General features: G+C 32.9%; 3 protein-coding genes across 8 annotated transcripts; 2 read left to right on the top strand and 1 right to left on the bottom strand.

The window, feature by feature from the left end:
- The first annotated feature begins 3,125 nt into the window (after positions 1-3,125).
- On the top strand, positions 3,126-45,780 carry LOC132742406 (SCO-spondin-like). 5 transcript variants are annotated; one of them, XM_060730823.1, is made up of 31 exons: positions 3,126-3,889; positions 8,066-8,201; positions 8,542-8,721; positions 10,769-10,936; positions 11,384-11,545; positions 12,119-12,268; positions 14,010-14,180; positions 17,102-17,266; positions 18,584-18,748; positions 19,052-19,216; positions 19,519-19,683; positions 19,870-20,034; positions 20,889-21,053; positions 21,415-21,579; positions 23,876-24,040; positions 24,271-24,435; positions 25,234-25,398; positions 25,658-25,822; positions 26,171-26,335; positions 26,774-26,938; positions 29,134-29,298; positions 29,683-29,847; positions 31,845-32,009; positions 32,886-33,050; positions 34,981-35,145; positions 35,955-36,119; positions 38,470-38,634; positions 40,383-40,559; positions 41,140-41,286; positions 41,559-41,966; positions 43,477-45,780. In XM_060730823.1, exons 1-31 carry the CDS (start codon positions 3,536-3,538, stop codon positions 43,542-43,544), a joined length of 5,421 nt encoding a protein of 1,806 aa, XP_060586806.1. In that variant the 5' UTR covers positions 3,126-3,535; the 3' UTR covers positions 43,545-45,780. The 5 variants fall into 5 exon arrangements, with proteins under 5 accessions (XP_060586806.1, XP_060586807.1, XP_060586805.1 ...); XM_060730824.1 differs by having other exon boundaries at positions 44,302-45,780; XM_060730822.1 differs by having other exon boundaries at positions 44,614-45,780.
- A 1,615-nt stretch (positions 45,781-47,395) lies between these two features.
- LOC132742407 (ankyrin repeat domain-containing protein 66-like) lies at positions 47,396-53,515 on the bottom strand. 2 transcript variants are annotated; one of them, XM_060730828.1, is made up of 5 exons: positions 53,098-53,515; positions 50,794-50,989; positions 49,869-50,097; positions 49,378-49,539; positions 47,396-47,770 (listed from the first exon to the last, which is right to left on the bottom strand). In XM_060730828.1, the coding sequence occupies exons 2-5, from the start codon at positions 50,939-50,941 to the stop codon at positions 47,695-47,697; spliced, it is 615 nt and encodes a 204-aa protein (XP_060586811.1). In that variant the 5' UTR covers positions 50,942-50,989; positions 53,098-53,515; the 3' UTR covers positions 47,396-47,694. The 2 variants fall into 2 exon arrangements, with proteins under 2 accessions (XP_060586811.1, XP_060586810.1); XM_060730827.1 differs by having other exon boundaries at positions 50,794-50,962; positions 53,098-53,513.
- A 15,436-nt stretch (positions 53,516-68,951) lies between these two features.
- LOC132742405 (prostaglandin E2 receptor EP4 subtype-like) lies at positions 68,952-71,491 on the top strand. Its single transcript, XM_060730821.1, has 3 exons — positions 68,952-69,773; positions 70,392-71,131; positions 71,461-71,491. Exons 1-3 carry the CDS (start codon positions 68,952-68,954, stop codon positions 71,489-71,491), a joined length of 1,593 nt encoding a protein of 530 aa, XP_060586804.1.
- Positions 71,492-72,089: the final 598 nt, after the last annotated feature.

The raw sequence follows: 72,089 nt of genomic DNA on the forward strand, positions 1-72,089 counted from the left end.
CGCCCCCGTTTGCAAAAATTGCCCCTAATTGCGAACGTTAGCCTTTTTATTGGGTAAAATTCCCCTTTTTTGGTCAAATTTTTAACCTAGAAAAACCCTCAATTGTACATTTTCCGAATAAATTGATGTTATAGTTTTTCCCCCTTTTTTTTTTTGTTGTTTTAAATTTGGGGAACATGTTAACCCCCCCCCCCCCCCCCTGTTCTAATCGCCCGTCGTGACTTTAGCTCTTTCATTTTATTGAACTTAATTTTGAAAGTCATCTATTTCACTCGTCAAAGATTTTACTCTAATGCAATTTTATTTTTTTGAGTGAGCACCGGTTTTGTTTTATAAAATGATTATACACTCTTTTTTTATTTTAACAGCCCGAGGCTTCCAAAATTAATCACAAAAAAAAAAACCAACAACAAAAAACCCATCCCTCAGAAAAAAGAAAAGAAAAAAAAAAAAGAAAGAAAAAAAAAAAGAAAAAAAAAAAGGAAAAAAAGAAATTGTATTTTTCTTCTAGGTTGGCCTCCCGTATCTGCAACTTCGCGTTCGGTTGGCCATCTCTTATCATTGGTGTTATTGGGCGGGCGCCCTTTAACCGTTAGAGGGGGCCTAGACCTAAAGGTCGGCCGTTCACCATGTCCTTGAATTGACTGTGTCTTATATGAACAGGGTAAAATTCAGCTTTTCGGCCAAACGGCTTATTAGTGGTCTGTCGATAGCTGCAAAAATAGTATGTACGTGTGGGTCCGTACATATTCAAAAAAATAGATGGCTTTGCTACAAACCTCTAACAAAATGGGTATGTTGAACAGACATGTTAGCCCCCCTGTTCGAATCTTTGTCTGCCGCTTAGCTCAGTCAATTTTTGGATGGTTATTTAGAACATAGTAGCTTAGTTGCTACGTCCAACCCTGCATTGTCGCTCTCCATATATTCGGCTTTTTCCATCTATTTATATAAACAAACATATTTATATGTTTTATCATTAAAAAAAAAAGAGCTTAAATATTTACACTGTCATGCTGGAATTTTCAGTGTGTGCGGTTGGGGGATGTGGTGTGGTGTTCCCATTTGTTATTTGACGCCCACCAAATTTTTCACGCCCTTTCAAAGGGGGATTGCGCTTAAAAAATTTAATGTTTGCAAAAATTTTATATCCCAAAATCTGTGATTTTTTTCTTTAAAACAATCCCCACGTTGACTGTATAAACAACAATGGGAGTTTATTATCGTTTAAATTTAAATTTTTATAGATTTTTCTTACAAAAACTTAGCTCTTTTTGAGAAAGGGCTGTTGCAACCACAGGAAATTTTAAACAAAACTTTTTTTCCCCTAAAAAATGTGTTCAAATAATTATTCAGGGGCCCATCATAAACGAATGCATAAAACTTCAAACTAAAAATTTTTTTTTAGTCTTAAAAACAAAATTTTGATTGCAGTTTCTTCGGGGTATTCTTTTCAAAAACCGCAGGGCGCCCAAATATCTTTTGTTATTTTTTTAAAACATTTACGTTAAAGAAAAATTTACCAAAAACTTGGGGCAAAAATGATAGAAACTTTCGGAAATGGGGAAAAAAAGCTTTTGGGGTTTAAAAGAAGCCTCTTAAAAATTTTTTTTACTGTGCAAAAACTATCCCCACGAAAATGCGAAAAATTTTCCAAAAAAAGGAATTAAAACTAAAATAAATTTACAGAAAAGTTAAGGGCAAATTTAATTTCCAACGCTCCATGATGAAATTTAAATCCGTGGGCAAACCCAATTTTAAAATTTTTTTTTTATTTATTTTTTTTTGACATTTGGGTTATAAAAAGCATTTTTCCCCATTTTTTGGGATGTTCATTTTTATTGTTTCCTTTTGAATTTTATGAATGGAAATTTTCTTTTGGCTTTTCAAACTGTGTTTGATGAAAATTTCAGGATGATCATACCAAAAATGACACACATATTGGACCATTTATACATGCACACTTATAAGATTTGTTAAGTGTATATACGGAGATCTCTGAGAGTTCACCTTCGCCTCGTTTTCTCTTTAGCTCTGAATATGTTATTTTCTACTGCATTTTCCATGCCATACGACTCCATTTCCCAGACCGTATTGTAACAGAATTTAGCATATTTAGCGCTTATTATCATAGTTTCAGCACCATTGCGTTGCTATGTAGCTGTCCACGCATTTTCGCTGGGAGCTGTCTTTCATATTTTATTCATTACATTATTTCATATTTTGTTTTCATTGACATTTATTTGCACCAAATGCTTAATAAAGTCACGGCCCTTATCCCATTCAATTATGTTTGTTATTTCTTTTTCTGCAATGGCAAATTACAATGTTGTTACAACTGTTAAATAAACCTCTTCATTTAAAGGCCGTTATGTGTTAAGAGGTTCTACTTATCATAGTAAACAGGTTCTACTAAACATAGTAAACACAAAATAGAAGATTCTTGGTTCTACTTTTGTCGTTAAAATGGTGTGTTTCACAACATCATGTTGCTAATTGATGACATCATAATGTCCCTATTTACCTTTAAAGAGTATTTATGTGTGAGGCATTTTTCCGGCTGATATCGAACCTGAATTATTTTTATAAATAAAACCCGCATAGAAATTAAATGTATAAGATATTATCTAAAAGTAAAATGATTCATGATTACATGTCGTGTGCGATTTTTTTTGTAATATGCATGAATTGAAAGTGCGATTGCAATTATTTCTTCTTTTCGTAATATTTTAGTTTTAAATACATTTAGTCAAAACTAAAAGACAAAATATGAAAAGACAACCGGTGAATGTAATGAGTTCGTGAAGTTAGCCTGATAGCCGGAGCAACCGGAACAATTTTTGCCTTATCCTGTTGTTATGGTTGTTCCGCCTAGGCTGGAATTCGCTTCCAGGCTAGCCAGAGGTAATACAGTCAAACCTGTACAAAAGACCATTGGTTTATCTTTTTATATAATTTAATATTAATTCAACAAACTATCTCCGGCTATTTCATTTGATCAGATTTTACTGTATTATCTTTTGATAGCCGGCTCAGTCGGAGCAAACAGAACAACCGTACCAGGCAAGCAGAACAACCGCACTAGGCAAACAGAACAACCGTACTAGGCAAAAAAGTGTTCCGGGTGTTCTAGCTGTCTGACTAACATCCCGAACATTACTTTAATCAGGTATATTTATTTATCTGTAGAGCAAGGTCTTTATTGTCGATAATTCCTTAGGGGATATTTAAGAAAGAGAATATAACATAAGACAATCGGAAATCAATTAAGCTACCCGAAATCTCGCCATTGATCGACTAAAACTTGGTCCACTTACTAATTAACTTTCCGACGACATGAAATATTAATGAGGTTACCTTTGATTACATTTGCGCATAAATTTCGGATAAAAGAAAATCTATTCTTTAGTAGTGATAAATTAACCGTGGAAACATGACTTAATCTGTGATTTATTACCATACCGTTATCTTCTTCTATTTACTTTTTTTCACATTAGTTAGTTACAATTCGGATTTCACTTAAGACATATTGAAAATGAAAACTGTTGTTAATATTTTGAAATTTTTGTCATGTATGACTCTTGTGTGTTTGACAAGAGCTAGCACGGATCTTCAGATTTACGAATTTACGCGTAACGTTACTCTGTCGTTTCCCGGGCAACGTTTAGTTGGACATGTTTTTGACGAATTTTCAACAAAAAAGCAGGTGATTCATTGTGCATTTGAGTGCTTAAAGTCGACCCGTTGTAAGTCGTTCAACTACGAGCATGAGCTCCTCGTGTGTCAGCTAAACGATGGTGATCATTTTGAATTCAGCCAGAGTTTGGTGACGGAGGGAAATAGTACGGGGATCGGGTACCACCATCGTGATGCTTTTTCTATAGAAAAGGTAAAATTTCATCATAAACAATTCATAGTTTAATTGTTTAAATGCGTTTATCATAAATGCGAAATTCGATTTAATGAAAGTCTTTCTCAAAATAATGTTGTTTTTTCTTTTCTTTCAAGATTTTTTTCTCGCATAAGAAAATAAGAATAAGTTTATGAGAAAATAGATTTATTTCGTCAAATCGAAGTTGTTTACAGTTGTTATTTTACAAGATATTTTTCTCATGCTCTAATTCTAAATATAGTAACTACATTTTTGTATAAAGTAGTGCTCTAAACACAATTAAATTTACTTGGGCATATTATATCCTCGTTAATACTTCTCATGCATACTGTATACATTGTACACTGTGTATATCCAGTAACGCCGGAATGTGAAAATAACGCACGATTCGTGCAATAAGTAACGCAGAATTGTTCAATTAATGGCGGATACCTGACAGGATTTCCAACGCGGTAAGTAAACTGGCCATAACCGAACTGAAGAATAGGAATAGCCGCATACGGCTGCGAAGACATTACTCTTTATCCCTCATCAAGATTATTTCCACGAAATTCTTAACTTTTCAAGATTATTCGTGAAAAGGATGGCTTGACCACCGTTTTGAGCGACTCTTTATAAGTACAACAATGCATATTTTACCGTATAATTTCGATTTTCGGTAGGCAAGTGACATTTACTAAACTTTTGGTGATAAAGAAAATTGAAATAAGCTGATAAAATGAGATTCAAGCCGTTTTTATGAGGTAACGCCGTAATGTACGTGAATTGTGCTTCGCGGTAACGCCTGTAAATGTGAATTTTTTCATACATGGTACAGAATTATTACACAGGTTTAACGCCTTTTATCGGCAGATATAATCAAGTTATTTTCGACCTAGTCAATGTATTTTCTTCGTAACTTATCTATATGTATTATAGATCTTGACAAACTTGACAATTGTTTCCTGAAATAAATTATTATTTGCAAGTATGTCGTCCACGTCTGATCTTGTTAGAAAATAAGAACAATAAACTTCCTTTGCAAATAAATTGAATATAAAAATAATAGAAAACAATCAAGAGAAGAAGTGTCTGTATATTAATGCACCAGTAAAGCTTGAAAGTCTCCATATATCCTGTATTGTGTTGGTGTGATGTGAAACCTCACAAAAAAACAAATATTTGGCTGTAGCAAATTGCCTGGTGAACTTTTGTTGAAATGTATTATTTATCTAATTTATAGTTTCTCTTATATAAGGAAGTGACTTGTATTTAATAATATTTCCGATCATCAATGTGCAGTTTTTAAACAGAGCGCGCATTCGTAATACGCAAGGAGAAATGAAACAACAATTTGTTACTGCACTAAAGTAATACTTTTTTTCACCGCAATGATGACGGAATTCTTCAGTTTTAAGATGTTGGTAAAATAACATATTCATAGCATAAAGATTAAGTAAAAACTGCGCTGATAAACTTGTTCTGGTAACCTTAAAGCAGCACGCCTCCAGATTCATGTCAATTTCCATGAAAATTTTGGAAATGTATTTAAAAGAAAAGTATTGTGAGGTGAACAAATAAAGTAATTTACATATAGCAATCAGCACGTACAATCCAAGAAAGTTACAAAAGGTCAACACATGCAAATACAGCCCTATTTGCGTTAGTAACGCAGTAGAAATATGGTGATAAAATACTGCAAAATCAGTCTTAAACCGCACATAACATGTAAAATATAATTTCAATCTTGAATGTTTTTACAAATTTCTTAAAATATTAGTACAATTTTCTCAATATTGATTTTCTTGAAATATTTTGGCTCATCTGGAGGCGTGCAGCTTTAAACCCATGACAAAACTCCCGCTCAAATACCACAAAAAAGAGAACTTCAAGGAAAATTATTGACAAATCTAATTTCATATATTCAAACGGCACTTGAATTATTCTCCTTGCAACAGGAAACACTTTTATGGCCCACTTACTTAAATAATTAAACTAGAGTCACATTTATTCTTATTGTTTGATTGTTTTTGTTTTTTTTCCAAATTCCAGTGTCAAGATGTTTTACCAAGTATTTCCCTTCATGTATTGTAATATGTCGCGGCTTATATAAATTACTTTAAAGGAACTCCACTGAGGTTTATAAGCCTAAAAACATAAAAATTTAATTTTTCACATAGATTAGCATGAGCACTTAAAACAGAAATATAAATAAATTATAATTAAGAAATACATTGAAAATCATATGTTTGTGCTATTCACAGTTCGATTTGACTGAAAAGCGTTTAAACGCTTTTCAATTTTGGATCATTTTTCACTATTTTAATAATTATTCTGGAAAACAGAGCGAGCTAATGATCTGAAATTTTGTACATAGGTTATTAGTATAGGTCTACATCAGATGGAGTTATAATCCCAAAAAATTATTTCCAGTCCCGTCATGTTAAAAAACCTCAGTGGAGTCCCTTTAAATTTGATAGAAACTTTAATGTAAACAGAATAAGGAAGATATCACATCACGTGAACATCATTGTTTAATTTAATGGACACTCAAAATACATATCATGTATATATGAGCCACGTCACGACAAAACCAACATAGTGGGTTTGCGACCAGCATGGATCCAGACCAGCCTGCGCATCCGCGCAGTCTGATCAGGATCCATGCTGTTCGCTTACCAACTCTATTACAGGTAGAGAAACTGATAGCGAACAGCATGGATCCTGATCAGACTGCGCGGATGCGCAGGCTGGTCTGTATCCATGCTGGTCGCAAACCCATTATGTTGGTTTTGTCATGACGCGGCTCATATGTAAGAGAATATAGTTCTATGTAACTGGTGTGTGCGCAAGACGCTTAAAGTTGTTTAAGTACAAACACTTATTCATTGAGGGTTTTCAAGCTTTCGTGGAATTTCTTCTTTTTTATTTCCTAACTTTTTTATTGTTGTCCACTTATAATTTATACTTTGTTATAACTGAAATCAGTCCAATACTTTTGTAATGCTTATATGACGATTGAAATGTCAATTTAATACCACGCATATACTTTATTATATTTTCCTTTTTCTTTCTATTTTAGTTTCCGTTTTTCTTTAATACTAGACCTACCAGTCTTAATTATATTTTCACGTCTATCCAGTAACAACTTTCATTTCAATCGAATCACATTGGTAAAAGAAAATAATTTACCATTCATACAAAAAACAAAGAAATTGAAACACTATTTTTGATAATAAGATCAGCTTAGATTTAGTCATAACAATACCCATAAGCAATTATTATTGTATAATTACTTTGTTTGTATGTATATTCTTTTCTTAGTTATGTTTTGACCATTCCCACTACTGATACTCTTGTTTATAAATTTGCACACATGTTATTGCAGAATTTAATATTTTGTAATCTGTGTCTGCCAAATATAGAGTATGTTCTGTTCTGTTCAAAAAGTCCCGTCCTACTGTATATAAAAATTAAGGAAAAAAGTTTTCAATGACATAACATCATTAAACATAATGTAATGATATCGTTAAAGCAGCATGCTTCAAGATCCATGCTTATTTTCATAACAGTTTGAAAATGTATTTTAAAATAAAATATTGTGAAGTGAACAAATAATTTACACGTTGAATTTACAATCCACATAAATTACCAAAAAAGAGGTCAAAATATGCAAAAAAGCCCCAACTACATTAGTCATGCAGTTGAAATATGGTGATATTATATTTTTTCAATATTTTCTTTTGTTATTTGAGATGTTTTCTATCAAATAGTTTATGCTAATAAATGAAAGTCTGGATTTTAATTTCGTGAAATAAAATCTATATCACTAAGACTATATCACTCATAGTGTTGTTAACATTGCCGAACTTTTTGAGGCCTACGTATTAATTTTTGATTCCGTAAATTCACTTTAAATGTATCGTGTATTTTGTTTTTAAAACATATTTCTGAATACCAATACACCAATTTTCATTATGTTTTTGTAATGTTGTTAGCACGATCGATTTGCAATCTATAGTCTATAGTCTAATGAGGGTCCTTCGTCCCGTTAATACGGCGCAACGCAAAGTCACCAGTAATCCCGAGTTTTCCAAATCTTCTGCCGATGCCATGTGCCTCTCAACGACGTGCAAGTACCGTGGGTGCAAAGATATCAATGTAAGTAACACATTAGTTTAATATCTTTTACAGGAAGCACTTGGCCCATGCGCAACGGACCCTTGTGAAAATGGCGGCCGTTGCTTAGATACGGTAAACTCGAAAATGGAACGCACATATTATTGTATATGTACGGAGGAGTGGATGGGACAAGATTGTGAGACGCCAAGTAGGTTAAATATATCCTTTTACAATCTGTTATACATGTGTATTTCTTATTCTTTGTCAGAAATTTAGGGCCTGCTGAGTGAAACGTATGTTCGAATTTTGCCAATAGACAGTGTGATGATTTTATATATTTTTGAGCGTTGAAAGGTCCATCTAAATCCATGCCACCGAGTGAATGATATTTTGTTATTATTTTGAAATTTGGTTAAAAATTTTAGATATTGTAGAAATTAACATAGAATAAGCTTATAATGGAATAGTAAAAATGCAGTTAAGTTAATAATTCGTGTATACTAAGAAATATTTGAATCCAAGTCTAGATTATTTCATGTTTTAATCAGTGAACAGTATCGAATGGGACGATTGGGAAGACTGGGGTCCGTGCTCTGTCACGTGCGAGACTGGATGGACAACCCGTCGCCGCCGTTGCATGGACGTTGAAACCGGCGAAACGAAATCGTCGTCACATTGCTATGGTCGGGATGTAGAATATCAGGCATGTACACTGCAATCTTGTCCACGTAAGTTATTACTTTATATTAAAGTGTATATAGAAGGTATTTGTTTAGTTCAGTGTAAGATTGGAATATATTTCACATAGTGAGCACCAATAATATATTTCACGAGTGGTGCAGCCACGAGTGATATATGAACTTTGTGTGCTCATGAGGTTAAATATAATAAATTCGATCTTACAATAAACTAAACATTTTTTTTTATTTTATGCAAAGAAACGTTTAAAAAGACATTTTAACCTAATACTTAATGAAAATCGTGCCAAATAATAATACAAAATGGCGTCATTTACGAAGTCACGTCATTAAGTTGGTTTTACAGTACTATGCACGCTGGTATTTCACTGACGGGCTTATATTCGAAACAGTAAAATATCAAATTGATAATTTCACTGTTTCAAACAGTGAACTATTAGTTTTATATTTCACTGATAAATTTCTATAAACAACTGAAAAGCATGTAATAAAAAGCTTTATTACATGCTTTTCGGTGGTTTATAGAAATATATCAGTGATATAAAAACTGGTAATTTCACTGCTTGAAACAGTGAAATTACCACTTTGATAATTTCACTGTTTTGAATTTAAGCCCCTTACGTTGTTTCAGTGAAATACCAGCGTGCACAAAACTGGGTACCATTTTAATGACGTGACGTCGTAAATGACGTCTTGTTGTATTATTATTTGGCGCGCTTTTCATTCAGCATTAGGTTAAATGTCTTTTTAAAACGTTTCTTTGCATATAATAAAAAGAAAATTTGTTTAGTTTAGTGTAAGATCAAAATATATTTCACCTTGTGAACACCAAAGGTTCATATTTCACTCGTGGCTGCGCCACTCGTGAAATATACCTTTTGGTGCTCACTCGGTGAAATATATTCCGATCTTACACTGAACTAAAACAAATATCCTCTATATATCTGAATTTTTATGTAAATTTTTTTCAGATAAATCAACAGTAAAATTATATTGTTTCCATAATCTTATGATCGATTCTCGAAAGAGTTGTCACGTAGAATGTCTCTGTGATTTTACACATATGAATATTGTACGTAAAAAGAATAAAATGTTCCGGAGCAAAATATTATTCAGCTACGATATGTCTTTCGTACAAACATCTTGGAAGTATTCTCTTAAAAAATTCAAACTTAACTTTTTGCAGTAAACATATAGCATTATACACTTAAACATCATTATTTGTGGTTCAAATGAGATACACCAAAAAATACTTGGTAATGGATATTAACCCTTTCCCCCATGAGCATATCGTGAAAAATGGCCATTTTAACTGAAAAGCCTCCTCTTACAAGCTCAAACTGCTATGAAACTATGAAAAATGCTTCAATACTAATCAAACTTGGCACAAATGTTGACTGGACCATTGCCTTTGTAACGACATGCTCAGTCTTAAATTTCCTGTTACCATGGCAACGAGGGGACATCTCAAAATTGCCAAAAATCACTATTTTGCCTCGATTTTTTCCATCAAAATTTATTTCAAAGTGCTGCAACTTCTCAATGATTTGAGATAGAGTCAAAGGCTTTTCAGCGTTGGTTACACGTTACTTTATGATCAACCTGGGGTCATTTTAAGCCTCTCACAAGTCCAAAATTTTCTTGGCGATGAGGGGGACTCCGCCCCCCTTCAAACCCCCAAACAGAAGGGGGCACATCCCCTTCTGGCAACCCCCTGATGTATTATTTGGATGGGGGACGGCGCCGAAAAAATGGTCACTTTTTTTAACAACATTTCTCAAACGAAAAACAGTGTTTGGGGTCTAAATAGGACATTTTTTTCACTGTTTGAGGCCTCAAAAAGGGGGGGGGGGCAAAAAGCCGTCGAAACACGCTTATATAAGGGAAAAGGTTAAGGTATTTTTATGTTGATTTTGGGCCTTTACAATAACCATGTGTTTTAAAGTTATTTCCGCTGAACGTCACACATTATCAAAGCAACTATACCCACAATGTCTACGTTGAGCATTGCTATGCACCTCAAATTTACAAAACAAAAATAGTACTTCATATGAAATACTAAAATCCGCATTTTTAGGCTGGCTTGGATGGTCTGAATGGGGCCCGTGCAGCACATCCAACACGTGCGGTCAAGGCACTATGCAGAGGTACCGAAACTGCTCGAACGGGGGCGTACCTGGCAGAGACAGATTCTGCCTTGGCTTCACAACAGAAACAGCTCCGTGTAAAGGAATCAACTGTAGAGGTTAGTTTTTCAAAGTGTTTTCCTCAAATATTTCTTGTCATAAATGTAATAGACAAACAGTAACATATTTTTGTTCATAAATCAATCCTACAGCGTTATACCTTTACGTTTGTAATGACACTGATTTAAAATAACAACGGTAACAAGTTGGTCCTAAAAAGACGTTCGGAATAAACTTCTTCTTTTTTCTAAGCAAGAATTTTTTCTTGTATCAAAAGTTAAGAGCATAAAAATGCTATATTTAATCATACATTATTTTGTATATCATAAAAATACAACCAAACCCTGTAAAATATGTAATTATTTCATTCATTCACAGATAATGTTACGTAAAATACCATATACAATTCCCTCTAAAATTATTTTCATGGAATTGTCTAATTTCTGCCGTAAGATTAGAATTTACTAATAAAGTTTGGAACCAAACATTTTTTTCTTATGTTAAAGGAATGTTGACGATCAACAACACACTGAAGCACGGTGATGGCAGGATACAAATCTCCAACGACCTTGACGCCTATGGAATGTCAATTTGCGCAGACGATAATTGGAACTTTACCGAAATTGATGTCGCGTGCAAACAGATAGGGTTCCAAGGGGCGTATAAAGGTAATTCCAGTTGTCCTTTTTGTGATTCCATTGTCACATAAAAGCAATAAGTTAAAGCTATAAATATTTCATTTGTCATCTTTATTCACTTTGTTAAGCTAATAATATTGTTTAATACATTTTTACGTTACGCTGATTTCCTTTTGGAATACACGTTTTAATTTGAATGCAACATGGCTCCTAGCTTAAGCTGTGTCCTTTGTTTGAACTGAGGCTAGCTCTTACTTGATAACTTACGCCTTTCAATCAGAAACTAATTAAAGAATTAATAGAATTGTATATTTTATTTTATGCACAATGTTATATGTAGCCATTTACATATATAACTTTTGAAATATTGTTTGATTTGCAATAAAATGAAGTATTCCATCTCCGGTAGGATGAAGATTGAATGTTTTTTTAAAAATTCTTATCCGGAGGGTCTTTTTTTACTAACAAGTATTCAGCGTCTAATGAAAGAACGTGGCCGTTATTCTAGAAGTGTTTCAACACTTTATCCCTTGACTGAGCGACAGTTAGATTAGCCACTAGGCTCTCCTCCATTTTAAATGGAATAATTTATTTACAATACAGATGCTGTAAACAACAATTACGACATCTCATCGTCAACTTACGGCAGTCCTATTTATAAACTACACTGTGAGGGCGGAGAGAAAACCATTCAACAGTGCCCTCGTGAGCACGTGCTTCAATGTAGCAGACTTGCTGGTATTCAGTGTAGAGGTAGGTCATGTTAAACAGGATGTTTTAAGATTTTATACAAGTATGCTTATTTCGTAAACATGAAAAAGATCCTTTTTACCTTTGACAACTTTCATTTGAGTCCGATTCTAACAAAACATGTATGTTATCGGAGTTATATGCATATTTTATAGATTTGTTTATCATTATATAAATTTTAAAGAGATTCCACTGAGGTTTAAGACATAATTCTAATTGTGAAGAATGACCCAAAATTGAAAAGCGTTGCAACGCTTTTCACTCAAACCGAGCTAAGAATAGCACAGAAGTATGATTTTCAATTCATTTCTGAATATATTTCTTAATTATGTTTGTATATCTTTCTGTTTTAAGTGTCCCAACTGATCTATGTAAGAAATTCAAATTTTTATGTTTTTAGACATTTGAACCTCAGTGGAGTTCCTTTAATGAAAAATGCGCATACATTCCCATTTACCTGTGATTGATAAGTTGGCTGTTTATTTGTCAATCCAGGGATGGTTTATATATGGGGAACAATTTTCCGAAAAAAAAACAACTTTTAAGCCGACATATTCATGTACAACGTATTTCTAAAATCCCAAATGAATAAGAAATAGAATACTGATCTGTACAAGATATTCTATAAACAACTATCCTTTGTATTATAATGCAACTTATGTACATGTTTATTAGTCAAAAAGGCCAGAGAGCATTTACCTGTGAAAATAAACATCTGTATACGCCAAGTATTAATTAGAAATGAATAATTAATGACCAAGCTAAGATATTAGAATTCCCCCATGTTTTATTGTGTTATATTGACTTTATCCGTTAATTTAGACCTCCCTTATTGCTACCAATGAATTACAGATTTGATCTGTTTTAAGATGTTCTGCGCGTTCTTTAGCCCCATAACATGCTTAATTTGTAATGGACTCGTCATGTTTTGAATGTGGACCGGTCCATTAAAAGTTTAAGGGCTTCTGTATTAAAAATGGGGTAGGTGGAGGGTCGCAATATCGCAGTACAATTATTTGGACTAGCTAGGCACATTGCAACCACCTATGGTTCCAACAGGTTAATGGTAAAATTTATATGTTAAAACTGCCTTACAGAATAAATATCACATCATTAAAATATTTTCCTGAATTATATAACTGAAATGAAAAGTACGAAAGTATCAACTAATTTTCTTTGAGATTATATAACATATATTTGCATAAAACCCTTCTCTCATAACTTATACAATGGTAAATAAAATAAGATATGTGCATGTATAATATAATTTAAATATGTACATGTATAAAATATAATTTTAAAATGCACATGTATCTTAATTTTAAATGCGGCCTTCTAAACAATATATAGAAACACAAACAAAAAACATCATAAAACAATAACAACTATTCCATTAAGATTTTGTCCTATAACTTTTTTGACAAACGTTCCTTTTATATATTAAATACCATTTATACAATATTCATCAATTTTCACAATTAATAGCGATTCACTTACCTCACAGTGCTGTGTCTTCTAATTCTGCCAGGGATTAAATATTATTTTCATGTGAGGAAGTTATCCAGCTTGGTGTGGATGGTCAGTGGCCCAACAAGTGAAGCTGCAAACTCATATACGTGAAGAAACGACCGAAAAAGTGTAATTAAGCTGTTTCTTATGTTAAGTACTGATTATTCATTCACCAGAAAAAAATATATGAATATAAACATATATGTAGTTTCAAGGTCAATGATTTTTTTTATAGTTCGAGGGGGCTGGAGTTTATGGAGCGGATGGGGCGAGTGTTCTGTCACGTGTGAAAATGGAACGCGTACACGGACACGTGATTGTAATCATCCACCACCAAATTACGGCGGAACAGAATGTCCAGGTGAAGATACCGAGTTTAAGCCTTGTACCAAAGTCATGTGTCCAAGTAAGTTGCATTTACATTTAATTTTGAATTTCAAAAATTTAGAAATCGCCATCTTCGTGTCAGTACAGTTATTAATTCAAATCTGAATAAATTATGTTAATGATACTATTGTAAGCAGAAGGTGTCTCATAATTTCATTTATGCGTGATGGATCCCTCAAAGGGAATAAGTAATAGAAAGAGCACCGAAACACGAGGCTATTTTATTTGTACGAGGGGGCGTAGCCCCCGAGTATAAATCAGATTGCCGAGTGTTTTGGTGTTCTTTCTCTTTTGTATCATAGTCAAACATAAAAACACGTTCCCTGTTGTCACAATTTTAAACCCCGGGAAAAAGTAACCAATGATCGAGCATCTGAATATGATATTTCTTCCGCTTTCCCTTTCTCTGCCGTCACAATATGTAAACCCCAGCAAAAATGAGCCAATCAACGGGCATGATCTGGAGTGCGGGTAACTGATACCTGCACTCCAGTTACCGCACTGTGCATGTATATGTATACGATTTAACTCTGACACTTTTTCAACAGAAAGGTCCCCAAACTATGATACAAGAAAGTTTAAAGTGCCTTTGTTCATTTCGCTGTATTAAATATCCGGCACTAGACTTACTTATTTGCTGAATATTGTTAATTATTAAGTAATTCTATGTTACCATGCAAATATGTATTTTTACCCAAGTAAATAATTACATAAACCATATAAAACTGGAACTATTTTTATATGAATTATTTTATACGGACTACTTTACATGAACTATTTTATATGAACTATTTTATATTACACAGCTTCGAGCTCTATGCGTTGACATTTTGTTCACGGGTTTTTCGTGTACACCATCACTTCAACATGTTTTGTTCAACACAACAAATCGTTTTGCTATTATAACATTTGCATGAAAGACTGACCACATTTTCCATAAAACAGTGCACGGTTTACAGACCTCTTCAACTACATGTACAAGCATATGCACGTTACCTACTTAATTACTAACATGCGTTCAAGCCTATGTATTTTTAACTAACGTTTCTGTGTTTTCATGCCAGATTTTCTTCATATTCACCAGTATTGTCAAACCAACAAAACCACGTGATTTATTAACCTATTTTTTAATTATCGTTTGAATTTTCTGCTCGATTCATGTATAGCAACATTGGTCCTACTTTGGAAAGATGCACATAATGTCTGCAGAATGATGTCATAAAGACGTTTTAATTTTGAGTGAGACTAAAATAAGGTGTTGGAGCACCACACTAAATACCGAATTCCGGTACATACCGGACAAGGCGCTTGAATGATTAAATGTTAAATTCGACTTTTCACTCACCGGAATGCACTTTAAGACGTCTATTTTATCTCTTCAAAACAAGTTCTATACGATCATGAATGATAAATGTAAGAATTGGCGAAATAAGTGATGTTTGTTTTTTTATTATGATTTCTGCAAGCGTCTAGAGATACTGCACTGTTTTATCTTAACTAATTCTCAGTTTGCGATAAAAGTGATTATACTGTTAATCTAATTTTGTCGGACAAAATATTTCTGGGGAAAAACAAAAGAAAATTTAATTTTTGATTCTAGAAGGGTTTCCTTGTTAAAAGTGGTTTATGTGCACTTTTCTAAATTAACATTGATATCACATCATTATTAATGCACGTGTTTCTTCTTTGCATCTTTTTTTTGTTATCAAGATCAATTATTTTTTGTTGTCGAGACTGGTTCCAGTCCCTGATTGATAGACTGGCACTGGGTACCAGCTTTTACGTGTGGTATATTTTATAATTTCACACTGTTATGTCACTGGTTTTATATTATATTAATAAAATCTCAATTAACTGAGCACTTTGTTGTCGCATGTCACGTGATCACATCAAATGAATATTCAAATTCTTTATTCAAATGCTTATATTTATTTTTGAATATATTTTTGGATATTTATGGATTTACACAAATGAGTACTTATCATAAGTTACAACGTTCAAACTTGGTTTGCCTGGCAAAAAATAACGAAAAAAGGTAACGAAGTTTATTAATATATTAAACCATCCTTCATGAATGAAAATAGAGAATAAGTAAATATTCTTATTGTATATTTGCACGTGTGAATGCTTTTGCTTGATAAAACTTAAAGGGATTTATGGACAAAATAGAGTTTTTAAATATGGAAATGTTTTTGTTGTATTAGGCACCGTCACTGGCAAAATTTTGTGATAGCTAGGTTTGCTTTGACTGCGGAATGCGTTCGTAGAGACCATAAAATACTTTTCTCTATTGAAGGATGGTTTCAATATATTGCTATATTTCGTTGCTAGGAAACGGCACATGGGGAGAATGGGGAGAGTGGAGCGGATGTGACGTCACTTGCGGTGAAGGGGAACGTTTACGATATCGTCCATGTGCTGATACGGTGCCATGTGTTGGTACCAACGTCTCACATGACATTTGTGTGGTGCCAATAGATTGTCCTGGTACAAAATTGTATTGTCATATGTGCCATGCTATAGAACTATGCACCCTTGTTTGCCTGAATGCACGGGCGATCAGATATGTTTCGTGTAGAATGCACCTTAGGTTTCTATGGAAACAATTTTAACATAGAAGTGGCGTTTTGTGAAATTGTAAATTATCACAATTTGTATTGTGAAATATTTGCATAAGAAAAAGCAATGTGTTTGTCCTATTCTAGATATATATGTTTAAAATCAAGCACGTATTTTATAAATGTGTCACACAGTTAATTAGATTTGTTGTTTCACCATTACGCATAGAGCTAGTTGAAAAATAAGTGTGTAGCATTTGACTGACCAGTTCTAGTTGCACAAAAAATGCGGACAAGAGAACTAAATTTTGAAATATAGTCGCGTCATACCAAGGATTCCGGGCACTTGGTTTCAAATGTTTCTGGTAATGATTGGTTATAGTCGATGGAGTTTGGGCCACGTGGTCACCATGGAGCGAATGTGACGTCACATGTGAAAATGGTACCCGGTTTAGAACACGGAATTGCACTGGCCCATTTTACAACGGCGCTGAATGTCCAGGAGAAAGCAAAGATGTAGAGGCTTGCTTCCCAAAAATGTGCCCAGGTATGTAGTGACTAAGTAAAAAACACCTATTTCATTTAAATTTTGAAATATTAATTTTATAACAAATGTTATTTGTGTGTTTGATTTATTTTACAGATCTTTATATGTAAAGTTATTGTTCTTTCATAAAAACTTCAAGATATACTCTGCTCATCTTTATGTAAAACACTTTGATTGCAGAAATTCATTAAAATAAAGGGAATTGTTACTGAATATGTCTAATTTGAGTAAGAGAATGCAAAGCTATGTTTGGAAAGATGCGTTTCCTATACCTGATTAATCTATATGAGTCTTGTCAAAAACCTGCCAGTTTTTAATGACACTGTATTCATACTGTGTTTACCTTTAATGTGTATACTATAGTGTTTAAAACTTAACATATGTGTGTGTACTCAAAAGATGTTTATTTTACATTTAAGAAGCAACCACATTTATAAAGAAACTATAAGAAAATATCAGTATTTTCAGATATTAAATTTTAGCATAATATATATTCAGTCTATATTTGAGCCGTGTCACGACAAAACCAACATAATGGGTTTGCGACCAGCATGGACCCAGACCAGCCTGCGCATCCACACAGTCTGATCAGGATCAATGCTGTTCGCTATCAGTTTCTGTACTTGAAATAGGGTTGGTAAGCGAACAGCATGGATCCTGATCAGACAGCGCGGATGCGCAGGCTGGTCTGGATCCATGCTTGTCGCAAACCCATTATGTTGGTTTTGTCGTTACGCGGCTCAATTATTTTCTTATCTAAAATAAGAGGTGAATAACGTTACGGCTATTATTACATGTATAATGTGCCTTATTCAACTTATGGTTCAGTCTGGGACATTACGTCCCAAGTTTTAGTGACTACATGGCACAGATATAAAATGCCCCGGGGTGCTCGGGTATAGAAACTAACCTTGCCGAAACACTATCTCAAATTTCAACATAATATTAAAATATCAAAAATATTCAGTAGTGTGATTTCTTTACTATTCCAATGATAAAATATTCGTTTAGTCTAAGAAATTTATTTTAATTGATCATGTTTAACAGAGTGCTAGATATTCAATTTGTGACAATTAGATGAGAATTTGTTGGTTTATTTTGTCGACCCTCACAAAGTAATGTTTGGGTAGGGAGATGATTTTCAATTTCCTCTCTGCCTGTTTGTATGCTTTTCTGTCTGTCACAAACCGTGCTGAATCCATTAGATAGCCGTTTCTGTACTTCAATATTATGGTGAATATTTGGAATTTTGTACGGCCGCTTTAAAAACCAAGATTAAGCTATTTACAATAATTTAAATTTCTATTTCCTCCGCAGTGAATGGAATATGGAACGAATGGGTCGCATGGACAGAATGCTCACATACATGTGGCTATGGCAACAGAAACAGATCTAGAACATGTCACGGTCCGTTCCATGCCGGGTTAGATTGTCAAGGTAGTGCTGACGAAAGAGAGGCGTGTAACACCTTTTCCTGTCCAGGTAACAAACTAAATCTCCATGAACATTTACCCATCATTCGTCGAAAATATAGAAATGAATTTGAAAATGTTTATATTTCGTACTTTAAATTAAATGTATGGTCAAACAGTAATTGTGTAGAAGTAGTAATAATAATAATAATAATAACAATAAGATTGATAATAAAGAAGAAGAAGAAGAAGAAAAAGAAGAAGAAGATGATGATGATAAAAATAACAATAATGATGATGATGATGATGATGATGATAATAACAATAATTTTTCAATTTTACAAATTAATATACATTTATGTAAATCAATCAGTGGATGGTGATTGGAAGATGTGGACGAACTGGGGAAATTGCAGCGAACCGTGCGGCGGTGGTCTGCGTAACCGGACGCGAGAGTGTGTCGAACCAGAGTTTGGAGGAGCTATGTGTGTCGGTCCAGCCGAGCAAGCCGAGGCATGCAACCAGCACGAATGCCCAAGTATGTTACTTTCCAAATTTGACTTAAAATATATAAAACAGGACAACTATATTATATTAGCAGAATATAGAAAATCAGTTTAAAAGCGAACAGCTCGAAATATGTATTGTTTCGCATTTAAATTGATCCAATCGAACAGGAGGTGTATTTGTTTGAAAAAAAGTATCCATGAATTATTTATATCACTTTCAACAAAGATATCATTCATTTAAAAGTAAGTAAACAGTGCATCTGAAAATTAATTATAATTACAATAGGGTGTTCCTTTCTAAGAACTTAAACATAATAATTTCCTTTTGCAGTCGATGGCATCTTTTCGGAATGGGAAAAATGGAGCGAATGTTCAGTCACGTGTGCAAATGGAACCCGGTTTCGTAACCGGGAGTGCTTTGGTCCATATTTTGGTGGAGCTAACTGCACGGGACCATTGCAGGAGAAGGAAGTGTGCGTTACAGCCGAATGTCCAGGTGAACTTTGCTATTGTTATTGATATTCGCAAATAAATGCCATTCATTTTCGCAAACTTTAAACAAACGATTTTTAGCACATGATACACATATGTGTCAAGTGCATGCGAAGAATACTGCATTTGATTATTTAATGCAAATTGCAAAATGCAAATTAGGACATGTGCCGTACCTTGTACGTTTCAGTCGATGGAATTTGGGACTCGTGGCAACCATGGCAAGAATGTAACGTCACGTGCGGTGGTGGGCGGAAGCTACGTCAAAGAAAATGCATTGGTCCGTATTTTGGCGGGGCAAACTGCGAGGGATCAACAGACGACACCGAAGACTGTAACACACATGAATGTCCGGGTAAATATTGGTTATATAGAGAATCACATGTATTTGTAGAGCTTACAGCACGCTAGATAGACCAAACATGTATCCTGGTGTCAAAATCTTAATATAATTTTAACTTTAACTTTAAGCAAGCCTTTGTTTTAAAGGGTTAAACTAAACCAAATGCCCACAACAAAATATCATTTATTCAATTATTTTGATTATAAACATCAATATATAATGACACCAGTTTAACAATGTTTTAATTCAATAAATGGCTGACCAAAGTAAGATATGCCTTGAAATAAAATAGGCGAATGTGGCACCCTGCTTCGGTCACGCCTAAAGTTTGTTAGATATTTGTTTAAATGTTAACATTTTAATAGAATTGATACTACATTGTATTAACCTTTTTGTAGATGTGTTATTTGAACTTTTCTTATTCTAATAAGTCATTAACTGTAGTAATATGTGCTTTGTGTGTCTGTGTAGAAGTGTATAATATGTGTATACTAATAGTTTGATATGAAGGAATATAACCTTTCTCTGTGTATACATCTCGTATGTCTATATTGCACGCTATGTATTGGTGGAGGAGAAAGAAACAGAAAGAACAATGTGATCGTGTAATGTGTTCAAACGTACACGTACAGTTCTTTCTGTTTCAGCATATTTTTGTGTAATATCTGTAGACGTGATCTTAATCTGCATAGTTTATTCACATCGCTTTCATGATCAAGACCAGATCGCCCTTTTTACATGCCCTCATTCCATATCATTTTTTACAATATCAAAAAATAAATCACTTGGAAGCATCGTTTGACTGGGGTTCAAACTTCCGGTTGAACGTTTGAACACCCTTATGAACGCTGCATGGATGATTTCAGTGGACGGGGAATGGGAGCTGTGGTCGTCCTGGGAAACATGTAACGTGACATGTGGAGGCGGAAGTCAACGTCGTAACCGGAACTGTATTGCACCTCTTCACGGTGGAGATTCTTGTACCGGAAGTAGTGAGCAATGGCAAGAATGCAATACTAACAATTGTCCGGGTATGTTAAAATTTGATCTTTAAATATTATTTAAATTATTGTCGTTATAATGAAAAATGATGGGGAATAACTGATAAGATAATAAAATTCGGCACAATGACCACTTTATCACCTTTTTTATAGGTTGACCGTTAATTTCGTTTTGTTAAAATAATTCAATTTAGTATTGATTTCACCGATAAATGAAATAGTATGAAAAAAATTTTTTGCAAGGACAAATCTTGACCAGTAACACTTGTCAGCCTCGTTTTCGATTTTTCAAAATCTAATCAAGGGAAGTAACAAAGTATCGACCGAAAAATTGGAATCATATACATTATACATAAAATATTTAATTGTTTTTCAAAATTTCTTGTTGCAGTCGATGGTGAATGGGAAACATGGATGTCATGGTCTAATTGTAACGTATCATGTGGGGGCGGGGCATCATTACGTCAGCGGGTGTGCCATGAACCACAACATGGCGGTGCTGACTGTGAAGGTGCCCACGAGGAGACAATGGAATGTGGAACTCTTGACTGTTCCGGTATATATTTTTTCCCGCACATTTTGAAAATAAGATAAGGCAAAGTGTTATATAAAGAACAAAAAAAAAATATTAAACGAAACAACAATTTGGAAAAAGGCATACAAGCGTAATATATCTTTTTGTCAAAGGGCAAGAACATTGAATTATTTCCCAAATTATAAGGATAGATAGTATTACAATACGGTTATCACCTTGATAAGATATAGTAATAATGCACCATTTTCAATGACTTTTAAACCAGAAATTCTACAACTTAGCTTTCTTATCCTCATGGTTGTCAAGATTCAAAGGTACACCTCAGACAAATTCTGTTCATTTTTATCCATGTAAAGCCCTGTTACATAAAAAACATTATACGTTTTGAAAAGTCCTTTTATTGTTTTTGTTTTTGTTTCGAATGGCATGTAACATTCTACCATTAACTTGCTAAATTTTTGAATCGCCTTGCTTTTAATTTGGAGTAGTCTATTCGAATTTTTCAATAACATAATATAAGAATCGAGCGACCATCAATACAGAGCCTGGGAAGACTACATGATTGTGCAGACGACTGTCTTTGCTCTGTTTATGTGACAAAGGCGAGTCACTTCCGGATGGCTAGTCACTTCCGGATGGCTAGTCACTTCCGGATTTAGCAAGTTAAGGGCTAAAATAAGGTTTTTTTTTCAAATTGTGTGTTCTTGTGTTTGATATATATATTTTTTTAAATGAATGCATTAATATATAGAAATACGTGCATGAAATAGCATTTTAGATTACTTTAAGTATTCTTCTATTAAGGTATTAAGGTCGAAGCATGTTTTTATGTCTTATTTAATGAAGAGCATGAACTCTAAATTTTGCGATTTTGTGTTTGACTTCAGACTGTTTTTATGCTTGTTTTTATTTTGTATGTTTTACGACGCATAGTATTTTATTTATTTTAATTCTATTTTCAACTATTTGTTAAGTCATATTTTTATAATTTAGCCGCGTCACGACAAAACCAACATAATGGGTTTGCGACCAGCATGGATCTAGACCGCGCAGTCTGATCAGGATCCATGCTGTTCGCTATCAGTTTCTCTACTTGTTATAGAGTTTGTAAGCGAACAGCATGGATCCTGATCAGACTGCGCGGATGTGCAGGCCGATCTGGATCCATGCTGCTCGCAAACCCATTATGTTGGTTTTGTCGTGACGCGGCTCATATGTACATTATATTTCATTTGATTTCACATTGATGTTTTACTTTTGGTATTTTTCAGCTTTTATTTTCAGAATAGTGATTTAGACAAAAGGGTTTGTTAAATATAGATCTACATAACATATGAAAAGCGATGTGAAAGCATTTTATTAAAACAATATGTATAAATAACCTCGGAATATTAGAAGATGTTTCTAACACAATTGTATTATTTGAAAATTCAAGCGTTCAAAGCCTCTATTTTAATTCACATTTAAGCGAGCGTTCATTCCTTTCCCGCCGAACTGAAAACCAAAATTTTGTATCTAAGTTAGGTTTCACGGGTTAACAGACATTGGAAGTTCGTAGATCTATCAGCTCTCTTCCTCAGTCTTTTTTTTTACTGATTTGTGTCTCAAATCTCGAGATTTCATTGGTCGATTTGTATTATAAGCTGACCAATCAAACATCGAGGAATCAAATTCTTTATAACCTTTGACCCTGCATATGTTGACCTTATGATCCTTGTCTTAGAATGACTCAGCAATTCATGAAATAATCTATTTTTAATTTTCATTTTATAGGTAAAAGTAGGATATAAGTTTCATTTTTAAGCTTTTAATGTGACGTTCAGGAACGCTTGGATATTCATGTATTTAATCTTCACGTTATTAACAATATATCACCTCCTAACAAACTATTTATCCTCTAACTTCTACATTGTTGTGTAAATTTTCAATGCATTAACCAAGTTGCCATTCGCTTCAGTCTCAAATGATATATGTAGATTTCATAAGCGTCTTTCATAAGCGTCTGCATGACCATGATCAATTTTTGAAAATAATAGTTTTAATTGTTTCTAATAATAAGAAATTGCATTATTATACCTGAGAAAAGTTGTTATATTTAAATATTTATACAAAATGTTTGTGCCGAAAGTTAAACTTATCTGCAATCCAATTCTAACAGATGGATAGTCGGCTCATTTTTGACGGTACTTTTGATGGCATATCTAAATAACTTCAAATATAAAGGCAACAATAAGGAACCTGTGACAGCTATACCTTGAAAAATACCTATCAGTCTTAAAATACAACAGCTAACATAAACCGTTTAAATCTTTTACAGTTGATGGAATTTGGGAAATGTGGTCTAACTGGACAGAGTGCACGAAAACTTGCGGTACGGGTGTTCAAACTCGCAACCGTACCTGCACTGGTCCGTTCAATGGCGGTGCGGAATGTGACGGCGACGCAGATGCTAAACGTGACTGCAACGAAAACATGTGTCCAGGTACCTTACATATATACTACTAATCAATTATTTTATATTTCGAATTAATTGTTTTGATCTGTATGAAGCATCAATCTTGTAATTTTGAACTTATTTTTTTTCTTTACTTTTGCCTTTTATGGATGCTTCTGCAGGGACAACCCTCTTGTTAAACTGAAGCATTTGAATTGTGTACAATTACGCGCATGCGCTAAGATGACAGATAGACAAATATTTATTATTCGTTGCAGTTGATGGTATCTATGGAGAATGGTCCGAATGGTCATCGTGCAGTTTAACATGTGGCAGAGGAACAACCTTCAGAAACCGCACGTGTTTCGGACCTTACTTCGATGGGGCCCCTTGTCAAGGCCCTAATAATCAATCAGAAAATTGTTTTTCAAGCAGTTGCCCAGGTATTCCGTCGAACCTCCATTTTCCATCCCAACTTTCACACTTTTCCCTGACCCATAAAATGAATAAACTTCTTTAAAAAGAAGACCATTGTTTTAAACACATATAAATGTTTCAATTCATTCTTCTTTTATCCGCGAAAACTGGTGATTATTCAATTTCAATTTGAAATTTAAAAACACCCTTGTTTCATGTATTTTTTTAAACAAATTTTGATACATTGCAAACAACAGCAACAACAACAAAAAGCAACTAACATTGAAATGTCACCAGTATTCGCGACACTTAAATTTGTCCTTCCTCGCTTTAAATGTTTGTGAACCGTGAGAAACGACTTGTCTGTTCAAAAACTGTTGGCTTTTCTTGCTTTGCATGGCTTTTATACCATTTTTACCGCTAAGAAGCTTTTCAATGCTGCTTTTATCACTTTATAATTCTGGAAACTGAAATCATACAGGGCAAACGTCATTTTATACTCCGAAAAGGTATCTTGGATAACATATTTCATGTATCAGATCAAATTAGAGACCCTAAGACACCTTGCGTTTGAGACCATTAACGTATTCATTTATTATACGCAACAATGTATGATTTCAAAACACAGAAATATGTTTAAACATTTTCACTATATGATTAGAAAAAACGGTATGTACCAAATGGCGTTAGTGTAAGCGAATTCCACAAAAAGCTTAAACACACGCTTAGATTACACGTATACGTTTGACGTCACCGAATAGTCTTGGCGTATAATGATTGAAGGAAGAAGAAAAAAGAAATATTTTAACGAACGTTTATTTTAGTTCACGGTTTGTGGAAACCTTGGTCCGAGTGGACCGCTTGTAGCACATCATGTGAGAACGGAACACGTTCCAGAAACCGGACATGTGACGGACCTTATTATGGCGGTGATGACTGCGACGGAAAAGGATATGACGTAGAAGCATGTTTCCTGCGCTGGTGCCCTGGTAATGGTTTAGTCTTTTAGATATAATAATACTTTATGGTAGGATTTATATAATTATTTTGATACGTTGTATTTTTCTTGTAAGAACACACCGTTTTCTTAATAATAATGTGTCATTTTGTTACTTTGTAAAAGTTAGCATATTGTTTTTATAAGTTTACAAGTTTGTTTCATTTCGTCCAGAAGGTAAGTATTACACTTATATGACATGATACTAAAGCGAATACTATTTATACTTGTCAACTTACGATATTTTCTAGTCGATGGCGTGTGGGAGGAATGGACGAAGTGGGACACGTGCCCGGTGTCGTGCGGTGGATCTGTGCAGAATCGGACGCGCTCTTGTTTTGGGCCATTTCATGATGGTGCCAACTGTACCGGACCTACAGAGCAATCACAAGACTGTAACACGGACCCTTGTCCTGGTATGCAACATATCTACGTTGTTTTCTTTATTTATTAATATATGATTTAAATGGTAAAACATTTTTACATTTAAAAATATGTTTTAGTCAAAAGAAGGATATTTCTGCCAAACATTTTTATTTGTTCATAAATGCCTTAACAATTATCGTGTCGAAAGATAGGAGTATTAAAAAAAAACCTAACATAACAAGGAGGAAACAAAAAGTATGATTTACAACATATTTTGTCCATTTTCTTTCAGTAACTTGAAAAACAGAGTGAATATTATAATCTGTATAGTCGTTTTAGAATTGATAAATGACAAATTTATAGCCTTCACAAAATTACAATTAACTTGTACGTTTCAGTGGATGGGGCTTGGACTCTATGGTCGAAATGGAATGAATGCAACGTCACGTGCGGAGGTGGGACTTCCGGTCGTTTCCGGTTCTGTACGGAAGCTGCGCACGGAGGCTCAAACTGTACTGGGCCATCACAGGAGTTTAAAGATTGCAATACACAAGAATGTCCGAGTAAGTTAATCTGATTTTCTTTGTAATTTTCAAACAACATTTGAGTCGTGTCACGACAAAACCAACGTAAAGCGTTTGCGACCAGCATGAATCCAGACCAGCCTGCGCATCCGCGCAGTCTGATTAGGATCCATGCTGTTGACTTACAATCCCTATAACAAGTAGAGAAACTGATAGCGAACAGCATGGATCCTGATCAGACTGCACGGATGCGCAGGCTGGTCTGGATCCATGCTGGTCGCAAACCCATTATGTTGGTTTTGTCGTGACGCGGCTCATTTTATCCATTGTTTCTATTGAAATGAATCTAAATAGAAACTATTTTTTTTTCTGGTAAGAAAACTATTTTTCATATACTTCACAAGAAGGTATACCGTTTGTTGATATTTTACTAGGATTTTATTTTTATATATACATGTATTCATTAAATCTCTTCAGTTGATGGCAAATGGGAGGCTTGGAGCAACTGGACAGAGTGTAGTTACACGTGCGGCACGGGTAAACGAAAGCGGTCTAGGGATTGTGATGGACCTTTCTATGGGGGTGCAAACTGCACAGGGCCATGGGACGAAATCGAAGACTGCAATACTCATGAATGTCCAGGTATAAAAATCAGTTTTATATTATTACTTTACACGAATATTTTTTTTTCTTGAAATTGTTTGCTGGCGTCGTTTGGACATAAACATAAGCGTTTCTAATGCATTTCGTTTGTAAGCATAAGCTTTGGCAGTAAATTGTTTAACCTTATATGGGTTATGAGCATAGTGTTTAACAAGTACCATGCCTGGACAAAGATTTCATATACAAGTAAAAAATTGGGTGGCTTTCACTTTAGAAATTTCATTGGGAAATTAGGTACATCTATAACATACCATTACTTTGTATATTTCATGTCTTCAAACATTTTATTAAAAATATCCGACATGAAAATGAACTTTATTAAGCACTTTAGTGAAAATTTATTCTTTCTTCTTTACCATAGAGGGTTCCAGATATAGTTAACTTTCGTGTCAGATTTTTATAAATGCTTACATTATTATTTACCATTTATGGAAAAATTTAGGAAAAGAAATAAACTTAGCGATATTATATGTAGCATTCAATGTTGAAATAACATATTTATGTGTTATATTTAAAGATATAACTGGTATAGTATAAAAAAGAAATCAAATATTTTTATTTTTTTTAATTAACTTTTTTCCTCGTAAATTCACACTTTTGAATCTCACATATTTTTAGATTTTTTTTTTCAGTATTTTTCCAAATTTTTTAAAATTTTATCTTTATCGTAATTTGACATTTTCACTTCTTTTCTTTATAAAATCCACATAATTCTTCATTTGAAAATAAAGTCAACGGTGAATGGGGATCTTGGAAGGTATGGTCTAGTTGCTCGAAATCATGCAGCGGCGGAGAGCAGCTTAGGGTTCGAGTTTGCTATGGCATTTTGCACGGCGGACTTGACTGCATAGGGCCCGAGCAAGAAATACGCGCTTGCAATGTACACGAGTGCCCGGGTATGCACGTGTCGTGGTGTTGCTTTAGCTCTAGGCGATTATATAGTATACATGTACATTGTATATGTGTGTAGTATATCCTAGTATAGTTGTAGAATTGCATTCAAGCTTTTCATGAAAACTGTATACATGTATGTTCAAGAAAATAGAAATATTGTATTGTAATTTATGTTATATGTTGAATATAATCAATTTAGCTAGTCTAGAATGCATCAACATTGCAGGATCAACAACCGACGTATTGATTTAATTATTTTTGAAAACAGATATGGTTATTTGTGCCGTGTAATGATGTACATGTAGCTATCAACGGCTATATAATAGTGGATCAGTAGTGTCTCACTAGAAAATGGTATTTTAAGGACTGAACCTTTATTATCATGGAATTAAAAAGATGACCAAATTCTTAAGCAATATTGTTAATTAATCAATATATATTTATTTGTGCGCGCAAATAGTCCACTGTTCATGCAATGTTTCTATAAAAAGATGAAATTAATCATGCAATCTCATTTCAAAAAATCAAAAAGTTATAATGACTTAAGCTGTTTATCTTAGTAAAAGAGCGAGTGAGTTTTTTAAAAAAAATATTATAGTAGGTCGATAAATGTTATACAGAACACGGTAAAAGTAGATTTTCCCATCTAATCCCGGGGGTACAAACAAATGTTTTTACAGTTACCACTTGTTAAATATATTGTTAAATTGTTATATTGTAGTTTGTCAACCTTTGCCAAAGGCATTTTGTATGCTGATTTTTGCAAATATAAAACATTGAATTGAATTGTTAAAAGTGCAATTGTTGTTAAGAGTACCGCATTGCCAAACTATTACGGTAAAAAGTGTGTTTGTGTCCCAATAATAGTTCGGAAAACCCCAAATTTGACGAGTTTCGAATAACATCTATTGATGAACTGTTAGTCTGTATAATTAAATGTGCCATATCAATCATTTACACAAATGTTACAAAGCAAACCATATAAATAGAACGTTTCCATAATTATTTGAATTTGTAAATGTAAATAATGTAAAAAAAGAATAATATAATGGGTAACCTTTACGTCATTTGCTGAACTTTATGAAGCCTAAGGCATTCGTTTATGACATTTTCTATTTTCTTGTCCTATTTAATATATTGTTCATTTCATTAAAGATACACATTTATATAAAGTACATTTTGTAACATGTTTCTCATTCAAGGACGTAGCTTGTTTAATTCTAATTCTAAAGCGTACATTAAGTAGTTAACAAATAATGAAAGCCAGCTCCTTCTTCCAGTCGATGGCAAATGGGACGAATGGGCGTCCTGGAGCGCGTGCAACGTCACGTGCGGTGGTGGAGGTCGCTGGAGGTCACGTAACTGTACGGGACCGTTCCATGGCGGAGCTGAATGTCCTGGGCAAAACATGTCAAGTGAAGCCTGCAATACTCACGAATGTCCGAGTAAGTTTCTTTAAAATATATAAAGGCAAACGAGTTCACGAATGAAGACTTAAAAAACCTGATAGTCTTATCTCTCAGGAAAAAGCTTTCAAAGTTAAATAACTAACTTAGCCATTCCAGTGTGAATTTTAAAGCGTTGTTTGTGGTCCAATGCAAGCAGACGAATTTGTGTTCAGTTTCATACAGACAGAGAAGTAATGAGTTATGCTTTTTTTTTACATCATATACATGTAAAGTCATATATACATCATACATACATGTACATAATAAAAGCAAAAAGATTGGGCAAAAGTTCTTATACTATACAATTAAGCCCTTCCCAAGAGAAGTAATTCAAATTTGTTGTCTTTGATAAATATACTTAAACGACAATTAATATTTTAGTTGACGGAGTGTGGACGGATTGGACCGGATGGGAAATATGCCCTGTGACGTGCGGAGGAGGGAATCAGTCAAGATTTAGAAATTGTACCGGTCCGTTTTACGGTGGAGCAAATTGCACCGGTGTCTATGACGAAACACGTGAATGTAACACGTTCGAGTGCCCAGGTAAGTTTTTTCATAAAGATAAATGCAACAATTCAGTCTTCTTCATTAAGTATTAAACGCGACCTTATTGGTTTACAATAAGTATTAAATCCAATTATGTATGACAGTTTCCATTGTTTAAACTATTCATAGCACTAGTGTACTAATACATATATATATAATGAATAAAACCAAATTCGCTTTGATTGTTTAAATAAATGTTAAAGTCAGGATACCGGATATGACAAAAAAAATTCTATGCCGTTGAATTTAATTTGCAAAAATCTGAGTACATCAAAACAATTCTTGAAAATAGTACAGAAATATTTTTTTGGTTTTACTGGTTTTGTACGGAAACTTTAAAGGTGTAATACGACTGATTTTTGTTCGATTTGACTAGATGTTTCAACACAAATCAATGTATTTTATTCACAATGACTAGAACATTTTTCTCATTCTGAGTCACCTAAGAAGGGCGGCATATAGTTATCGCACTGTCCGTCTGTACGATAATCTTGTCCGCGCTTCACCTCCAAAACCGCTTGGGGGATTTCAGTGAAACTTTTCAGGATAGTTTATCACAATGCATAGTTGTGCATAGTATTTTGATTTTCCGCTTGAGTTATTTTTAGCACAGTTTTTCCCCGTCATGTAAAATAAGTTTGTCTTAAACTGCTGGGGTGGATTTTAGTGAATCTTCACGGGATTGTTTATCACCATGCCTAGTTTGCATAGTATCCTCCGCTTGAATTATTTTTGCACTGTTGTGTTCCCTTAATGGTTCATTTTTCAGTAAAACATTCTTGTCCACGCTTCATCACCAAAACCGCTGGCGGGGGGGGGGGGTCATTGAAACTTCACAGGAATATTTGTCACCATGTCCAGTTGTGCATACTCTCGTGATATTCTGCTTGATTTTTGAGCACAGTTATGGCCCCTTAATGGTCTATTTTTTTGAGTAAAATAAGCTTATCAATGCTTGTCTCCATAACTGCTTAGTTACAATGTATGGTCTCTTACTGGTCATTTTCGAGTCATAAGCTTGTCCGCCTTAATGGTCAGTTTACAGGTAAAATAAGCTTGTTAACGCTTCATCTCCAGTACCTGAGGCATTGGGAAATTTCATTGAAAGTTTACAGTATTTGTTTGTCGCCATGTTGTGCATAGTATCTTGATTTTCTACTTGATCTTTAGGGGGCACAGTTATGAACCCTAAACGATCTATTTTGGGAGTAAGCTTGTACGCGCTTCATCTCGAAAGTCTCTTGGTGGTGATGGTGGGGGGAGATTTCATCGAAACTTTGCAGGATTGTTTGTCACCAAGCCTTGGTGTGCATAGTGTCTCAATTTTTCAGCAAATTAACATTGTTCATCCTCTTTCATCTCTAATAGACACTTGGGATATTTTATTGAACATTCATAAAATTGTTTGCAAGGTGTCATGATTTTCCAAGTCTAGTGCATTGTGCCATGATATTGTGCATGAATTTTCTCGCACAGTTATAGGCCCTTGATGATGTTTTTAGTAAACTTTGTTTGGACTATTTCTCCTACACCTCTAATTAATTTTTTAATGTTTTAATGAAACAAATGACTTATGCCCCCCCCCCCCCGAAACGAAGCTGTGACATAAAATCTGCAATACTTGCGGATTTTCAATGAAATTTTAGGAAAGGCGGTCGGACGTATATTATCGTATTTAGGCATAATATATGCCCGACGCCTTTCCTAAAAATTCATTGAAAATCCGTAAGTATTGCGGATTTTATGTCAAAGCTTCCTTCCTTTCAGTGACAGCTTATGTTTTATTCTTAAAGTGAAAACGTGTCTATATGGCGATATGCATTTAATATAAATTTTGGACTCTGGAAATGAAACAAGGCTTAATTGATAAGGTAGGATCTAATAATGATTTCTACAGGAACATCACGTGTTGTAAACGCTGAAAAATCATATTTTATATTGTTGAAGAGGGGAAATAAAATGGATTATTGTATAATCAAAAAGTACATTTTCAGTTGACGGAGTGTTATCCGAATGGTCTGAATTCTACTCATGTAACGCCACGTGCGGCGGAGGAATACAGTGGCGAAACAGAACATGTATTGGACCTTTCCATGGGGGCGCAAACTGCACTGACCCATTAGAAAGTTCTAGAAATTGTAATATGCATGAGTGTCCAAGTAAGTTATATTTGATCTCGATAACTATACTTAATTGAGCCGTGTCACGACAAAGCCAACATAGTGCGTTTGCGACCAGCATGGATCCAGACCAGCCTGCGCATCCGCGCAGTCTGATCAGGATCCATGCTGTTCGCTAGCAGTTTCCTTACTTGTTATAGGGTCAGTAAGCGAACAGCATGGATCCAGATCAGACTGCACGGATGTGCAGGCTGGTCTGGATCCATGCTGGTCGCAAACCCATTATGTTGGTTTTGCCATGACACGGCTTAATTTATAAAAGATCTATTTGTAAAAATAGAATAAAATGTATGCATTTAATTACATATTAGGATCGGACGAAATGAAAGCTATAAATCCTCCCATCTTCTACGACCATGTGCAAAACTTATTGTCAGTTGTCATTAAATACTTATATAGTATATAAAGAAATAAACTGAAGCGGTACGGCTTTAGATGAATGATAATAATCCTAGAAAAACCAAACTTTATATATTTGTAGTTTGAGAAGAGTGTTAATATTCATAAATCTTGTTCATTTTTAATGTATTATGCAAAATGACAAAATGTGCTATTTTTATAACCAAAATACCTACCCTGTACTTGACGGATTAAAATATTATGACTAATTATTTGTTATTTGTGTGCATAACAATTGCCTTAATCTAGACATACTCTCTTATTTTATATAACTGACATCATTGTATTATCAGAAAAAAGTTAAGATTTCATAAAATTAGTGGCAGTTATAATATTCAATTCATCACATTCCCACTAAAAGAAAAGTTTACAGTTGAAATTATCCGACGCATATACTATAACACTAATATTGCACCTTTACAGTATTGTTGTAAATGTACTTTCTGTTTCTAAAAGTTGACGGTGTTTACAACCTCTGGTCACCATGGGAATCATGTGACGTCACCTGTGGAAAAGGAATACAATGGCGAAATCGAACCTGTGATGGACCTTTCTATGGCGGAGCGGCGTGTGACGGGCCGGCTAAGCAAAATCAAACTTGCAATGATTTTCACTGCCCTGGTAATGTATCGGACTTTATTCTCATTGATATGTTTCAAATTATCTGTGCAACAATTGGGACATAGGCTTATGAGCTCGGACACAGTGTCAAGATCGACCCAACCCCAGGGATCAGTTGTTTTTACACAGACATATATTATAATAGAAAATACTTCTTTGCCTAGAACTCATATATCTGAACATATATGTCATGTAAATGTAACATGAACTGGTCGACCCCTGTCATGCTGTTGTAATCATGACCTTAGGTCAAAATTGGGCAAGCCATTGTATCACTTAGTTTTCCATAGGATAATGTTAAAAGAGCTCTTTAAAACGTTTTTATTTGAAACCTGAAGTCGTAGATTTTACATGCTTTTAACCTCCCCTAGTATTTGTCTATCATGTTAATGTGAAGTAGAATGACATATCTAAAGCCTTCTTTTCAGATTCTATAATGCTTAGATGTGTTTAGATAAATGTTATTTTACTGGGTTGAGTCTAGCAAGTTTGTTAAAATATTAGCACCCTTCAAGAGTTTCTACCATGCTGTTAAAACAATGGTCCCTCTTCAAATGGTTAATCAATGGCACTTGGCCCCTTTTCAATAGTTTCTTCCAAGTTTGTTAAAACAACGTCACTTGGTCCAAGAGTTATCTGAATTTAGTCATGCTTATGTAAGAAACACTTTTAAAAACTTGTTTTGTCAGCGATGACATATTACAGATGATCACATTTCCAAGTTTAATTAAATAATTGCACAAGAGGCAAGCCATCCTGCCGAACGAGTGCCTTTGTTTGCTTAAAACTATGTCCGTAGACCAAAAGGTTTCTGATCAATAACTAAAGAACGCTAAGGCCTAGAAACTTCAAACTTGGTATAATGATTGTACATGACCAGTGGATGACCCCTATTGATTTTTGGGTCAAAGGGTTAAAGGTCAAGGTCACATTGACCTTGAAGGTAAAAGCGGTTTCGGACCTATTACTCAACACCTGAAGTTGCCTTGGTTGATTTTTTTTATTAAACTAAATGCATTTGGTATACATATTTCAAGGTCGTATATAATATCACAAATTGGCTGTCATTAAGGAGGCCTACATGATTCATAAAATTTATGCATATATCATTTGGTAAGATTTGTGATATGTTTATCATAAAATTGCCGCACACAACCTTTACGGTCACAAATACTTAGTGACTATTAATGACCAGTAGATAACCCCTATTGATTTTTTTATCACTAGGTCAAAAGTCAGTCATTATAACCTGACCACATAACTAATTAGCTGCAGATAGGGGGCATACATGTTTTACAAACATATCTTGTTTTAGTTAGTTTTCAACCGCTAAGCAATGATTATATTCATGCGCCATCAGCTCAATAGGAAATTAACCTACACATATCTTTCATACATTCATATCGGATTTTTAAACAATTCAAAGAAAACAATGTGAACTGTAGACAACAGAGATATAGCTTTGTGCTCTTTAAAAGTATTACATACCTGAAATCCATAAATATAACCTGTATATTTACAAATGCATACAAAATGAGACGTAAAATGGTTCATATTTTCTGTATCTGACGATCTTTATGAGGTCAATGGTTAAAGTATTTGCGAAGTATAAATATTAAGCAAGACTTTAAAACTTCGTTTACTCTGCTCTGCAATTAAGCTGGTAAATCTTTCTGCTATTTGGTCAATGACAAAAGTTTTTGTTCAATAAATGTCTATATATTAGGTTCACTAAATGAAAAGATTACATTGCAATTATGTTTACTTGAAATAAATGATGTCCTTCTTGATTCATATTAAGCAAATATACTCCTTTAATTTCGAACTAGACCCTTTTATTTTGTTAATGTAGTAATAATTATCACTTTATTATTTTGTGAAAGAATTTGTCATGTTGTTCAATCATATTTATTCTAAAAATTTGTTACAGTGGACGGAGTGTGGGAGTCGTGGACGAAATGGGATGAATGCAGCGTCACATGTGGGGGCGCTGTCCACTCACGGTACCGGAACTGCACCGGACCTTTCTACGGAGGGGCAAACTGCTCGGGCCCTGCTAACGAAAGCAGGGACTGCAACACACAACCTTGCCCGGGTCAGATATACGTCAAGGCGTCAATTTATTCCTCGTATTGAATTTACAAAAAAGCAGCTTTTGAAAATAATATATCTAAATCCAGAGGAAGAATATTAGATGACAAAGTCTACTCTCAAAGTAGCTTTTTGATTGGCTGCCGCGAAAAAGAAGTTCCAAAAGGGAGACAAGCATGGCTTCTGGTTTAAACTATCGGAGGCTGTGGTTGTGTCCCTTTAGTAAAGGATTCTCTAAATAGCATGCTTGACTGCTTGATATCATATGTACTGAGATAGTTATGGGAAAATTGTTTGAAAAAAAATGTTGTTGCACCTTATGCATTCCCTAGTCAAGTTTCTATGCACTTACTTGATGATTCATTCACCACTTTGTAGATCTTGTAGATTTCACCTTTTTAAGATTCTTGGTATTTTACATATTTAGCTTATCGCACCAGCAAAAAAATAATAATGATTTTAATTTCTTAATATATTAACGTGATAATTTTATTATAAAAAAACTTGTTTGTTATTTAAGTACATTGTATGCATTTATAGATAAAAGTAAAATTAGTTACTGTTTGTAAATATATACAAATGTTGTAAATATATATAATCAATATGTTTATTATTTTATACATAATTCAGTATACATTTCATGTGATTTAGACTAGATTTTATGTTTATTAGAAAGATAGATATATAGATAGTTTAATTTGTTTAACGTAAACATTCATATTGTACAAGTAATTAACAGTTATCATATAACATAATGGATTCTTTAAGTAATTTCCATTATTTTTCAACTTTTTACTGATCTCGGGTTTTCAGTCGATGGCGTATTTAACGAATGGGGATCTTGGTACGAGTGCAACGTCACGTGTGGCGGAGGAATACAGTGGAGAAATAGGACATGCAAAGGACCGTTTCACAACGGTGCCGATTGCCAGGGAGCATTTAATGAGTCCCAGGAATGTAACACAGAATATTGTCCGGGTAGGTGCACTCCGTTAATAATAATTTGATACAAAAATAATACTTAATACAGAATCGAACAGTGCTCATGACTTAGCTGAACAAACTTGTTACGAGTCAAATATAAAATTTAAACAAGCAGGCCTATCTATTGTTAGAACTAATGTATTCACAAACATTAAACAAAAATCGCAACACAAGTCTATAATAAACCGCATCAAAGTCACGCCTTTTTCGAAAATGCTGGTAAGGAAATTGTTTTGCATTATACCAAATGTACATCGGTTGTGATCTTTTTTATGGAAATTTATCCAATATTTGATATAAGTGTAAATTTATGCATTTAATGGGTAGTTTTGAAAAAGAAGATTAAAGCAAGATTAGTTTTAAGATTAAACAGGGTTTTGTACGGTGAATATCTTCGTATTTTCTTTTGCAGTTTTTGTAACAATTATAATTATTTTATTATTTCATTCTATCATTTATTCCTTTTTCTCAAAATTTGATATTTAGAACACTTAATTCAAATGCCATAGATAACTTTAACCTTTTACCCCATGAGCATATTGCGAAAAATGGCCGTTTTCATTGAAAAGCCTCCTGTAACAAGTTCAAACTGTTATGAAACTGTGAAAAATGCTTCAATACTAATTAAACTTGGCACAAATGTTTACTACACCATAGCCTCTGTAACAGCATGCTCAATGGTAAATTTCCTGTTACCATGGCAACCGAGGGACGTCTCAAAATTACCAAAAATCGCTATTTTGCATTGTTTTTTTCCATCAGAACTGATTTCAAAGTGCTGCAACTTCTCAATGAATTGAGATAGAGTAAAAGGCTTTTCAGCGTCGGTTACTAGTTACCCTAAGATCGACCTGAGGCCATTTTTAGCCCGTCACATGTCCAAAATTTTCTTGGAAATGAGGGGGACTCCGCTCTCTTCAAACCCCCCAAACAGAAGGGGGCACATCCCCCTTCTGGCAACCCCCTGATGTAATATTTGGATGGGGGACGGCGCCGAAAAAGTGGTCACTTTTTTTAACAACATTTCTCAAACGAAAAACAGTGTTTGGGGCCTAAATAGGGCATTTTTTCACTGTTTGAGGCCTCAAAGGGGGGGGGGGGTGCAAAAAGCCGTCGAAACACGCTTATATCAGGGAAAAGGTTATAAAAAAATGATGAAAACCCTTGGAATTACACAAAAAACTAGATTTTCCATGTTAACACATGCCCTAACACCGAAATTTGGTAAAAAATTGATGTTTTTTGACATTTTTTTTTATTAAACTTTTACCCCATGAGCATATTGCGAAAAATGGCCGTTTTCATTGAAAAGCCTCCTGTAACAAGTTCAAACTGCTATGAAACTGTGAAAAATGCTTCAATACTAATTAAACTCGGCACAAATGTTGACTACACCATAGCCTCTGTAACAGCATGCTCAATGGTAAATTTGTTACCATGGCAACCGAGGGACGTCTCAAAATTACCAAAAATCACTATTTTGCATTGTTTTTTTCCATCAGAACTGATTTCAAAGTGCTGCAACTTCTCAATGAATTGAGATAGAGTAAAAGGCTTTTCAGCGTCGGTTACTAGTTACCCTAAGATCGACCTGAGGCCATTTTTAGCCTGTCACATGTCCAAAATTTTCTTGGAGATGAGGGGGACTCCCCCCAAACAGAAGGGGGCACATCCCCCTTCTGGCAACCCCCTCATGTAATATTTGGATGGGGGACGGCACCGAAAAATGGTCACTTTTTTAACAACATTTCTCAAACGAAAAACAGTGTTTGGGGCCTAAATAGGGCATTTTTTTACTGTTTGAGGCCTCAAAGGGGGGGGGGGGTGCAAAAAGCCGTCGAAACACGCTTATATAAGGGAAAAGGTTAAATGGAACACTTTTGACTTTTGCAACTTCTACTTCAGTTTATACATTTAAATAACTTAATTTAATCATTTCTTAGTATGATTATTTTATTATAATGCTTATCTATATTTCTATTTTTTTCTATTAATTTCTTATTTGATTTATTTATATTTACATATAAAACATTTGTTAAAATTAGTTCCTGAAAAATTAATTAAAACTGAAAATGATAAGTATTTGATATCTCACAGTTCATTCAAATTGTATAAGCTTATTTCTGACTAACCTCAGGGATTTTCAAAGTTTATGCTTATATGCCTTTGAACCTTGGTGGTGGTCCTTTAAATATTTGAAACAAGTATCTGAGTCGCGTCACGACAAAACCAACGTAATGCGTTTGCGACCAGCATGGATCCAGACCAGCCTGCGCATCCGCGTCGTGACGCGGCTCATCTGTTTTTAGGTAAAACAATTTTAATCTATTTTGTTGACTTTCAGTTGACGGAGTTTGGTTAGAGTGGCAAGCATGGCAAGGATGTAGCACAACCTGCGGTGGGGGTACTATGGTGAGAGACCGAGAGTGTAAAGGACCGTTTCACGGTGGTCAAAATTGTGATGGATCGGAGCAAGACTCCCGGAAGTGTGCCCCGGACCCCTGTCCTAGTAAGTCTCTTTTATTTATATTAGTCATAATAATTCATTTTGTGGAAAAATATGTTTAGTTTCAGAATGATTTTAACTTATTTTCATTGATAAATAATACAGGAAAAAGGATTGTGAATTTTCTATATTTGAAATGTGAAATACGAGCACATTTTCTACTTTGCTATAGGAAATGAAAAAAAATACAACACCTGAACTGCCTTAGAGAAAAGATGAAGAAAAAATATGATCCCATTCATTGTGTATTAAGAAGGATTGTTACTATAAACAACGACGGACTGTGTATATGATTTGAAACTATAATTTTGCAAATAACTTCGCAGCTAGATTTTATTTTTACCAAAATTATATTATATATACTTTTTGATACAAAAAAATCGATGATTGTTTTAATGATGATATAGTTCACCTAAATAAGAGCATTCGATATTTGTTTAATCAGAAAATAATTATATAAATATTGGATACAGTAACGTCTTGGCTTTCGGACCTTTCGGAATGAATATTAAAATCATTTACAGTGTAGAAAAAAATATAGATATATTTAAATGGTCAACTCAACGACAAATTGACCTACAGATTTAACATTATCTGTACTTTTCTGTCGTTTCTTTTCAGATAAAAGAAAAATTTTCATTTTCAGAGAACCTAGCAGCTGGTTTTAACTTTTATTAAACTAAGATGATTTATATATATCCGTTAATCAGACCACTTACTCATCGAATATTTCAAAATTATGTAACAAAGTCTAAATTAATTACTAAAATTTGATGGCCACTGTTGAGCTCGTACCATTGTTAAGAACAACAGTTGGTGTGGTTTTATTATCGGAACCTATCTGTATTAAAAAAGAACAACAGTTGTGTGGTCTAATTATCGGAACTTATCTGTATTAAAAAAGAACAACAGTTGTGTGGTTTAATTATCGGAACCTATCCGTATTAAAAGAGAACAACAGTTGTGTAAGTTGTGTGGTCTAATTATCGGAACTTATCTGTATTAAAAAAGAACAACAGTTGGTGTAGTTTTATTATCGGAACTTATCTGTATTAAAAAAGAACAACAGTTGTGTGGTCTTATTATCGGAACCTATCTGTATTAAAAAAGAACAACAGTTGTGTGGTCTAATTATCGGAACTTATCTGTATTAAAGATTTATTTTTATGAATTCTTTTATACAAATGACAGCTGTTGATGAGACGCCTTTTTGCGGAAAACTCGGAAATCATGTCCGATGGAATCAGTGTCTGCTTTTCCCAGAATTGACACTTCGCCGTTCTCTCTTGTCTGCATGTACTTCTCAATTAGATTTGCACGCTTTAATGTTTTTCTTGTTTGGAATTGTTAGAGTAGTATGCCTTATGAATGTTTGCCTACGCTTTAACAATAATGTAAGATATATTTCAAAGCTATTGTTTCATAATCCAAAAAAGTTTTTCTCTAGAAAAATATATATTAAACCGACCTTTATAATTCTGCTGGACTAATTTAATCCCGCGTAAATTAATTTCTTTACATGTGATTGGTTAACAGGTAATTGACGTTTTACTTTTTTTTTTTTTTTTAATTTGTAGTATGACAATTATTTATACGAAACAGACGTTTTTATTTGTCTTTACGCCTGAAAAAAAAAAATGAGGAAAACTTACACATTGACTTCTTTTTATGATATACAGTATGATGCTCTTTAATTTATGAAACGCTGTAACAAAATCTCATATACTTAAAAACTCTCTTTCTTAATCTAGTTCCGGGCGACTGGTTCCCGTGGTCATATTGGAGTTTATGTACGGTAACTTGCAATGGCGGCAATAGACAGAGGTACCGGCAATGCAACTGGGAGTCGTACGGAAATCTGACGACAGATTGTGAAGGTCCTGCAGAGGAGATCGGGGATTGTCATACATTTAGTTGTGAACCTTTGGGTAAACAAATGGGCAATTTTCAAAATATTTTTCCAGATATATTAATATTTGTATATGTTAAGATATGAATATTTCTAAATGTGTGAATGGAAAAAAAGACGATGAAATACTCAAAAGAATGGACATTATTAATCGGTTTACGTAACAAAATATAATATTTTCATCTCTAGATTGCAACGCTATAAATGTTTTGAAACATTGCCTTCTGAACTATCGATATATCCTATGAAATATAACATTTTGTTTAAAAAAAATCTGATTCATAAAAATTGTTTGTTTTTTACATACATTGTATCGCTTTTTTCCATACATGGAATACGCATGCGCGTAACATAACTGTCACTATTGTAGCATTGTGGTACTGCTAAAGGTCTATAGATTTTTTCAGATCTTTCTTGGCAAATCAAAATAACTTTAAGATATAAGAATATATTTCTTTCCACAAATTAGACCGAATAAAACTGTTTAGATATTTTCTAAATCATCCAAGAAGTGAAAATATATAGTACAAATAAACCTTTTTTCAGAATTACAGACAATTATGTTTTGAGTGATTGGTTCTCATTTGTTTCTTTATCAGCTATCCACTGTGCAGACTGGGCTTCAAGGGGCTTAAACCAGAGTTGTGTGGCTGAAGTAGATCCGGACGGAGAAGGGACGCTATATGGCCCTGTGGAAGTTGAGTGCGACTTTGACACTGAACCAGGAAAAGCTGTAACAGTTATACGTAAGTCTCGCTTTGTCCGTTGCTACTTGAACGGGACTTTCATGGTTTATATATATTCTCAGATTGTTTTAACTTACAAAGTATTTTAATTGTGTTGTATCTATTATACAACAATCATTAAATTTTCTAGATCGGGTTAGAAAAATGATTCAAATTAAAGATATTGCCTTGGCTTAATATGATATGGTAATTTCCTTGTCTGCACCTCGGTGCGCACTTATGTAATTGAAAAAGTGATAATTCTTATATCGTCTCATTTTTTTTGTTAACAGATCATGATCAAGAAAACGTCACTCAAGTACGAGGGTATGAGGGCGCCGGAGAATTTCAAGCCATTTTGAATTATGTTACCGGGTGGGGTGAAGCTATTGAAATTGTTGATGCGTCAAGCGAATGCGCACAATTTATGAGATGGGATTGCAAGGCAGCCATCATTCACAATCCATTTGATCCGGACACATTGACAACTTTCTGGAAGAATCGAACGGAGCAAATGACGCGGTATTTTGGTGGCGCCACTCCCGGAAGTGATAACTGCGCATGCGGGGAAACAAATTCTTGTTTTAACGCGTCATTGCCGTGCAACTGTGATATAAATGACGATCAATGGAGATTTGATGAAGGATGGGTCACGAATAAAGCTGAATTACCTATTCACTCTTTTTATGCCGGGGATACAGGTTTGTAATTTTTATTTTCATCATTTGTAAATGTAAGCAAAGAACCGAGACCTTAAGTACTCCACAGTGTAGAGCTTTGAACTGGAAAAAAAAGAAATATACGAGAATATAAATAAATGACCAGCGGATGAATTGGTCATTATTTTGGCAAGATCAAATGATGGTCCCCGCCTGAATATCTCAGTACTAGAGTACTTTACTTGTGTCTGCGAAAAGATTTGGCCGAAATATAAGTAAAGTGCAGTGTGTCTGTTCTAAATATCTTTTGCAACATTGTTTCTTTTATAACTCATATTCTTTGATTTCTGACTTTTAAACTGACTTCCTTACTCATGTAAATAATGAATTGTGTTACCCATCTTTTTCAGTGAATTTTGTTAATTCATATATAATTCACGATATTTTGAATATTCGATAAAATACAATGTATAGGAAAATAATGTGCCGACGTAAGGAATGAGAAACGGTTAAGAAAATTATATTGATGACAGCATTGTTTTGTTCTAATGACCTATTGATGGATTTTGCAACCAAAACATTCACTGAGTTTGTTCATATCATTCAGTTTTTTTTCAGTCCTTTTTATGTTACAATAGTAATTTACTTTTAATAATTTCTTCGTGCCAATTTGGTACACGATGTGCGCTTGTAAACAATCGGGTCATACAGGTTAGACAATGTTTGAGCTAAATACTGTTTAAAGTTATATTTATTGCAGATATATGAAGACGTTTTTAAAGAAATATTTTACTTTAAATTCTTTTTATTTTTTTTAAAAGACTGAAATATTTATATATAGATAAATGTAGAAGAGAAATTTCCCGCGCTTTATGCATTTAAGTTACATTATGCACATCCATGTGTAGACTGAGAGTGTAAAGGTAAATGTGAAAATTAATGTCTAAATATTTCAAGAAAATTTCTGTAAATAACCTTGATAATTTATCAGTATCGTCAAACTGATAAAAAGAGTAGGGCAGTCTTTTTTATGTTTTAAGTAGTTTTAAGTAGTTTTAAGTAGTTTTATTTATTTTTCATTGTCAGTTCTTGGACAATCATCATTATTATAATCATTCTTTTGAAATACGAAGCTTATTCGGTGCAACTTCACAGCGAAAATTTGAGCAAACTGTCAATTCAAGTAAAACATATTATGGGATTTCCATTTGTACTTTCGGTCGTTTAGCCGAAAAAAATCTTTAAAGGGCATTTACACATCATAATGCCTTCAATTGGAAATCATATTCCGTAACTGTAAAATTACTTCCCAAGAAATCGTTGAACAAAATGACAAATATAATGATAATAAGGATACTTAAAACGGTGTCGTTTCTGTTCCTGGTTTTGTCGTGGTTGTTCATGACAGTGGTGATGTGATGATGATGATGATGATGATGATGATGATTATAATATTGATAAAAATCATAAGTAAGTATGTGAAGATGATAAAAGTGATGATCATGAAGAAGTTAAAAGAATAGCAATATTAATAATTTGTTAATTTTCTAAGGTGGAGATATCGAGGATGGTTACATGACACTCGGTCCTCTTCTATGCTCAGGAATAGCTAATCATTGATGTGATCATCTACGTCGACTTGAAACACTGGAAAATTCAAATCTCAATGATATTATCCAATCAAAATCGAGTGTGACGTCATCGATACAACCTGACAAACATTTGGTGTAATTATTTATCTTGAACAATTGATCAAGCACGGCGTGGTGTGCAACTGAATCCCCTTTTTATTTTTACCTGGTTACCCATTTTTACCCATTTTACCCTTATTTTTACAATATTTCACATGCGTGCGAAATGTTTTACGTATTTCACAAGTGTGTTTAAATCCAATTTCTCCCCTTATTTGGTTTACCTACTTTTTTGTATGTCATGTTTAAGATTTATAAATTTCAGAAGATTTGGTAAGTATTTAAAAGGCTTTGATGTATATGAAGATTGAATTATCTAAAATTTATTGAAAAAAATACCTTTTTTGCAGCATAACAAGATTCAAGATCTTGTGATTTAAATTCTTTTTATCTTGCAAATAGTACTTTCGAAATGTTTGGTCTTTCGGCAACAACTTCATAATGATTGGTAAGTTTGTCAATAGTGGAGAGCAGTCCGATACACATGAATTCGTCTTTAAACATTTGTAAAACATAACACTTACAACTACAACAATGATCAGTTATTATTATATTTGAGAAATTTCTGATTTTAGATATATTTCTTTCCGTTATATTCCAATCTTTCACATACATTAAAGCCAAAATTACGAATGTAGACGTTTTCTTTTTGATATAAAATGTTTTATTATTTTGAATATTGACAGGTGCCCCCAACGAAGCTGGCATATTCCAATTGGGACCGTTGCTTTGCCACTAGGTTTATCCCCGGGAGTATATCACACAATTTCCGCTACCTTACTTTTATAACTTGGATCTCTATTTCTTAAATCACTACAATCCATATGCATGGTGCGTTTGCATGTTTATGTATGTGTATATGTGTATGTGTTTACACACTTAGCAAATATTCAAAACAGCATATAATCTATAACTATCTCTCAGTGTGTAAACACACTGTAATAGGGACGTATGGGAAATAAGATCAAAGAGAAAGCTGCATAAAAAGTTCTTTTCAGGTAAAGTTGATTACGAAGAAGGATGGATAACTCTTGGTCCAGTTTTATGTAAGGGCTTTGATGAAACCCACTGGACAAAGTAGAAAATATAAAACATAAAAATCAAACACGTTTATAACGCCTTGAAAACCAAGTAATGAAGTGCTGAAATTTGTCTTGGAAAGTATTATTTTACGCAGATTTTTTTGTGAATTGAACAAGAGCCTAAAAGTGGCAACAAGGCTGTAATTTTTTACTTCAAATTGAACATAATAATCGAAAGACTGAAAACTATCAAGTCTCCATAACAAATCTGAAAGAAACATTAAATTTGAATTCTAGAAATCGATCAGGCAAACTTGGTAACGAGAAAAAAATCAACATACATTCCTTTTTAGCATTATTTATTAATTACTTTCTCACTATGACACTGCATGCACAATTCCTTTTCAATGTACTTTTTCCTGTTCCCTCAAAGTGGATTTTATAGGAATATTCTAATAGGAATGGAAACGTCTAATGCGGACGCATGCGAAGGTTAGCAAGTGCCTGTATGCGGGGAAATCGATTTGGTCCACGCGCAAGAATTTATCTTGCAGCAGATCAGATCGAGGTATAAATGGGAACATCTTTTTAGGCCATTGCGCGTTTTGGCTGCTGCGCTTAAAATTTCTGTGACATTTTAGCTACCGTTTAGTTCCATTATCAATCACTTATTCGACGATGATTTATCCCTCTTTGATCGGACACAGAAGTGGATAGGCAGAAGAAAGTTAACCGGAAATGGAATAAACGGAAATGACTGAAACGGAAGTTCATCTAGGAAAGATTTGATACCATATGGAAGAAACTTTTAGAATACCTATCAGAATTTTAATATTTGACAATAACATAACGAGATTATTTGTTCTTTATATTAAATACGTTAAATTATATTGTTAAAACGTTATTTGTTATTTAAAAATATATTTTTAAAACTGAAACTTTTTCCTTATTATAAACAACTAACTCTTCTTTTGTACATATAATTGCTTTTTTGTTTGATCATATTTTTATTGCTGTTAAAAGTTGTTCGGAATTTTATTATAACCAGTTGTTACATTAAAATGAGAATTCTTACAAATAATGTTTAACATGACACGAACTCTGCTGAAAGTATTTAATATCTTTGGGGTTTCACTTTTTTATTTTTTTACATTTTTACTCTTTTTATCATTCATTTTATTAGTATAAAGATATGCGACAAGCAAATGTGGTGCCAATTTATTTTCCTCTATTTTATTGCTAAAATATGTAGACCGAATGATATGAAATGTAACATAAATTTATTTAGAATATCTGATTGAGATTCTAATTAATGTCTTAAGAATGTGTAGGTTCCAACAGCTCTGTCCTCAAAGAACTGTTTCAGATTATTTACATTTTCTAAATAAACGTCGCTTTTAATTGTTTTTACGTTCATTTTTCTTTCTCGGAATTATATAAAATAATATAACATTCATTAATTTAAAAAAAAAAAAACAAGATATAACTATATTCTTACAATAAATTGAAATTTACATGGCATTAGGTCAATCGGTATAATAGATTCCATTGTCTTTAGTATCTGATTAAGGCGGTGCCAGCCAGCATGATATTGTTTTTTACTTTGCCTCTTAGGAAGAACCTCGATTCTTCACTTTTCAATTGGGTATTTTTGTTTTTATTGCTCTCAAGAAAATGTTCCCATCGCTTTAACTTTTTTGATAATCGTTTTACGTTTTTTGTCCGAAAAAGACGCAGTTCTTTGGCCAATAAGTGATAAATAAATATTTATTTTTTAAAGTTATACTTTACAATGATGAAAACCACATTCATATGGTCTATCTTTTGTATACTATAATGTATTTTCAGCAGAGTTCTTCAAATATTTTTCTTCTTTATTAAATTTCTTTGATAAGAACATTTATTACAAATCAATACTTATATTTAATATTTCCGATTTAACTATACTTTGTGATTATAAAAAGTAAGGAGGGATAATTTCAAAATAGATGCATTCACTCAAACTTCTCGTTTGTTTTTATTATAATCTTGACCATTCTGTCAAATTGGAGCTACATATTAGTGCTCTTTTTTTGTGTGAAAAAATAGTGTTTTAAATAGTAACATATTGGCGGGTTAACGAATACAAGAAGTAGTTCAAGCATTCATATAGCTCATACAATCTTTACAATTTACATTAACCTTGTCAGAATTTCCTCAGGGATAAAAAGATGACCATGGGCTTGTGTATATAATTTTGATATGGAAATCCCTTAAAGGGTATGAAGCTATATCTTGTGGCATAAACTTATCAACAGCAAAATCATATTATTTCCATAATGTTTTGATTCTAGAAAAAGTTGCAACATAGAATGTCTCTGTTATTTAATGAACATGAATATATGTAAACAGAATAAACTGTTCCGAAACAAAATATTAGGATGCTATTCTAAATAGGGTTTTAACCGTTCGGCAATTATTTCGTGCATGCGTTTTCCGCTTTTAAGGCAATATTTTATCATATTTTATTCAAACACACATTTTGGAAGTTTTCTTTAAAAAAATACACTTTAAATTTTGAATGGACTTTTTCGAATTCAGAGCAAACAAAAGTCCATGATACAAATTTGATAGGTCATGAGATCAGACTTCAGCAACATGCATAATAATATAACAACCTGCAGTTACTTTTTCAAAATTATATGTACATTTCTTCAGTTACAACATTACACCCATAAAAAGACATGAAGATATATTATGTTGAAGATAACAAGAAAACTAACAATTCTCACTGTTTTTATTATCTATTTTAATTGTACACATTTAAATTAAATGCTATACATTTACAACCTCATATATATTCTAGCAAGTGACTAGTATGAAACTATGAGAACATCAGAATTGCATAAATAAAATGCAAATCATGATCCGTAAATCAAAGTTCATTTGAATTGAATAAAATTTTAAAACATACATCTACAATCAAGCAAACAAAAAATGAAATAAAAAAATCTCGAATTATTGTTAAAAAATGTCGGCAAATGGTTGACTGATTTGGTGAATATTGTCCGAAGAATATCACGTCTCCCTCTCCGAGTCGGGAACAAATTCTGTATCATTGTCTATTCCTTTTACTTTCTGCTCTTCTTCTGCGCTATATATGGAAAAAATAAAAATGTTACTGACCATTGAATGACAAGCACATGTTACTTACAATTTATTCCTAAACTATGATAGTAAAGATCAACAGTAGGGCGTACCATTCGAAATCGGCAACCACACCCAAAATCAAGACATAAATGATTAAAGCCTAAGATCCCCCAGTATTAAAGGCCCCCCTGTTCAATATAAACGGTAGAATTTAGTCATTTCAAATATTTTCAAAATACATCACACAAATATAAAAAACAAAAATTAAAAAGAGTATAAAGAAATATATTCTGCAGTTAGATTATTTCAATCTCAACAAATGACAGTTTCCCATTATAATCAGCCTACTTAGCTACCCTTTATGATGTGACAATCATATATACCGCACTTTTTTCACAAATCGAATGACGCAGTATAGAAACAATAATGGGCAATAATAAAGTATATTTTTGAAATTTGGAATAAAAGATATTTTAAGTGTATACAAACAACCGTATAACTAAGATTACTTCATACACTGAGTATATTTTATTTCTCACACAGATATATTATATAAAATGTACATGTATGTGTAGAGCGGGAAAGTTGTGCAAAAAAAATCTATGTTAGTTTCAAAATTGATACAGTCTCGTAAAAAGGACTAGACGTTTGTATTTGTAAAGGTTGGACTAATTAACAATAGGGATTTATGTCTGCAAATAATCTTGATAAAGGCACATTCTAGAGCATTAATCAAGAGAAACTTATGTATTTGAAAAAGTGGATAATTTTGAAAATAATATATCAGCAAATTACGAAATTATACAAATAATTGAAATGCATAGTATGATATTCAAACATGAATAAGTCAAATGAACTTGTGCAAGTGGTTTTAAATTATGAATGAGTCAAATTAACTCGTGCAAGTGGTGAACATTATTGGACTTAAGTGTTATAAAATTATTCAAGCTTGGAAATCAGCTCTATTGAAGCCATGTTGCTATATTTAGATTTTCAAAAAGCAAGTTCCGGTAGCAGTTGTTTGGTTTGCTGTTTCCTAAAAAGCCTTTTGCATAATTTGTAAAAATTGTTTCCAAGTATTTGCTGAAATTGCATTTTTTCAGATTGACAAAGGAAGAACATCGATGTAACAAAAAATCAGGAAGATATTTTTACTGTTATGAACGTCTGGAATTACATAAGAACTTACAAAATATAGGCCAAAAAATGACCCAATTTAATTTTACTTTATAATACTAAAACAATCTTGCTGCTTTAATTCATTTGGCACGTTTTCCTTACATACATATTATGAAGGGTTTTAAACATGTTTTGGTAAGTTCAGTTTTGATGGCAGTTAGTAAAACAATAGATTTATTTCTTTTATATATAAATTATTACAGACTCGGAGCTGTTCTAAGCAGGGATAGAAATGTTCACAGAACATGTTCAGCGAGTTTAAGAAAATCTTAACTATCTAATGTATGAGGTTATGATTGGTAAGTGTTTAGAAGAACACATGCTTCGTCCAATGCAGCTGGTTTGCAAGTTCCTGAAAAGAAATGTTAGAAACAATTCAGACATGTTAAATTATATGGTTATTGAGGTTTGGTTCCATGCTGTTGTGTTTACCTCCCGATACTAGAAAATGGTGACGCTGGCCGGGAACCGGTAGATGAAAATGAATGGTGTGACGTCGTAGACAAACGCTGAGATCGTCTATGTCGGAACGCTGATGTAAACTTTGGCGCTAAACCCGTAGGTCTAATTCCTGCCGCTTCGTCGGCGGCACATCTGAAGAAGGCAGTTAAAATATGAAATATTTGACTGACTGAAAAACTAATTCGATAAAACATATAGCCGTGACGTCAAAATATTCCACTTTCCATTTAGTAAAGTATTCCATACTGTTCTTATCTACATTATACAGACACATTTCAAGTTTTGCAAATGTAATAGAAGTACTATGATGCATATTTTTGGCAAACATCTAATGCATAAACATTTCAGTACAAAACGATAAAATATGGTGACTTTTGACGTCACGGTTTGTCCTAATAGGTAAATTCTATATCTAGTTCTATTCATTATTATTTACAAATTTATGTTTAAAAAGAACTTACTGATCAAGAAATTTTACTATGTCATTATGCCCATAAACTTCTGCTATTCGTTTTGGCGTGTCGCCATATTTGTCTTTTAAACCAATGGGAATATTTGCATTGTATAAAGCTCGTAAAGCCGTCAGTTTTCCGTTCTCTGCCGCAAAGTGTGCCGGTGTTGATCCTGTTTCGGTGCGAGAAGTTCCGATTGCTCCGTAATCAAGTAAAAGTCGTATGCATTCTACAAATCCTGAAAAGTATATTCATAAAAATCTCACGTTTTTTGATAATCATAGTTATTCTGTATTGGGTTTTTACAGAATACATGCTTTTTGCCGGTAACCTATTGTACAAGGCAATAAAGGATGTACTTTGTTACATTGTTACAAGCTACATTGTTTGCATAATTCGCTTATGAATAATTTCATCTTAAAGCACATAAAACAGATTCTACAAACAACTAGTTGCAGATCAACAGAACTCCACAATAACAAAAATTCTATACAGAATGTTGTCTACAATATATTCTATATGAATATAATTTGAATATAAATGATAAATATAATTATAATATTCATAACCAATAGAATGAATTGATCTATAATTTGGATTCGTGAACAGAATGGTCTAGCTAGTTTACAAAGGTTGGTGGTGCCTGAGATAAAAAGATGTTAAACAGTAGTAAGTTTTTCGTTTAACCTTAATTCCAAAAAGTTAAGCGACTGTAAAACCTTGATGTTAGCCTGGGTTCCAGTCTGTCGACTTTATTTATGTGCTTCTGTTTGGCAAATCGACACTATCAAAACCAAAGATGTTGTGTTATCTATGATGATCGAGTATGAAATAGCGCGTATATTATGAATAAGCAAAAAATATCAACGCCTAAATCCAAGGATTTCTGGATGTATATATTTAAAATAACTACCATAACAATTAACAGTGGTACCTTTAGCGCATGCCCAGTGCAATGCCGTTCTATTACCCCATTCACAATCTTTTAAATTGACGTCAACTTTTCCACTTTTTAGATACTCTTCTAGGGTATCATAGTCACCGGTGGACGCCGCGTCATGAATTTCTAAGCCAGCAGCCATCTTGATGACGTCATAACATTTCTGTTCAGAAATATTAAATGCGTTATGCTGAAACAAAATGGGAATGTCATAAACAATAGATTCTATTAAAACCTGTAAAAATGTGTATTCATTACTTATATTTAAAGAAAAACACATTTTGAATAGTTTTTTGTTTAAAAATATTTTATTGCATTCAATACATGTTTACAAACATATCATACAAATAATGAGTATATATCAAAATGCAAATGGGTTGGGCAACAAGTTCTTACATCATTAGATTAAGCCCTTCCCAGAAACATATATTACAGAAGAAAATACTATTAAGGCAACAATGATTACTTTTAACATGCAATATGTATTTTATTTTTGAACAGTTCATTTATTCATTAAAATTTAATGTACAATTTTAATTAAGATGTACGATCCATCCACAGGTTGCCATCCTGATCTCACTGTAGTTGTTAAAATAGTCGAACTGTAGTTTGGTTTTTGGGGAATGATTGGTAATGAATTTATGTCATTTAAGTAAGTTAGAATTGAGCAAATGAGCCAATATAAGTGACAAATTTTAGAAGAAAAAAACAAGATGAAAAGTCAAATATTATCAAATGGTTTATTATTATGTTTACGACTAAATACTATCAACGTAATGTATAACAGAACTTCCATTATAGACCAGTTCCCTTTAATATTTTATATATTCTAATCATTTTTGAACTGATTCGAATAGATTTAAATATCACATTTCTATCAAAATTGCCTATTACTTTTTAAAGTGGATAGGTTTTACAATGGGGCACATTTTCTATTTATATGTCAAATATTGATAAAAACAATAGAAATGTATCATTGGGATTTTCTTATAATATACTGTTTGAAATTAGGAGTGATTTTTAATGTCTATTTAGCTAATGAATAATATTATATTATTTTTTATTCTATCTGCAAAATAAATATATGTAATCGGATCATGTATCTCAAACTTGCCAACAAGTTTAAAAATTTACAATAAGATGGTCAAATGGTCATTCAGATAGGGTGTTGGAGACTGTTTACTTTAAAGAGGTGTATTTTTAAACAAGTTTTTTTTCGTCCTTATTTGTCATACATGAAAATATATTTAAAATGACCTATTTGAAGAATTATTATTTCTTTTTTTTTTTTAAATAAAAAGTTTATTTTATATTGTTTTGAAGTATTTACTAAATGTATTTTAAAGTGACATTATGCTTATCCAAGGGTACAGAGTGGGTAAATCTCCACCAAAATTTACCTGTTACCTTCAGTTTATAAAAAGAGTTGGGCAGTATTTTTTTTTTGGGGGGGGGGGGGGTTTAGGCAAATTTATATTTTATGTTACTTAACTATTGGTCAGTCACCATTTTAAAAGTCAATCACTGAAATATGTAGCAAGTTCATCTCAACTTTATCAGGAAAAAATGAGCATAAAGTCACTTCAATCATTTGTATTTTTGAAATAAATGTCCGGTATCTGACACATCACCATTTTATTGATAGAATATTAGCGGAATGGATTGAATAGAAGAATGAAGCATCGCGATAACCCGTGTGACTTTAAGTGCAGTTTAAACTTGATAAACCAATGAATAATTTAAACTTAATAAGGCTCGTATACTATAAAATGATTCACTGTTTGTCTATGTACACAATGAAAACCTCAACACATAATAAAACTTATGACATTAAGACACCAAGCTGAATGACCTGAAAAAGCAGCCCAGTGTTTCCTACATACCTTAAATGTTGAATTTTTAGGAATAAATACGACTTTTACTTGTTCCTGTCTTTTAATAAATTCTTAAGAATATGTTTAATTTTGTAATTGTGTTGCTCTTTGTATACTGTTTTCTTAAGCTTTAATAACAATTTCTTAAGAATTTATGATATGCCAGGAACAAATAAAATGTTATTTATTTCAAGTTCAATTGATATACCGATGTTTGGTTATGAAATTAGCACACCATTTTTCCATCGAACATTTACTTTAGTTTTCTTTAATGTCCATACATTATACGAGACTGGTAAAAATAAGCTGTTAACTATAGTGAACATTTAAGATTTCTCAATCAATAAATGAATGAATATAAAAATAAAAAGATTAAAGAAATCATACACTGTGGATCAAAATATAAAAAATAACGAAATCTTACCTTAAATGTAGCAAATATTCATCCAATAACTGTTTTATATTGTAGCGATAAAATACGACCTTTTTAAAGCGGTGTTAAGTTGATAGTGTAAACAAATACCAGATCGATACGATCCGGTTAAGACATGTACAAAATACGGTCCCGAGGTAGATTTCTCCCGGGTAATTAGACCGTATAATCGATACCGGATTAAATACGATAAAAACACTTTAAAATTGTGTAGAAAATGTAATTAGGATAATTGGATCAAAAACCAACACAAATTAAGTATCAAAACATGTTTCGCTTTATTAAGCTTCCTCAGTTGATACATATATAAAAATGACGTAAACGTACAAAACAAACGTCTACGTTAATAGACGTTACATTTGGCGCGTAAAAGGAACGTGATAATATTACAATAAGTATTACAATAAAACATGTGCATATGTATGTATAAACGTAATTTTTTTTTTTTAAAAAAACATAGCATATATAATTTTCGAAAAGAATTACATAAAATAACTGGATCAAAAGATACATAGATATATATTTTCATAGAGAAACTAGGCTAGTAAATAATTACAACAAGTATGAAAACAACAGTTACTTATGTGAAAGTTTAGAATTCGAAAAAAATGTGCTTTAATCACATGTTGAAAATTGTAAAAAAGGGAGATAATAATTTAGAAACATCGTTTTCAATCAGTATATTTTATAAAGCTATCAAATAAAATGAAAATGATCTATCTATTATCTATTCAAAATATGGTATTATGCTCAAAATCAATTTATGTTATATGAAATAATGAAAAAGCATATGAATACATTACGAATAATGTACTATATAAATGTAACAATCAAAATTATGCGTAAAGGGAGGTAATTAAATACTTATATCATCGACATAAATAATGTATTTGTATAGATTTAAATAAATTAAGAACATTTTTAGAAAATGTCATATATAATAGGAATATTTTTTAGCAGGTTATTTTAACTATTATCTTTAATTATTACTATTAAACTCAAACTTAAAAGGCAAATCAGATGTATTAAAAAAAAAAAATCAATAGATAATAAAAAAAAATGAAAAACTGATTTTGCATTCGGTTTCAAGACCTTTCGTAGGTATATTTACACCTGTTTAATCATACCTGTATATATTATTTAATACTTTTTATCTTAATTATTGCATTGATTAATAAAACCAGTTTTTTAAAATAGGATATATTTCGTAATGTTCCCTGTCTGTTACAATATTGATTCAAATCGAGCAGTAAATCGAAAAATAAAAATCCAGTCATAAAAGGAATATTAAATTATGTCGACCATTAAAAATAGGGATTCTATTTAGTCAGAGACTGATTATAGTGTTTGATGGTAAAATAAATAGACCAGAGGGAAATCACAACGCTTGCAAATCTAAATAATCAGACGCATAACAGGTCATATACCACTAAATTTTAAACACGTTTAAAACCTATTATACTTCGTACGATGCCGTTTACATGAAACAAAAATGTAGGCTCTATCTTAAACTACCTAATATATCTAGTCACGTAGGAATTTAAAAATAAACAGGACGTGTGCTCTATTAATGCAGCATTGTGAAAACCTGTCGCCGAAATGTGATACAATGATTTTGTGTAAACTGAATAGAAACAAAGGTAATAGCACTCACAAATGTTAAAACGTCATAGTTTTATCATTAGTGTGTGAGAGATCTTTAACTTTCTCTTATCTGTCATGAACATTGAAATTAAAGACAATGAATATAATTGCATGACTGAAAATGAAAATAGAATATTTTTACATATTCATATATGTTTCATCCATATTTTAAAGACATATTGCATGGAACTATCAGCTATAAGTGTTAATAATTTGTATCAAAGTATCATGAACGCGTCAGAATTTTGTTTTGTTTGTTTGTTTCATTTTACGCCTTTTCCCAACAGTATTTCAGTCATATAGGCGGGTAGTTTCCTAACCATCGTTCCTGGAGAGTTACACCAGTACTAGACTACCTTCCTCCGCGCTAAACTACCAAAGCATCTCCCGGGGATCGAACCCACGCCAGAGAGGTAACTGGATTAGAAGTCATCGACTCTAACCCCTCGACCACGGAGGCGGTTAAAACGTCAGAAAAGGCAGCGTAATGCTAGTCGGGTAGGAGAATTCGGAAAATGTTTTAGATCACCATCACATTTGTTTGTCGGTTCCTTCTTTGTATTTGTATTAGTACCTCCCTTTTTGTTGTTGTTGTTGTTGTTGTTGTGACGGGGGTGTTGATTTCCTTCTTCTATTTCTATATTTATCACTTGTATCAGTATCAAGAGTAAAATAGAAAATGTAATAGTATTTAAAATTCCATTATATTATTTATAGTACATTTCATTGATTTCGTGAAGATGTTTAAAACAGATAAACTACAAATATAGCATTGTTGTAATTACGTTTAATGAATTAATGCACGCGGTGAAATTGATATTTGTCCTTTAACGGGAACATAAAATGACACCCCCTTTCGTCTGGTAGCATTTAGTTTATCAGATGTCATAGAAAGGTGAAAAGGAATATTACGAAACCAGTTTAATGTTACATTTCTCATTATTTCTCTCAGGAAATACTGGTTCAGACTGATATGAACAAGAACACTTCAAATGAATCAAAGATGCGGCATTTTTTTTTTATGGATAACACACTCCTCTCACATTTTCTTAATTGACCTGTAACCTAATTGAACACGGATGATCACGCTCACAAAATGAATAAAACTTAACCCCATGTTCATGGGCAACATTCAAAACAAGTAAAAAGGCTTAAACGTTTCTCATTAAATAATTAAAACACGACTTGTTTTCATTGACCGATACAAACATACCCTTTGCTCATTGACTAAACCAAGACCCTTTGTTCAATGACAACATGTTGAGGGTTATTCAAACAGTTCTGTCACTGGGTTCAGATTTTGCTACGTACTATATATGAGCCGCGTCATGACAAAACCAACATAATGGGTTTGCGACCAGCATGGATCCAGACCAGCCTGCGCATCCGCGCAGTCTGATCTGTATCTATGCTGTTCGCTTTTAAACCTTTTAACAAGTAGAGAAATTGATAGCGAACAGCATGGATCCTTATCAGACTGCGCGGATGCGTAGGCTGGTCTGGATCCATGCTGGTCGCAAACGCACTATGTTGGTTTTGTCATGACGCGGCTCATATCACATCTCTTTCAAATGCGAAAGACAAAATTGATCTAAAAATATAAATTATGAGCCATAATATAAAACATTTTGAAATGCGACGATACTCAACACATAGTGACCAACATATTTTAATATTCATTCATTACATTAATATGCCACACGATAAAATTACATACATCTTATTCTTTATAACAGTAACTTTTCACTATCTCAACTTTTATCATGAAGGTGGAGAAAATATTTGTTTTACTAGTAATTAAAACATATTTAGACCGCCTCCGTGGTCGAGGGGTTAGAATCGATGACTTCTAATCCAGTAACCTCTCTGGCGTGGGTTCGATCCCCGGGAGATGCTTTGGTAATTTAGCAAGGAGGAAGGTAGTCTAGTACTGGTGTAACTCTCCGGGAACAATGGTTAGGAAACTACCCGCCTATATGACTAAAATACTGTTGGGAAAAGGTGTAAAATGAAACAAAACAACAAAAAAAAACATATTCAAGATGCCCACACATCGCGTAACATGACGTTTGTCAAAAGTAAGGAGAGAAACAACGTTTAAAAGATGAAAAAATAAAAACTCATTATAATCGAAAGAGATTTATTTTCTATGAATTCGCTGATAAAGAGACAAAAAGAGAAAATGACTGAAAAGGGTGGCAAGCTCATTTTAATGAGATATTTTTAATATTATTCACTTTTTTTTATTTGCGTGACAAGAAAACACAAATCGTATGAAAACAAAGCAATATGGAAGATTAATGTTTTGTCTAATTCAACCCCACTTAATTTTGGTACATTCTTTTGGGGGAGGTATATCACGGCAACCTCTGAACTGACGTGGATTCATATTGTATATGTATTCTTTGATTAAAAATGACTTGTGTTGTCTAGTTTCAAGATTGTTCTATGAAAATGTCATAGAATAACATGCTGCGTTACAATACGTTTTTCAAACATGGAACCGAGTCGAAATAAATACGAAACTTAGAAAAACCTATAAGATATGATATAATTTTATGCAATCTAAGTGAATGTCAGTTTACCGAAAAGTACTATAAAGTCATATTTGCAAACAGATGTGAATGACATTATAGAATCAATGTTCTCTATCAAATCTAATCAGACAATGTAAATGAATGTACTGCACAAATATAATTTAAACAGAAGATAACCCTTTGATGCACAAGATTGAAAAAAAATAGTGTTGCAGACTCGTTCCGACTTAACCTGTTCGTGAATGGAAGTGATAAGTGCGAGCTACCGTCCACGCTCCTAAGCACCAGTTATGTTATGCATTAACCGGTTCTTAGAGGTCATTCCAGAAATTTAAGCGTTGAAAATTGAGTATGGCCACAAGCAGGTGCTAGAGGGCGTGAGGGATGTTGCACCTACTCATCATTCCTCTTGTATAGACTCAATCAAAACCGAGTCTACAATTTTCATGTAATTTTCTTGCGATTAATGCTTCCGAGGATTACACTTTATCCAGGTTTTATTCAACATTTGACCATTACAAAGCCAAAAAAAGGAAAGAAGAAGCTGAACTAAATGATTGTTACGAACCAAGGCGTCCTTTCTGATTCCCAGTGAATATGTGTCTTTTCTTGTAGAATTATAGCTGAATCTACAGCACGGAACGTACCTTTTATTATTTTGAATATCCATCTACATAAGTTTTCGAGGTAAAAGGTGACAAAAAATAATGAGAAAATGTCAAACTTTGAAATTTTTATTTTTAGTCACGATATCTTACACAATGAAGGAAGAGCATAAATTAATCGTAGAAAAAAAAGATATTTTTGCGATCTGTTATATATAGATATGAAATATCAAATCAAATAGCTCATACATATACAATTTCTTCGTGATTTGTTGTCACGAATGATATATACAATCATAATACTTATTTATCGTTCTACAGACCTTTTATAATGAACCAATTCCCTTTAACATTTATTTCGCTTAGTTCTCAACTAAACATTGAATGAAAAATGTTTTTTATGTTTTAGGTTAATAGTCTTACGTCTTATAAAGTCTGTCCATATTTGTATTAGTTTAGTTATGTGTCACGCGTGCCAAAACTAAACGTAATATTTAATCCCTTTTTTCATTTCCTTGTAACATAAACTGAACCAGACTGGAGGAACATTATTCACACTTTAAACTTACTTCAAGATTTCCGTCGTTTATCTTATTATGCCATTTCCGTAATTATCCATTTACTTGCGTAAATATTTGTAGGAGTCTCATGATTACCATGTAAACAAAGAACTATAATCACTATCATGGCGCTTCCTTACAGTGGTCAAACAACGGTCAAATAATTGTAGCAAGGTCGAATTATCTTTTTTTTACATGGGAAGGATTTAAATGACGCAGGAGGATTATATCCATTTTTAAGCCCGACTGTTCGAAGAAAATGGAGATTTATTGTACTCACTAAGGCGTCGGTGTCGATGTCACATTCGGTTTTTTTGGTGCAAGTTGGTATCTCTAACACTACTGAAAGGAAATGGGTTAAAACTTCACACACTTATTTGAGAGCATAGTAGAAGGACACTGTTCAAGGCCCATAACTCTAACATGAAACTTGACATAATTATAGTCCTTTTTGAAATATCTATATTATCCAGGCTCTTGTTTTACTATTAAGCAGTGAGAATTGTCGAGCACGCTGTGCTACCGACAGCGGTTGTTCACAGAAGGCACTTGGGTTATATCCATTAAATATAATTTTCTTTTGAATACCGGTATTTTGCTATTTTGTATATATAGTTTATTAAACGTGTAATTAGTTTTATCTGTAATGTAAAATAACGATCATTCGGGGGTATTTATTATCATCCTTTGAATATCTACATAGACACATGGAATATGAAAAACATAACAATGAAGGGCGGCGTTCAATGAACGCAACACCCACGCGACCCAGCAACAAGCACTAGCGACAAGGAGCCCAGGAGGAATATGTTTATTGTGTGACATTATGAATATCTTTTATTAGAATTCTGGACACATTTGATATAATCTCGCTCTAGTACTAGTATAAGTCAATCTCAATGATGTACTGGTAATTAAAAAAAAATCCATATGAACATTTCGAGAGAGCAATATCATAAAAAGCACAATGCTTTGAAAATTGCATACCGGTATTTGGTTGGATATTGAGTCTGTTCATCAAAGATGATGGAAACAGCAAAATCTTTCACGTCCTAAAAAAAAGAAAAAATTGAAAAAAATTGCAAGCTCGACTGTTACCGTCTTCGCCCACTAGCACAAAGTCATAGTGGTAATGCAAAACAACAAGCATCACCACACATTTTTGACTTCCAGACCTTCCGAAAATGGTGGATTTTACTCAGGTCTGTACAAATATTTTGACTGAATGAGCTATTTTTTTAATGCGTTTATTTAAGGTCGCCGCCGGAAAGCCCATATGGGCGACCGTACACTCAAGTCAAGCCATCATAGAGCGTCCCGCTGAGATTTTTTTTCCAGCTTTTATTGGTGGGGGAAGACCCACGTGCCCCTCCGGGCCTTATTTCTGGCACGAGCGGGCACCTGGGTAGAACCACCGACCTTCCGTAAGCCAGCTGGATGGCTTCCTCACATGAAAGATTTCGACCCGAGTGAGGATCGAACCTACAGCGGTGAGGGACCTGTGATCTCAAGTCAGCAACCTTAATTACTCGGCCACGGAGGTCCCAAATGAATGAGCTATCAATGTACGTCCAATTTATATGGCGGCCATTTTAAAAATGGCGGCCATCTTGAATGAGCAGACATTGAAATTTACATATTTCCCGCCCGACTGTCACAAGTTGCAGATAAGACTCGGTGTTATGTATTTTATTTTCATATTCATAACTAAGGAAAGTCCTGCTTGTGTGACTGGGTTGTGTAGGTAGGCTCCGCATTGTTGCACTGATTTTTTCACATAATGTACACATTTTACTTGTTGGTGAAACCGTATCTATCGCTAGAAAATGAACAGTTGCAATTTTTTATGTCAGCCAAGATTAGCTTAATCAAACCGAGCCTGCAACATTTTAAGTTTTGCCGTTTTGGACGTAATGTTTTTCTCTCAATTTTATTGCTGTAAAAATGGACATATTAAGATATTGTTTCAATATCAAAAATGGTGTAATTCAATCATCTGTACTTTTACTACTTATTCTTATTAATTGTCGCGATTTATTTTTAGAAAAGAGATCAAAATAATGGTGTCACCGGAGACATTTTAGTTATGAAATAAAAATAACATACAAGAGGTCAAATTGAATTATTTTGAGCCATCCTGTACCCAAGAGGAATTGCATATGACAAAATTAGAAAATGTAGAGAAAATGATTTATGTCACAACTATACCTGTGATTAAATGAAAATCCATAATTACTTCACAAACAGCATTGTAATAACAATCACAGTATTGTATGTACAAGTAGTACATTTTTGTAGATACTTTTGCTAAATCGTCAGCAAAGCATAAGATCACTATCGAGAAAGGAGAAAAGTTTTTGAAGTGTACATGTTTGTTCCATTTCTAGACTCTGAATTGTTTGAGAATATACGAAATGTTCTTCAGTTAATATATCATTTATGTAAATTCGTTATTGTCTTTTATGACTTTAAGACAAGTAAACAGAAAAAAAATACTTACCATTATAATTAAGGTAAATATTTTGAGGAACGTTATTAAGCTATTACTATTTATATAAATATGAAATTAGACTCACAAGAAGTAGAAAATGCGCCTGTCCCAAACTATGATCTCAGTTTCATTTTGTAATTACTGTGATTTATCCAGACGAAAAAACAAATTCTTTTCATACAGCTGAAATTTAGAGCAATGTTGGAGTGTCGGTTTGATCGAGCCTGTTCATGGACAGAACTGGAAAATGCAAGTTACCGTCTATACGCCCCCTAGCACCGGCTTTAACAGACTTCAACATTTAAACACGAAAATGGTGTAATTTTGAATTCAGAAACATCCACAGATGTGTACATACGGCGGTCGCCATGGAATATTCAATGTGACACGTTAGTGCCATTCCATGAAAAGCGGCGTATATCATGACGTGACAAATACGTCATCATAAACCGTTGTTAATGGAATCATGTACGACGACCACGCTCGGAAGTTTAATATACGTCATCAAACATAGTTAGAATTTTTTAAAACTCCCACAAAATTATGACTAACAGTGTGGCTCTATGCGTAGTTGATTAATAATGAATTAAAGTTTTTTTAGCATAAGTTGCACGAAATCCTTCAATTGTTTTATTATAGTCAGCTTTATATTGATTTCATCATCCAAAAATATCGCTTAGTAAAAATAATTTACGTGCAAATGGAACCGAACTATCGCACTGATTTGATCAACATTAACGTTAGGCGTTTAAACCGATGAAATTCTCCTGGTACATGATGTAATATGTCATGCTAGAATATTAAGAATATTGAAATGACAAAACAATTAATGTAATGGGAACATTTGATAAATCTGCAAAGGAGAATACTATGGAAATGAACTACTTGTTAACAGATTTAGAACTGATTGATTGATAATGAAATGCTCTATTCTATTTACTATTTACTACTAGAAGTGTGTAATTGTAATCTTTGATTTGTGAGTACCTTTAATTTTTGTTTTTGTTCACGCAGTTAATGATTTTGTGAATTTTCTGTCTGAAAAAACGTGAAAAAAACACAAACAAAATAACAAGCTTTTAGCTGTATAAATCTAGAATGTATATTTAAAATTTACTTGCTGTAAATAAAACGTATTGAATTTCATACTATGCAATGTTTATTAGTATAATTTGATAGAACTAATGAAAACAAACAGATACATTGCATATTCATTTTTTGTCGAGACTTAATCAATTCTGAATTATTAAGAAAATTAGTATAAGTATAGGATACTGATTGAATTAAACATATTTTATTGCCAAAAATAAGGCATATACATACATGTTAACAGTTACAATACAATGACATGACATATTTGGCATAAGGGTTGACCCACAAGTTCTCTCAACATTAGCAACGGGTCTTCCCTGGTAATAACATATTTTACAAGAATAACTATCAGTTAGATAGAAGTAGCAAAACTCACATTTACATGTATATAGTACTTTAAAAAATGATTTTACGTATGAAAGAACAATAAAAATGATTGGGTGTACATGTTCCCTAGCTTGAATAGTATTTAACGATTTTAACTGATTTTTTTTTATAATTTACGTTACAATAACTTACAAAACATGTACATTTACCATATATAACAAAAACAAACAGAATGCAAATAGATTTTTAGAAAATGATAATGTACTAGAAAGCAAATATTTTGAAAAAAAGTAATAGCTATGCTTATTATGGCAAAACAACAATTTCTACAGTGGCTGACCTTTGAAATTCTGATACCTATTGATAAATATACAATATAAACAAGTGATTGAACTCCGTTTACAGTTTTGCAGTCTCAAAGCCATGTGTTGGACGTGTGTGAGAGGCGAAATACCGTGATTTAATGTGTCAATGTCCAGAAAAAGAGACATTTTTTAAATGACCAGGTGTTCAGTTTACCGTTAACTTGTTTACTTGTATTTGAACTATAAAGTAGTTTACTCACATTTATGTTTGTTTCGTTGGTTGATCTTTTTTTCACGATAGAAAAAACTAATATTACATTTTTATGAATACAAAAGTACTCCTTATTGAAGCCAAGTTTTTTTCTCAGGGTAGGAACTGTTTGACAAAAGATTAAATTTCTCCTGATATGTTGTCATCAATGACCAATTTCAGTTAACAGCATATTCAACAACGGCAATATACTTCTCTTGACGCCTGCTGGCGGTAACAGATTTTACCAATACAACAAGTGCATACCAAGTAAGTCGGTACGTCCAGCCTGCACTGTTCGCGCTATTCAGTCACTACATATTTTGAAATGTTCTCTAAAAATGATGGATTTTGCTACTTTCTTGACAAATTATTTCATATTTATTTTATGTTTTTCAGTGGATTACTGATTTAACCGTGAAAATTATATTTGATAATTTCACTGTGAATATTATCGAAATATAATTTCATACTTTTCAATAATGAGACTACTTTTTAAAGATTTTCCCATGCGGTACCTTATTTTATTATTGTTGACAATTCTGACATTGTCAGGGCTGTTTAGAGGAAAGCAAAACTGAAATTGATAAATAACTTGTATTTCAAAAGTAATAAAAAGAAGAAGACTTACTTCAATTCATTCGAATTACCATCACCAAATATCGTCTATAAATTTTTGTTTCATTTTTACAGTCTGAAAAATACAATTCCTTCCACATGCAAACTGCTCTGACATTTACCGCCTCCGTGGTCGAGGGGTTAGAGTCGATGACTTCTAATCCAGTTACCTCTTTGGCGTGGGTTCGATCCCCGGGAGATGCTTTGGTAGTTTAGCGAGGAGGAAGGTAGTCTAGTACTGGTGTAACTCTCCAGGAACGATAGTTAGGAAACTACCCGCCTATATGACTGAAATACTGTTGGAAAAAGGCGTAAAAAATGAAACAAACAAACAAAAAAAAGCTCTGACATTTTGGCATATTTAAGTATCCTACGGAGCAATAACTGCCTAATAACTTTAAAAGCAATGACATACATCAGCCCGAAGAATAAGTAAACAACCCAGCGTTCGTAAGGCAGCCTTTCAAGAATTCCATGTTTTCCAATTTCCTAGTCGCGTTTTGAACGTATACACATCTGTCAACACTTATTTATTGTCTGTAACAATCCTCAAATAAGTTTCTTTCTTCTTAAAATATGTTTGACTGGCAAATCCGAATGACATCCCTCTGAATCAAACACAATTATTTTCCTCCCGTGAAATACACAACACTTAAAAATGGCGGCCTCTTACATTTCACAGAGTCAGGTCTAATATAAATTCGCCGTAAGAAACAAACATATGAATGGATGATTTGACTTTTTAAAGAAAACGATCATTCATATTATTTGAATAAAATGAATAATATCATCGCCATTTAACGTTGATTGTCGAACTTATTTTTTCAGCCCAAGACTTCTTGTATTTTATGAGAAATTCGACTAATAGAGGCTACCAGTGGGGAAAACAGATTTTAATATTAAACTCAATATCAAGGGAATTTCGTTTTAACTTGTTTAAGCATAGAATAAAAAAATGTTTGTTTGTTGTGTAAGATGCAATTTTATTTCATCTCGTAAACTTTAAAAACAGTATTCTTACTCGTGACTACGCCACTCGTTTGAATACTGTTTTTAAACCTTATTCGATGAAATAGAATTTCATCTTTCACACAAACAAACAAATATCCTCTATTTATTGCTACTTTTTAGGCAGTAAGCATCTAACATTTCTCTATAACCATTACTTAAACAAGGCAAAATTCATGTTTTTCCTTTCTAAAGAAGCAAATATTTATTTATTTGTTTATTTATCTATTTATTTGATTTTGTGGCATAATGTGCCTTTAGCATTATATCATTTTTTGTGTTGTACGCAATAAATGTTACACTTACATGTACTTTTGAAATTAATCATTACAGACAGATCAGCAGGTTCCAAATGGTATGATGTGGGCTCGTTCATTCTATAAATCAAATCTGATAAATCAAATTAATCAATTATGTAAGTACTTCAGGGAATAGAATGGCTCAAAATAAATCACTTTGAAGTCCAAGTGTCTATAATTATATCATCAGGTTTTGTGTCTCAAGCAGGCGTTGCTTTATATATTGTTCCAGATACAGCACTACGTAGTTAATTATTATGACAAAACGTTTGATAAAATCAGATATCTATAATTACTTTTTACGTAATAGCTTATACAAATGTCAAAGTCATTAGGATATAGATGCGTATATATTTCAATATAATGTGTTGAAGTTTACATCGAGTCAAAATTCATAAGAAAATACTTATAATCAGCTGGACATCCAGCTAATCAACAAATTGTCGGTCGTTCCACTCAGGTGCCCTCTAGTTCCTTACATAATACACGATGGAGATACCTTTAGCATTCTTTCACCAGTAAGGCTGATAACTCACCATTTGACCTTAACAGTGTAGATATGATATAATAGACAACAAAGCACAAAACAAAGAATTCATATTTAACGATATAAGTTAAGATACTGGTACAATATATATGTTTCATGTGTCAATACACATTCTTCATGTGATAAAAAGTATAAGAAGAGAATTTAATACTTGCCACCATTGACCTTTTCACGCATGTTTTCATTGACTTTTCATTACCATTGATGTCTTTTACATGTATTTGTTTTAAAATGAATTCTTAACCTTTAATGCCTATTTTAAACTTAAGTAAAATAGAGAAAATAAAGTTATGACCATGTTTCGTAAATAAAACATGTTTTAATTTATATAACATCTCTCATAAATATTTATATTACAACGAAAGAAAATTGAATTTGTGTGGGGGATATATTGTATACAAGTATGATGCTATCATTTCTGATTGTTTTATAAATGTTATTGTACGACAATAATGTAAAATTGTGCTTATTTATCAAGTTATTGTACAACATATTGTAGCCCGAGGGATTGTTTGTTAATTTAATATCGATCAATTTTAAAGGAACGCTAATGATGTTTACGTGAAGTAAGTAGCTGTGACAGATCATTTATTAATACATACATGTATGTCTAACAATGAATGTTGAGTAACCACATTTTGTTTATTGGAAATAAGATAGAGAAAATAGAGAAAAACAGAATCCCTAAAGAAAGTCCGTCTCGGCATAATGGAAAATGTTGCAGGCTCTGTTTAATTCAGCATGCTTATGAACGGTAGTGGTAATTTGAAAGCTATCTTCCACGCCTCCTAGAATCGGCTCAAGAAGAATTTAACAATTGACAGGAACTGGTAATTGGAATAAGAATTTGAAACATTTTTATCATGAAACGTCATGATAATACTGAACAAACAAGATACCCAAAATAAAAGAAAAAACTCTGATATAAAATACTTGTACATTTAGATAAGCATATACCAAATTCACTTAATACACAATATCATACTAGCATTTTTCAGTTTTTAGAATATTAAGATAAACGTTAACATAGAGGAAATGTAGATGTTACGTATTTTTTATTGTAGAATTCAATTTTAATCACATGCTGTTGACATTTTAAGCACATCTGATTTATATTAATTTATATTAAGACTTGTCCGTCTTTAAAATTTGACCAATCATGTCACCATTTTAGCGGAAAACTCAAAATAAGCACTAATTGAAAAGCGAACAATACAGAAAATAACCACACGTGCTCTGGTCACATAGGTACATGTATATAAAGTCACCGACAGAAGGCTAAAGGTCAAAAAGGATGACTATTACCTTCCTTTAACACCAGGACAGTTGACAAGTTATATAAATATTTCATGATACTTTTATCTTATAGCAATGTTTAAATGTTAATATCTGTATATTTAGGTATTGGAAATTTATTCTGAGACAAACCAATAGCTTTGTGTGTGGCGACAGCTAAGGTATAAATGCAGATGAAATAAGGCAATATACCATTGCATTTTATGGATAAAGGAACGTTAGGAAGGAGTCACTAACAAGGTAAAAGAACTTTAAATATTACCTTCTTTAATACATTTTAAAATATTTTCTTTACTGCGTAAATTGTAAAATATTCGACATTTATATCATTTACTACCATTATCAATAACTAAAATCAAATGTTTGGATAAAAAATACTATAACTTAAATATAATCATTTAGCCGAGGTTAAAAAAACATATTTGAAAAAAGATATGGATTAAGATATGCAAGCTCAAAAAAGAAAAAAAATCAAGGCAATTAAGTACCAATATTCGGACACAGGCTTACAATTGGCCACTAGAGAAATACTCCTCATAGAAAGGTATGAAATTAGACATGTTTTACAATTCTACCAGTTACATGTATTACCATAAACTAGTGTTGGTTATCACAAATAAATGATGATAAGTCATCGGAGAGAAAACAAAATAATATACATAAATGATTCTCACAAAACAATAAAAACATATTTGGGATTCAATATTTAATTACAAATAAAATGACTTGTTGTAATTTTTGGATCACTACTGTAACAACTTTTTGTTCTGTTTTGATATATCAATGTAATAATAAAAACAACTTTCTTTTTTATCTTAGTCTAAACAATAACCACTTTACATCCCATCGGTAAAAAAACTCATTGAACAACTTCAAAATGTTGTTACTATGGTTATGGCCCCCAACAATCAAGCAAATTCTTAACACGTAAGCCGGATCGATTATTTATAATCCTTTTCATCTTTTGATTACAACAATATTTTTAAAAAATATGTCGAAATTTTTACTGAGTGATATTTAAAGATTGTGTTGTGAGTAAGACAAAGAATTCATATAATGAAATAAAGATAATGAATTTTTTTGCGTAGATTGTATTTTTTTATGGCCCCATCTTGGTAACCACGTTTATTTACACCATAATAGGTATGAGGGGGTCGGGGTCATCCTCCATTATACCTTACATTGTTAATATACAATATACATGTTGCAAAATAATTATATTCATGTAAATATTGTCAAATACATCTACAGTATATATTTTGCATATAAATATAAACAACATACATAAATAAACCCATCTCTTTTCCAAAAATATTTTACCAATAAAATTACTATTTATTAATAAACAATTAAACAATCTGTTACGAGGTAAAGTTTTGTTTCACGTATTAAGTGTAGTTTAAACAATTAAGGGTCTTATAATTGCCCATATATTATTTTCATCATCTGTCAAATTTGTATTTCTATAGATATTCCATGCTAATTTTAAACTATTTTTAAAACCAGTACATGATAGTAAAACGTTTTTTCTCCTAGACAAATAAATATATCTTTTCAGTTCTAGAAACAATATGTTATATTTAAAGTCTTTGGTTTCTGTACCTAATATGAATGTTGAACAACATAAAACGTCATGAACATTATGTTAGTTTTCTCTAAAATATTGAAATAGGCTTTGAATTTTCTGACGTTCCCAAAATAAATGTAAAAGTGTTTCTTCACAGCATTTACAAAAGTACAACATTCTATTGTCAACAATTTTCATTTTAAACAAAAGTGAGTTTGTAGCTAAAGTTCTATGAATAATTCTTGTTCGGAACCACTGAATATATGAATCTTTAGAACATTTGAAATCATAACTATATATTAACTGCCAATTAATGTTTTTATCTTTAAAACATGTGTTTCACCTTTCTTGACTTGTAGGTATGTCTGAATTTTTAGCTATAATTTCATAGACATATTTCTTATTGTTTTTCATAGTTAAAATAGGTTTAACATAACAATTTATTATAGGATATTGAACATTAAGCAAATTGTTACAAATAAAAATATTTAACTTTTGCATGTACATTTCTATTGCCTGTTTTAAACTATGATACTGTAAAAAGTTCACAGGCTTACCTGTGACCTGTTCTAAATATATCAAATCTACAAAGTTACCCTGTTCATTTATAATATCTTTTACAAATCTGATTCCTTTATAATATAATGTCTGATAATGTACATTGTATTTTATATTTTTCAGATAGTGTGATAAAGGGAAATGTGTAACCATACTTCAAATGTTACAGACAGTGTAAATTGTGTAACAAGTCCGGCAGGAGCGACAATTGTATCACCGTTGTTGATGTCCTTAACTGGTGTTCTAGGAAATATATTAGCCCTCTTAAGTTTGTACAAGGCACGGACAGACGTACGAACAACAAAGTTTTATAGTTTTATTAAAGGTTTAGCCTGGACAGATCTCCTTGGAATAGTTATGACAACACCTTCTGTTCTTATTGCTTATGTAAGCCAACGTAAATGGATGGGAGGAGACGCTCACTGTCGTTTCCATGGCTTTACAATGGCGGCATTTGGACTTGCGACACCGCTGATAATCTGTGCCATGGCAATTGAACGGTTTCTAGCGTTACGATATGTATTTTTCTACTCTGGTCGTTGTCGCACGAGTACAGCACGTGTTTGTATTCTTATTCTTTGGTTTGGAACTATTTTGTACGGACTTTTACCTTTATTTGGTTTTGGAAATTATGAGAAACAATATCCTGGAACATGGTGCTACCTAGACTTCCATTCTCAAAAAATAACATCTAATATATATGGGTATATATATGCATGTACAAATTTGATATTGATACTTGCGATTATATTATGCAATGCATATGCTGTTGTAGCAATATTCAGAACGAGGCTAAGGCGTGCCAACGAACGGGTATATTCCTTAAATACATCTTTACAAGACCACGATGGACTTGTGAAAGCGAGAAACCAGCGGAAAAAGTCAAATGATGCCGAGATTCAGATGATTGTATTGTTATGTGCATTGACAGTCGTATTCACTATTTGCTGGGCACCATTAATGGTTTGTAAGCGACACACCAAAGGGTCTTTGTGTATGTCGATGTACGCATGTCTGGATTTTAAACTTTTGATTTTGCAAGGGACTGTCTCCAATAGAATTTACGTTTCTTTGCAATTATGTACTCTTTTAATATAAACTCGTTTTATACGATTTGGAAATATGTAAAGATAAATTTCTTTATATTCTCAAGTTTTTCCATTACAAACTTGGTATTCAACTTCTCAAATTTGCAACAGCTTTGAGAAAGTGCTATTTGTGACAGACGAAACCGTATATTAGTCTGATTGTACTCCGACATGATTTAATTATGTAACCACTCAGCACATTTGACAATCTGACACTTTTATTTCCAGTAATTCTGCCGTTTTCGAGACATATTTAAATCCATTTTAAATTGCAGTCGGTGAAATAAATGTTCTGTATTCTTTTTTTTGCACATTCATAATCGATCATTTCAAACATGTAGCATCAAATCATATTACACGTCTTAATTAATTCTTTCCCTTTTTTGCATAAAGAAAAAAATCAATGCATACCAAACTTCTAATTATCATTCAATTGTCCTTTTGCAGTTCAGATCAAGTTTGAATAATTTTTCAAATATATTTGTCTTTTTAGATAAGAATCATTGTTACCCAGGCAACGGGTGTAGAGAACAATTTATTAGATCTCACCGCTGTCCGACTAGCCAGCTTGAACCAGACGCTTGACCCATGGTTATATATCCTGTTAAGAAGATCAACTTTTATAAAGATTGCGAGAGGTTTTAAAAGAATTAGAATAAGATATTTAAAGGTAATAGAGGAGATTCATATGGAGCATATAGATGAAGAAGAAGGGAGAAAAGTCGAAAATGATTGTTCAATAATTAAAAGACAGTGTGTTTCGGCTTACAGTGGTGTTATAGGACAAAATGATCAGAACTTAAGATGTAAATCTCCGTCCCTTGCCATAGGAAATGATGTAGACTTTGATAATCAACCCATACTAGACTTATCAAAAACACAACCCAACACAGATTCTAACAGTGTTTGCCGGTTGGAGTTAGGCAAGGTTGATGCACCAAAAGAAGAACAATTGTTACCAAAGCATATCTACTATGACGATAGTCACGTGTCTAATAGCACCAATAATCCAAACGTAGAAAACAAAGTCATATGTTATGATAAAGGACGTAAACCTGTCGTTGACAACCCAAAATTTCCTGTTTCAAATCTTGACAATATAACTGTTACAGAATGGAATAATCAGTCTGGAAGCTCGGAAACTAAAGAAACTACTTTATCTAAAGAACTTGTTACAACGTCTTATTCGGATGTGACAAAGTTATCAGTCAGCTCAAAGAATACTCACGAAAGGTATGCACATAATATTTCTTGTCTATTTGTAATGTAAAGCCAGGAACACAAACACAATAATTTCGTCCAAACTTCTATTCTTTTTGTTTTATCACATATGCTTCAACTGATATTCAATCATTCTTGTAAAGTCTATCGATTCTTTTCACAAATTTGCAGGTAACAAACGAATATACATATATTTTCACAAGACCTGTAACGATAAATTTTTGTAAGACATTTAATTTTAATTGAACACATAAAGATTCAGAAAAACGATGTCAAAAAACATAGGAACGATAGATATACAGCTTATATTTGTATGCATACATAAGTTCTTTTCATTGCAGATTGAGGAAAACAAAATCAAGTGAAGAATAAAAAGGAGTGATGTTTTAATTATGGATTTGAAATAAAATTCGTCGTGACTGTATAGATAAACTTAATGCTACAGAAAGCACAACATTTCTATGCTTTGTATCATTTTTACGGCAATTTAGTTTAATTTGAAATGGTGAAAACACTTTCAAGTGTAACTGAGCATATTTACAGTATGATCTAAAATACTTGTTCCGGCAATGAAGACATGTAATGAAAGATAGCAGTTTTACAATAAGCGTACATCATAGTTTAACTTACATGTTGAAACAAAATAATTTCTTCCATTCCTTTGACAACACTTATTTAACTGGGTAGACCTTATTGTAGCTAAATTAATAAATAAAAACAAGAGCCCAAGCCCGACTTTTTTCTTATTTTTAAAACCAAACACATCAGAGAAAGGATATTATAGTAAAATGTACTCCTACGAAACATTTCTTTTAAAAGAAAAATTCAAATTTTTTAAATGTCATTCAAAAGTTAAGGTCTCCTTTGAAATAAATCATCATGCCAGTTTTGTCAAAAGTGCTATTTTGTCCAAGTATGAATCAAATCTACATATATAAATTAAAAATGTCTGTTTTCTCATATGTGTTCT

Source organism: Ruditapes philippinarum, unplaced genomic scaffold (assembly GCF_026571515.1).
Source record: "Ruditapes philippinarum isolate M1 unplaced genomic scaffold, ASM2657151v2 ctg6445_1_1_1_1, whole genome shotgun sequence".
Taxonomy (NCBI): Eukaryota; Metazoa; Mollusca; class Bivalvia; order Venerida; family Veneridae; genus Ruditapes; species Ruditapes philippinarum.

Excerpts from the sequence above, each read along its gene's own strand:
- LOC132742406 (XM_060730822.1), top strand. The coding sequence starts at position 3,536 with ATGAAAACTGTTGTTAATATTTTGAAATTTTTGTCATGTATGACTCTT. Across the intron at positions 8,722-10,768 it reads TACACTGCAATCTTGTCCAC|GCTGGCTTGGATGGTCTGAA; the intron begins GTAAGTTATTAC and ends CCGCATTTTTAG. Across the intron at positions 38,635-40,382 it reads TGCCCCGGACCCCTGTCCTA|TTCCGGGCGACTGGTTCCCG; the intron begins GTAAGTCTCTTT and ends TTCTTAATCTAG.
- LOC132742407 (XM_060730828.1), bottom strand. The coding sequence starts at position 50,941 with ATGGCTGCTGGCTTAGAAATTCATGACGCGGCGTCCACCGGTGACTAT. Across the intron at positions 50,098-50,793 it reads GCACTGGGCATGCGCTAAAG|GATTTGTAGAATGCATACGA; the intron begins GTACCACTGTTA and ends TATACTTTTCAG. Across the intron at positions 49,540-49,868 it reads ATAGTAAAATTTCTTGATCA|ATGTGCCGCCGACGAAGCGG; the intron begins GTAAGTTCTTTT and ends TGCCTTCTTCAG.
- LOC132742405 (XM_060730821.1), top strand. The coding sequence starts at position 68,952 with ATGTGTAACCATACTTCAAATGTTACAGACAGTGTAAATTGTGTAACA. Across the intron at positions 69,774-70,391 it reads TTTGCTGGGCACCATTAATG|ATAAGAATCATTGTTACCCA; the intron begins GTTTGTAAGCGA and ends TTGTCTTTTTAG. Across the intron at positions 71,132-71,460 it reads TCAAAGAATACTCACGAAAG|ATTGAGGAAAACAAAATCAA; the intron begins GTATGCACATAA and ends TTTTCATTGCAG.